General features: G+C 43.3%; 1 protein-coding gene across 2 annotated transcripts; it reads right to left on the bottom strand.

Annotated features, from left to right (window-relative positions):
* Positions 1–20163: 20163 nt before the first annotated feature.
* On the bottom strand, positions 20164–55984 carry SYT10 (synaptotagmin 10). Of its 2 annotated transcripts, none has more exons than XM_083401507.1 (7): positions 55231–55984; positions 45857–46217; positions 32413–32977; positions 28761–28881; positions 26592–26763; positions 24791–24920; positions 20164–22882 (listed from the first exon to the last, which is right to left on the bottom strand). In XM_083401507.1, exons 1-7 carry the CDS (start codon positions 55379–55381, stop codon positions 22811–22813), a joined length of 1572 nt encoding a protein of 523 aa, XP_083257633.1. In that variant the 5' UTR covers positions 55382–55984; the 3' UTR covers positions 20164–22810. The 2 variants fall into 2 exon arrangements, with proteins under 2 accessions (XP_083257633.1, XP_083257634.1); XM_083401508.1 differs by having other exon boundaries at positions 55246–55984.
* Positions 55985–72089: the final 16105 nt, after the last annotated feature.

The following is a 72089-nucleotide window of genomic DNA, read 5'->3' as shown; positions in this document are numbered from 1 at the left end:
CCTAAAGACATCACAGTCTCCATTGATCTGAACCCTGGGTCTCTTGCCGCTTAAAGTGCACGCAGCAATGTTATTCATTTGGTAATTGCAGTTATGATGTAAGTAATACAACATGTGAAATCAACCTTGGGTCACTTGTCAAGTGTGGCCAGCTATGGATGGCTTGACTAGTGGTAAAAAGAGCAAAAATAACTTGGTGATTCTTTCACGTTACCAGAGAACGGGAGAGACTGGTCTGTGTTGGATACTTTTGGTATTAAGGCAATCCAGAAAAGCTGAAAAATAAATATCACTGCAATTCTACTAGGCTTTGTCAAAGCTAACAGCAGACTCCTATGGGGTGTACAAAGATTTATGAAAGCAATTCCAGAGTTCCCAATGCATTTTGAGCAAATTTCTCTTCTTCAGGGGAATAGCTAATAGAAATGAATGTCAAGGGAAAAAAGGACTTTGTGGACATGCATGTCTCTGTTCTCCAAAACAATAAAAAACTAAGCAGCAAGAAGCTGGAAAAATATGCATTTATTAGTCAGGTGCATTAAAGAATTGTTTGTCTCAATAGCTTATTTGATTTTGTGTTCAGGTTTCCATTTTTTATACAGTTGCTATAGGCTATATCCCTATGGTAGATATGGTCTTTGTGTTTAAAAGCAAGATGTACTTTTAAAAATTGTCTTTCAAGATCTAAACATAAACCCAAAATCAGCTCGAAAGGAGGAGGCCCTGGAGGCATAGCCATACTATCAGAAGAATTTTAAAAAACAAGCCATCTTTTGAAATCATCAACCTCTTTTCAACTATAAGTCCACACACAGATGAAGCACTGGATGACACCAAAACCTTTGGGAAGGCAACCAAATTTATAGCTCCTGCTTTTACTGTTTATTCCTCCTAGAGTTTATGAGAACAGCTTCTGCAGCATTAAGGAGAGCTTTATGAAATTTCGCTGCTTTCCCATTGATTTCTTGACTCAGTGGTGCACCCAAGTGTAAATCTGAGCCTCTGGAAGCATCCTCACATGACCTTGTTAACTATGAGCAAACCACATTTTGGACTGGAAAACAACAAGAATGAACAAACAAACAAACAAACAAACAAACAAACAAACAAGAGACACAGGACAATTCAGCATGGCAAAGTACTCCCTCTGAAAAAAGAAAAGCAGTCAGGATAAAAAATGTTATGAATACTCTCCCTCCCCAAAGACCCCACATTAAACTATTAAGAAGAAGCAGCTTGTTGGATTCAGTGGAGCCTCTGTGCTAGTTTCACAGAATGTGGGTTGCTGTTGCTACCTGGGAGGAAGAAGGGGAGAGGCAAGGCAGTGGAGAGGTCAGTGTGGTGCAAACTCACCAGCAGGGCCTATCTGGCAATCCTACTGGTGTGTTTGCAACGTGCCAACCTGTAGCCAAGAACCAAGGTGTCCGCAAGGTTAGGGCTCTACTGACCTTGATGGTGTAAGAGATGGGGTGGGAGTGGAGTCGCAGGCCAGACTGGAAAACAGGAAAGAGGCAAAACTTGCAAGAAGACAACAGCTTGTCTGTTGCACCATGTATATTACAGTTGAGATTATAGGGGTAGAAAAGGTGTGTGTGTGTGCTGAAACTCAAAGTTTGCTTAGCAGAAGCAAAGGGAGCTTGGTTGAAAAATGGAGGAAGGTTTTTGATGGCTAAGGGTGTTGCCCTTCACCCAATTCATTTCTCCTAATTGAACTGGAGCTGCAAGCTCATTTCAGAGTTGAGATTTGTTTGCCCACTCTTTTAAAAGCGAAATCTTCTTAATTTTAGTGCATGCCAATCAACATATTAGTTTCCAACAACTTCTGTGTTTATCGCCCATTGTATCTCTCAGTCTCCTCCCTCCCTTTCCTTCAACACTGTCCTTGTGAATTCAAGTCCTCACCGTTTAATCACTTATCGTTGCTTGCTTTTTAATACTTTGCAAATGTGGATATTAAATGGAAAGACAGTCAGACAGCATGGATGAGAGAGGAGTGATGTTAACTGTGATCCATCTGACAGTGGTGCAATTAAACTGCCAGGAAAGAACAACAGAACCTAAAGGGAACCCCCTCCCCCACTTCCTGCTCCACAGTCTGTGTTGTTTAACAAATAGTTTCAAGCCAAGCACATTTTACAGCGCACATCCCAGGAAATAATTACAATAACTGGCTTTATAATTGCTCATGTGATGGGCAAAGGGATATTAGTCATCATGCAAATAGGTGGAGAAAGGAACCAGAGAGTTTCACATGCTATGCAGATCTCAAGCATCATTTTTGATTTGATTCTCAAAGCATTGCTTACTGAAGAATAAGAGGGAAGAGAGAAGGGAGGCATTTCTGTGTGGGGTGGGGTGGGCAAATCTGTTAATTTCTGATTTTTCCTAACTTAAATTATTAAATAACATTAATGACTTAAATAACATGCAATTAATAAACATAATAAACAATAAATCTTACATCAAAAAGTACTCAACCAAATCAATTTCCACATAAATCATTATAAATTCTAAAATAAAGATACAAAATATTAACAACAGAAATAGCACCACTCCCAACAGCCCCCACCCCTTAAACAATACTCAAGAGTCTATTCAGCAGGTCAGCTTTTACAGTTGGAGTCAATCAGGGCTTTGCACTCCCAGGCCAGGTGGAAAAGGCCTGCAAGGCTGGGAGCAGGTCTGTCTATAATATATATAATGTATCATGAAACTTCATCAGCATTTTAGTGTGAATATTCTCTGAATATACACATAATTGCAAAACATCTTTTCCTAATGTTATTTGCATATGTTATTTCCACTAACATTACCCAGGCGTATGTATTTTTTTGTATGCATTACTTGGCTTACATAGCTGGAGAGCTATACTGCAAAATTCTAAGAAGTGTGAATTTTGAATTTTGGCAGTGTCAGCCTTGCATATTATTTTGGGGAATGTAGATTAGGTAGGTTCACCTGCAGATGCAAACTGAATACAATTTCTCCCCCATCGCTACCTGGCAGGAACCGAAAGAAGTTCCCAAAGCATGGGGAAATGGAGAGAAGGACCTTTCTGAACACCACAAACTATCATCAGCTGTGAAACTTCAAAGCTTTTCCCCGGGTTCTGAACAGACACCAAATGCAACTGAAGATGTAGCTACATATTGTTTGGAAGGAGATATTACTTTCTGTAACTTCTTTCAAATAACCACTTACTCTTCTTGAATAATGCTTCTTTCCATATTCTAGGACCACTGAGAGAAGGAAAGAGGGAGAGAGAGAGAGAGAAAGAAAGAGAGAGAGAGAATATCTAAAGGGGTCACAGATTTTTGAAGCAATGGTGAATGACTCTGACTGCTGCTGTTTCCAAGCACCGCTGCAGAAGATGGATGACAAAACTCATCGAATTTCCTTCTCCCTGGGCAAAGCAGCTGCTGAAAATCTAGCTGCACTTTCGTGCTCCCACCCTGGGGCATTCTGATTTATATTGGCCTTAGCAAGCTTTTTGCTAGTGAATCACAAGAGGAATCACATACTGCTGGTGACTAATTGAATTCTGAAACACTAGGTACCGCAAAGCCAAAAGACATTATTTTTGGCCTTATTGGCTGCAACTGATACACGGTCAGAGATGTTATTTAACTTGCTATCAGCTCCCACTCTGAGAGCTTTTGCATTGATGAAGTGATAGGCTCATTTCCCTTCTAGTGATCGGGCTAGTTATAGCTTCCCATGGGAGACGGCTTTCTTTCAACAACCCAGCAGAACGCTTTGAAGATGCTCTCTATAGAAACCTTTGCTGACCCCTGAGAGGCGGGGGGAAATTTAAGAAACAAATTGAACTTTGGCTTGTTATGAGAACATAACCTTCCTTTAAGCGAGGTCTGAGCCCAGTTGCTTTCCTTTTCTGTTTCAACACTTCTTCAGCTTGCTCCTTACTCAGGAGGCATCAGACCATTTTTCATGAGGAAAACACCTTGGCAGGACTGCCATTGCCAGGAACTTAGCAGTCATTTGTAATGCCCACTGACGTGAGTGAGATTTGAGAAGATCAGAGGTTGTATTTCAAAGGACTGGTACTGTCTGGAGCAGGACAGGAAATCTCCCAAGAAAACATAGCCCAATACAGGGTTTTGAGCCTTCTTCTGACAAAACAACTGTCACAATTTTGTGGAGGTCCAGAGGCTGGTCCGGGAGCCATCTGACACTGAGGTATTGCTGAAGCAAAACTGCTGGAAGGTCTGATCAAGCCCTTGGATGGGAGATGGCTGGGAGTGCAGGAGTGCATCAAATTTTGTATTATTTCAAATATGAATATTCATTCATGCTTGCCTGCCTATAGTGCAAGAACCTTCCTCTGCGGCAGTTTCATGCAGAGGTGGAATTGTTGCTCAGGAACTAGATGGCCCTCCACAGATGATATTAGGCACCCAACACATTAGATCATGGGTAGGCAAACTAAGGTCTGGGGGCCGGATCCGGCCCAATCACCTTCTAAATCTGGCTTGAGGACAGTCCGGGAATCAGCATGATTTTACATGAGTAGAATGTGTCCTTTTATTTAGAATGCATCTCTGGGTTATTTGTGGGCATATGAATTTGTTCACCCCCCCAAAAAAAATATAGTCCAGCCCCGCACAAGGTCTGAGGGACAGTGGACTGGTTCCCTGGTGAAAAACTTTGCTGACCCCTGCATTAGATGAAGCCATGACTCTCCTTGCTACCCATGGGCTATCATTCAGTGTTGAGCACCCCAGGCCAAGAAGTGAGCTAAACAAATATACAACTCTTAATCTCAGAGCCATGGGTTTGAGCCCCAAATTAGGCAAAAGATTCTTGCATTGCAGGGGTTTGGACTAGATGACCCTCATGGTCTCTTCCAACTCTATGATTCTGTGAAGAATCTGAGGCAATCCAGAACCTCCAGTAGTCTTTTTAATGGGTGACATAAATATTATATATATGCTATTTTGATTAAAATATGTTCCCACTAATCTGTCACAAGTAATCTGTCACTAATCTGTCACTACTGACCACCCAATGCAAGAATAGCTAGGCAGGCTGGGCTCATGCCCTGAATTTTACCCCTGGTTTCCCTTTTGGAAATATTTTGGACCGGGTTACACTAATGAATATAAAAAGAGCCCTGCTAGGTCAGGCCAAAGGCCTCTCTAGAACAGCATCCTGTTACCCACAGAGGCCAACTTTCTGCTTCTGGAAAGACCATGAGCAGAAAATTAAGGGATCTGTTTTCATTTGCCATTGTTGTTCCCCAGCAACTGGCCATTCAGAAACACACTGTCTCCCAATTTGGAGTTGGCATATCACCCTCAGTGACAGCAGCCATTGATAGCTTTATTCTCCACATTGATTAAAAGGTAAAGGTACCCCTGCCCGTACGGGCCAGTCTTGACAGACTCTAGGGTTGTGCGCCCATCTCACTCAAAGAGGCCAAGGGCCAGCGCTGTCCGAAGACACTTCCGGGTCACGTGGCCAGCGTGACATTGCTGCTCTGGCGAGCCAGAGCCGCACACGGAAACGCCGTTTACCTTCCCGCTAGTAAGCGGTCCCTATTTATCTACTTGCACCCAGGGGTGCTTTCGAACTGCTAGGTTGGCAGGCACTGGGACCGAACAGCGGGAGCGCACCCCGCTGCGGGGATTCGAACCGCCGACCTTTCGATCGGCAAGCCCTAGGCACTGAGGCTTTAACCCACAGCGCCACCCGCGTCCCACATTGATTAATCCCCTTTTAAAGTTCGTTAGGCTACCTTGTCGCAGTGAATTCCACAGGTTAACTAAGCACTTTGTGAAGAAGAACTCCCTTTTGTCTGAGACATTTTGTTGCCTGGGGTGGACAAGATGGAGCCCTCCCTCCATTTTTAAAGCTGGCAATGGGCCAGTGTCCGCCACCTCGCCTGAGGGCAACAGTTTAGAAAGCTAAAGGGAGGCAGTATGGCACACACACATTTCTCCTCCAGCAAAGAGGACTAGATGAGGATCTGTCACTATCTGCTGCCTGAGGCAACTGTCTCATTCTGTCTAATGGTAGGGTCGACACTGCTTTTGTCTGTTCTGTCTCCCATCCCTTGGGTTCACTTCTGGCATTAATGAGACAAGGGAGGCACACCGCTCCTTTATTTATGTAACTTCTCATCACTGGCTCTTTCCGTCTTTGCTTACCTTCAGTCACGTGCGTGAGCTGCCTCCACCGAAAATACATTTCTGTGGGTTGACATTGGGAAAGGTTAATTCACCTCTAATACCTCGTTCATGCATACAAGTCATCACTGGTATTAACAAGTCAGTGAGTGATGACAAGCTTGCAGATGGACACCAGCTTTTAGTATAATTGGGAAGGAGTGGATCAGCAGCAGTCACAGCTGGAATGGAGACCAGGCTCTGTCATAACAAGTTTTTAAACAAAAAACAAACTTAGTGTGGGCTGTTGCCATAACTGGTATTGCATTGTGGCTGAAAGATTATCTGCACATGTAACTAGTTTACTGCACATGTAACTAGTTAAGATACAGTTGTACATTTATCTACTCTATGTTTACAGTATCTCCAGGCTTTGTCTTGCACATAGCACGTTAGTATGTTTGTTGTTTGAATGGTTACAAGTCCATCTCTGTTCTAGCTATTATTCTAGTCAATTTGGTTTTATACTTATAAGCCAGTTTGTGGTGTTGTTGTTTTGTTGAAAGATTATACATTTAGATGTGTATTATTGCAGACATTTATGTTGGGAAAATTAAAACAGAGTACTCCTTCACAGAGCACATAGTTAAACTTTGGGATTTCCTCCCACAAGAGGGAGCGGTGGCCAATTTGGATGGCTTTAAAAGAGGATTAGGCAAATTCATGGAGGACAAGGCTATAAATAGCTACCAGCCATGATGGCTGTGCTCTGCCTCCATGTTCTGTGGCAGCAATGCTTCCAAATACAAATTGCTGGAAACCACAGGAGGCGAGAGTGCTCATGTGCTTGAATCCTGCTTAATTTCTTGACAACTCTGTCAGGTAGGTTAGGCTGAGGGATGGGGACAGATCCGAGGTCACCACCCAGTGATTGTGTGGGGCTCAGAACCCTGGTCTTCCAGCTCCTAGTCCAGCTCCTAGTCCAACATGCTAACCACTACACCATGCTATAAAGCCCTAAATGGCCTCGGCCCAGTATACCTGAAGGAGCGTCTCCACCCCCATCATTCTGCCCAGACACTGAGGTCCAGCGCTGAGGGCCTTCTGGCGGTTCCCTCACTGCGAGAAGCCAGGTTACAGGGAACCAGGCAGAGGGCCTTCTCAGTAGTGGCACCTGCCCTGTGGAACGCCCTCCCACCAGATGTCAAAGAGAAGAACAACAACCAGACTTTTAGAAGACATCTGAAGGCAGCCCAGTTTAGGGAAGCTTTTAATGTTCAATAGGTTATTGTATTTTAATATTCTGTTGGAAGCCGCCCAGAGTGGCTGGGGAAACTCAGCCAGATGGGCGGGGTATAAATAATAAATTATTATATTATTATTATTATTTTGAACACAGCAAAACTCTTGATAGAAGTAGTTCAGATCAGTGGTAGAGCACGTGCTTCATGTGCAAAAGGTCCTAGTTCAGTCTCAGGATCCATCCATAGTATCTCCAGAAAGACTCCTGTCTGAATCCCTGGAGAGTCCCTGCCAGGCACTGTATACATACTGAGCAAGATGGGTCAGTAGTCTGGCTTGCTATTATTAAATTTATATATAGCTTGCATGATCAAACGGTGGAAGACAGCTTCCTATGTTCCAGTATTGTGGACAAGCCATAGCCAACTGGGTGTCTTCTTGATGTTGCTGTTGCTGTTACTATTATTGCCATATGTTACCTGCCCTTCAGCCCATGGTCCTGGTGCAGGTTGCTGGACCTCAGCTCCCATCAGCCTCAGAAACTATGCCCAACTATCAGGGATGGTGGGGACTGGAACATCTGGAGAACTTCTGGAGGTTGCCTGGTTCATGAAGACTGTTGAAAACTTACGCTGGCTCAGCTATACTGCAAGTTGACTGGTGCTCAATATCTAGCTGGAAGAAGAGGTGGGGGTTCCTTTGTTGAGGTGAGAATTCTTGTGCTGTTTTCTTACCAATTGCCCATACAGTGGTACCTTGGAAGTTGAACGGAATCCATTACTGAAATCTGTTCGACTTCCAAAATGTTTGGAAACCAAGGAGTGGCTTCCGATTGGCTGCAGGAAGCTCCTGCAGCCAATTGGAAGCCATGTAAGCCAAGTCGGACATTCGGGTTCCAAAGAGCATTCACAAATCAGAACACTCACTTCTGGGTTTGCAGCATTTGGGAGCCAAAACTTTCGACTTGCAAGGCATTCAGGATCCAAGGTATGGCTGTATTTTGTTTGGTTGCCTGCACTTTCACTTGTGTACATTTGCACATTTTGTAATGTGCAAAGGACCAAATGGGTGTATTTTGTTTCATCTCTATACATCAGCCCTGTCCCAATGGGCACTGTGTCCCTGTTCTCCTGGAAAGAGCCAAAGCAGCAGTTGAACCCAAATCTTTGGCAGTGAATTTAAATAATCAGTTTCTCCACTGCAAGTTTGAATTCCCACAACAGGCCTCCAAGGTGAATTGCATTTTGTTTCTTAAGTGGACAGTTTGCTAGGAGCAGATGAATTTTGATGTCACTGGAGATAAGAAACATGATTAGAGATCCAAATCAATAAATCAGGCCTCTCCATTTAGGAATCCAATGAGCACAGCATGGGGCAATTTATTTTACGTTCAAACAAATCACATCCAAATTATGAATGCTTTCTGTTTGCAACATTTCATAGGCTGTTTGGCAGCAGAAGACTAAATAGCAGTAAATCAGTAGTCATTTTACTTGGCTGCATTGCGGGGGGCAGGGAAAACAGTGTCAAACCCCCTCCACTGGCCTGGCTGGGCCCAACTGCCCTTTGACTCCTCCCCCTTGAGCGCTGCCTCCAGCAATGGTCATTGTACCCATTCATGTGGCCCCTGAAAGGTTTCCCAGGAAGGAAAGTGGGTCTTGGGCTGAAAAGATTTCCAACCCCTGTTTTATAAACTATAAACCTAGCTTGAGTGCTTTAACAGGAAGATGATATAAATGCAGTAATTAAACAGTGTTTTGGGTTTGCAGTATTCTGTATGTTGCAAAATCCATTCTGGTATCTTGTGTCACTTGTTTTAAGACAAAACCATTTGCACACGTTTGCAAAGGCGGAACAATAAGTGCACTTTTAACACAATCCGTAGCCCCAAGCTTGCTCATACTAGAAAATGCATGCTAGGCTGTGGTGACATTCAACACTAGTAAAGAATCTTAATAGAGCTGAAAGTCATGAACCACTATACTGTTCTTGGGGCTTGAACAGAAATGCATGTATACCACCTGATGATGAGTGTGTGAATTGATTCCCACCGGTCATTTCCTTGTGTTTGAGGTGGTGGGAGGTCATATTAATGTTCTATCTGTGATGTTTGATCTGTGATGACTCAAGAAAGGTCAGGGGAAATAAGTACCCTCTGAAATTTAAGTTGAAGTTCTATGCACAAGCTCCATTGAATTTTCATGAGGACTTAACTTGGCATTTTTTTAATGTGGAAATGTGGAAAAACGAAGAGTGGAAAAATGGTAGATTGTTTATGTTGCTTTCTAATGAGATTTGCAATTTTATTATTCTTGGTTTCAAGACCTTTAGAGTTATGAAGTAATTCTGATTAATATACTAATATCTGTGTTTTGCCTAATTTCTAGATTTCAGTGGCTGGTCTTTCATAGCCATATTCTGTATTTGTTATCTCTGTATTGACACAAAAGCAAACATGCCATCATGAATGACTTCAAGAAATGCAAAGTAGGTAATTTTAGATTACTTTATTTCTTCTTCAAAATACATATGAAACAAATAGAATAAAATTATATCAAATGTTTATTGTTTTTTTAAGATATAAAATTATCACAAACTGTACACTTATTAACGTATATTTGAGGTGTTGTCATTACATAGTTTGATTTCTCTCTCTCTCAGTTGACAAATAGATTTTTCACACATTCTAGGTGATACATTGTAAAAATACAGAAACATGTTGTACATCTCTTAAAGGCTAGTGCAAAAATACAGTTACTATATCATTAATAACAATTATATACTCTCAAGTTTCCACAAACGGCGGTTTATAGCGCATACAAAAAGCCAGGAACATGTGTTGGGAGGTGGGAGAAGTGTGCTTTAAAAAATTCTGTCTATCAAATGCAGAAGCCAAAGATGCCAACATCAACAATGGCTAAGTACCAAACCACAAACTGCCTTGAAAAAGTCACAGAATTAACACTGCATAAAGGGTACCAGAAAAGATCCCATTCAGCCAACATCAAATAGCAAAGACTAGGCAGATGGTTTGAAGAACAAATTCGTCCTTCATAGGCTACATTGACCTGGCCCTGTGACTTAGAATATTCCACACAGATAGGCAGTTCAGTTGAGTTGAGTTTGGGCTGCTCAGAGCCAGATAAACTGATGCATATACCAAAGTTAATTGGCAAAACTGTTCTAAGGAATAGTGGCTGCTCCTAGCCTTGCCTTAGCTCCATTGTAATAAAATAGGATTACATGGGAGGCATGCCTGAATGATGCACAACTCAGCACATTTGAAGCATATGCAAACCCAGTATCCTCTATTGGGACAGGACTATTATCCCGTAAAGCAAGGTTTTATGGGTTATGTTTGTGTTCATATGCATGCACCCTAGATTCCAGATTGAAGTGTGCTACATTTTTCTTCCCCTGCAGGAGCTTCCATTAGGCCAGAGAAAACACGTGGCAGTTCCATAAGTATATATCTAGAAATGGTGTCCATTGACTTTAGTGGTGGAAGGAAAATGGAGATTCAGAAGCCTAGCACAGTCTACTGAAACCTGCTGCTCTCTAGGTGTTTTGGTCTACAATTCCTGTCATTCTCAGTCAGCATGGCCACTGGGCAGGGATGATGGAAGTCCCACCACACCTAGAGGGTACCAGGTTGGGAAAGGCCAGGCTTGTGAATCCATTGGGAGCATCTTATCTATCAACCGTGTGGATAGTAGTCTATAGTGGGCATTGCACCAGGCTGTAGGTAGCACACTAACTTTGCAATTAATTTTTTTTATAAAACTTTTTTTAAAAAGTGCACTGTTACAGTTTTTGCTTTCAAGATTTCCAGCAGCTAGCTATCCCTGCATGAGTCCCCCCACCGTCCCATTTCGGACAGTTAATCCTTATAATCACTTTGTTTAAAAAATAAGCATGTCTGTTCTATATATATATATCTATCTCTGTGGTAAAAGCCAAAATAGTCTCTGATGAATAAAATATATATCAAAAGCCAGACTCTGTCCACCTCATTTCCATGGAGTAGATTCCCTGAATACAATATTATAAAGGAGGAGAAATGGAGTGATTATCAATGTCCTGTTTGGATCTCTAACCAACCTTACAAAGGCAGATTGCTAAGCAAACCTGTTGACTCCATACTTGGTAGCCTGAGGGCGATGAACTTCTGTTATGACAGCATAGAGCTGTGATCTATTTGGCTGGACTCTAAAGAGCATGGAGGTGGTTATGATTTTTCTAAAGGGGTATATGACAGAGTTTGTGAACTCCACGTACAGAGAGAAACTGAACACAATGTCCCTGGAGAATCTTGCAGCGTGCAAAATGGGATGGCAGGCAAATCCCTCATCTTTTGACAACCATTGTCCCTAACACTTGATGTCTCCTACTCTTGTTCGAAAAGAATAATAGATCTGGGCGAAGAGAAGGAGGAAGAAATAAGAGGAGTAACGTGAAGAAAGATGTCACCTAAATTGACCAGTCATTGCCAGTTCATCTTTTAGGAGGCTGACTTTTCCCAGGGTATTTTGTGCTCCTGGAGCTTTTTATATAGCTACGCAAGCACAAAATATGCACAGTGCCCATCAGTTATGAAGAGTGTATCAATTTTTTTGGTGCATTCATGATTAAGATTTTGGATGCTTCCAGGCTGTCACTGTTTTTGGGTTTAGGGAAGTTTTTAATATTTAATGCTGTATTGTGTTTTTAATATTTGGTTGGGAGCCGCCCAGAGTGGCTGGGGAAACCCAGCCAGATGGGCGGGGTACAGTATTATTATTATTATTATTATTATTATTATTAGGATTCAACCACATGCTGACATGTCCAGGTTGCACAATTCTAGCTGCTCAGACTGCTTGTGAAAAGGAAGTTGCAAGGGAAATACCCTGGAAATTGTGGGATAGCATTTGCTCTAATGCAATGCCATTTCAAACAAATCAGAACAAAAGCTCATTGAACAGCCAATGCCATCTAATCTCCCTTAAATCAAGTCAAGGGACACACTCAATAAACAGGTAATCTGGAAGCACCCTCAGATAAGCAAGGGCTCTTACCTAACACATGATATACACCTTGCAAGTGTATTATAAATTGGAATGTGGCAATCAGTGCCTCTGTTCTTCATTCCTGATGGACAGGCAGTATATTTAAAATACAGACAACTCCCTGTTTACATGGGGGTTATGTTCCAAGGCACTGTGCATGCCAGCGGAATGTGCATCAGTCCGTCCGCCCTGCCCCAGTCCCTTGCAGTGCCAAAAAACAGTGTGCATGTCAGAAATCACACATACACCAACTGCACGGAAATGGGGAGGTGCCTGTACTCATTTTTGTTCTGATCCTAACCCACCCCCCCTCCAAAAAAGCAACAACAGCACAACAGAATGAAAGGGCAGGGCAAAGCGTAGATCAGGAGTCAGCAAACTTTTTCAGCAGGGGGCTGGTCCACTTTCCCTCAGACCTTGTGGGGGCCCGGACTATATTTTGGAGAAAAAAATGAACGAATTCCTATGCCCCACAAATAACCCAGAGATGCATTTTAAATAAAAGGACACATTCTACTCATGTAAAAACACGCTGATTCCCGGACCGTCCGTGGGCCGGATTTAGAAGGCGATTGGGCCCTGGGCCTTAGTTTGCCAACCCATGGTGTAGATTGTCTGTAGGAAATCTCATCCTTCTCCCCAGACCAGAAATTTTCTTACCAACCCAGTAGTGTGAGCAAGAAACACTCTGGGGATGGTAAAGCCCTTGAAGGTTGTGTTTTTGGAGAATTGAGAACCTCAGTGCTTCCATTGTGATAAATGGAAGAAAAGCCTTTGTGAGTATGTTGGATAGTTTGATAGCTGACAGTGGGGAGCCCTGCTGATGTAGAATCATAGAATTGTGGAGTTGGAAGAGACCCTGAGGGTTTCTTGGTGCTATGTCCTGTAGCCTACATCAATTCCTACTGGCACAGAAGTTTGAGGTGGACAAAGTGCAGCAAAAAATTTTAGAAGAAGAAAATAGCAGAATTTGTATACATTTTAAACTGAGAAATAATTTCATTCTTATTTGTTATCAAAAGTAAACTTTGTTTCTTCATTTCCCATATAAATATATAGACATTTCAAGTGCAAGGGGGCTGGTAAAGACAGACGCTCTCACAACCTTTCATGCAAACAACGCTCCATTACAGAAGGAAACAATTTTTCGAAAGAATACATCACATCTGAATTCTGGCTATGCTGTGACAATCGAGTTCAGAGCTTTCCAAACTGTGTGTTGGCTGCAGTGCGTAGGTGTGTAGTGTTGTGTTATCGTCCCAACTCTATTTCGCTAGTAAAACCTGAATTACTTTGATGCGAAATGACGCATGTTTAAAAATTGTGCCACCAACATGAAAGGTTTGGAAAGCTCTGATCTAGTTATTTCAATCACCATTTTGGGCAACAAGGCAAACGCTTCTTGTTGATGGCTTGCTTGAGTTACACAAGATACATGAAGAAATACAAACCTGGTGAAGATTATAAGCACACATTTCATCTGGAAAATTGTTTCAGGTTTGTGAATGCCCATGCAAGGTGGTACTATACTGAAAGCAGCAAACGTAGGCTGGGGAACCCCAGTTCTCCATTGCAAATAGGGTGGCCATGGGCTGTGTTTTACATAGTACAGCCTGCTCTTTGAAAGGCTGTCAGAAGACAGTCCTCTGTTTGAAGGGTTAAATATGACCATCAGAAGGGTGAACCTTGAAGTGCGCCTCAATAGTTAGCACCCGAACAGCCGACTGAACGGTCACCTGATCTGTTATCCCCCCACTATGGTGAAACATATTGCATACCTTTCTTTCAATTCTCATTTAACTGTATTTTAAAATGGCTTTTCTAGGCAAGCCCATCCAAAGCAGCTTTCTCTTCAACCCAACTTCTAATTTAAATTATAGTGATTATCTCAAAATCTGAATTGATTCCTAACACAATTTAGGCAAATCTGAACCTTATTTTATCCTCTCTTTTGATGGTTCATTTTCCTTTTGGGATGGATGAGTTTGCAGCCTCCCTAAGCATAGAACAATGGGGATATATTTCAAGAGGGTGTTTAATTATGGCTCTGCCTACTATGTGAGCCAAGCAAGTGGCAGAGCAAGTGCTTTGCGTGCAAATTTTCTCTGGTCCAATCCCTGGCATCTCTAGTTAACCAATGACAGGCAAGACCTCTGCTGGACACTGTGGAAAGTCACTGTCAGACAGTGAGTGGCAATATTGAGCTGGTTGGGCAACGTGCTCTAAGTCAGCTCCCTATGTTGTTTCCAGAGGGACCATAGCTCATGCTTCTAATGCAATAGTTCCCAGATTCACTCCCAGGCATCTCTAGGTAGAGCTGGAAAAGAGCCTTGACAATAAGTAAAGAGAAGACTGAGCTAATGGACCACTTGGTATATGGAAGCTTCCTATCCTCCTGTGTTCCTAAGTTGCTCTGACCTGCTTTTCTCCCAACAAGGGTTTCAATTGGGAAAAGCAGCTGGTAGGAGGAGAAAAGCATTGGTTGGGTAGGAGAAGCAGGAGATATCCTCTCCAGCCTATTGCTTCTCCACTTCATTGCCCATCCTCATCTCACCACCTTGGAATGGAGAAGCAACATTTAGAACTCCCAGATCCATGTTTTCTTTTTGCTGCCCTCAATGTAGTTCTGCCCCAGAGCTGTCTTCCCATTCATCCCCATGGAGGTGGCTGATTCACATGAACATTCTAACGAGCATACAGATGAGCTCCCTCCATTCAAAGGGATGCCTAGCATTCAAGATGAAATTAAGCGTTAGCGGCATTTTTATTTTTTTAGCGAACCCCTTTCACTTCAATGGTGCTTTACAGAGCAGAATATCTCAAAGCTCCATTAGATGAATGAGCGCTGCATAGGGGCCAGTGCTTATAATCTGAACATATCAACATTAAATACATTTACAAGAGACACTTCCCAGTTCATGCTAGTAAATTTCAATGGGATGTTGCCTTGGCTCGTACTGTCAAACTCTTGCAGTGATCCAACACATAGTGCTGTTTGAACAGCTTAGTTAACACAACAAACTGTTACACTGAACACTCCCCCCCCCATAAATGCCCATAATTTGGCCACTCGGCACACATTCATTTTTGCTGCATACATAGAAAGAAATGTCAAGTAATCTATTACTATATACTTTTTTACTTTTTTTAAGAAAAAAAAGTTGTTTTAATTTAGCACAAGAACAGTTACTGCAAATAGAGAAAGCACAGCAGCAAACAGACTTTGAAAGTCATGATTTAAAAGCAATATTATAGATTCTACATATAAGAAATACTGTTGGTCTTAAGAACGTAAGAAGAGTTCTGCTGGATCAGGCCAAAGGCTTATCTAGTCCAGCATTGCATTTCCAGTGGACAGCAAGACGCCTCTGAGAAGCCCACAACCAGGACCTGAGGGCATGCAAAGTATTAAAATCTCTAGGCTATCATTCAAAAGTGTAGTATTTTTCAAAAGCAAAATGGAATGGAGCATTTTGTGCTATGTTGAAATCATTATTCCATATTACAGCATTTGCGTGCTGTCTTTTTTAAAAAAACCAAAACTAAATAAAAATCAGGTGCAGTTTGGCTATTGATCAGTAAAGAGGCTTTTGAATTTCCCTGCCCTTATCTCAGAATTTGATCAGCTGAATTCTTCAACACAACTTTTCTCAGCCAAGTGGAAAAATATATAGATAATGGAGGGGGGAATCCAGCTTTCTGTCCCCCCCCCCCCCGCTCCCAAACAGACCTTATTAAGCATACAGGAGGCAGGGAGTATGAGGCACAAATCTCCTCCTCTGTCTCCTGCTCCCTGGTTACATGATGTGTGCAAGACCCCCCCCCCAATCAGTTCAGCCCATGTATCCCGGTCAGGTCAGCTATTCCAAAACACCAGATTGGACCTCCCAATCATCTCGGGAGGACAAATGCATAGCTGTACGATTCACATAAGAATGTATATATGCAAAAGCCTCAGTTCACACTAAGAATGATTGTCTTGTCTCAGCAGGAGGAGAAACATGTGGGCACTGCCTAAACATTTACCTAAAAAACTCAGTCTAGGTGTTCCTGCTATATACCCCCTAGCCTAGTCTTCAGCAGTGCCAATCACATTTCTGAACTCTAATCAAACTCTCTCTCTCTTTCTCTCTGTGTGTAGAAGACAAACATTTTCTCTCCCGCCCCCTTCTCACTGTCAGACTCCCTCCCCATTTTGAAAGCCCCAGGTCACTCTAGGACAGTGGACCCAATCTGACCCAGGCCTGCCTCAACCCATTCTGGCTGAATTCTGGGTCAACCTTCACAGATCCCTGCTTTCCATATTGGTAATAATGCCTTGATATTCAGCAAAGTATATCTGAACTCTACTTCTTCAGTGCAAATACAAACATATGTTCTTGAAAATATCTATGTGTACTCTTCGAAATGCAACTGCTCCCTAAAATAATCTGATGAAATACTTTTTTGCAATTATTCACCTGTCCGCTTGCAATATAGCTAAAAAGAAGTTCACATGTGGGTCACCCAACAAAATGTAAACAAAGAGAAACCAGAAATTCTATTGGATTTGTTTGCTCTTCTCTATAGTCAGCATGTTCATGATTTCAAAAATGAGAAATTAGTGTTAATTTAGCCATAGTTTTCAGCTTGGGAAGAATTTATGTGTCCTGCAAGATTCTATGCACATGCTATGACCAGATGAGCAGTTAGGACTGAGCCCAAAAACTGATTTTTTTTTTAAAATAAAAAAATACCCATACTTGCATTACTGAAAACCATCACTGGTAAATGAATAGCAGTTGACTGGCAGCTGGCATTTTAGTCCCAAAACTGGGTGAAAAGGATTTAAGCCTTTATGGCTAAAGACAGATAACTAGTCTTCTTAATTGGATCATAATTAGTTTGGGAGAGGAGTTACTCCCAATGGGGTAATACTTATTTTGTCCCATTTTTACCTCTGCTCAAACAGGTTGTGCAGGCTTTTGAAACAATACAAAATTCTTTGAGCGTTGTTGGCGATGCATGATGGAATGTGCACACCAAGAGGAACATTGCTTCTAAAAAATGATATCTCCAGCTTAAGTTGGTACCAATAAAGCAGCGTCACTGTTTTAGAGAAGCATGCAAGTCACAGCTGTCACAAAGGAATGCAAACCACTATTAGTAGCACAGGTTGCAATCTTATGCACATTAATTAAGGTGTCTGGAAATGCTGACTCAGTCAGCTTAAGCATATAGACCAACTGCATGGTTAGGTGCGGGAACCAGCCTCGGCACTGTCCAGTCTCCCTCTCAGTGTGTATAACCTGTAATGAATACCGGGTCCTATACACATAGATCCTCTTTGCTAGGGCTGTCTATATTACAGGTCAGGGTACACGAGCCCAGTGTTGGTACTATATTACAGGCCAGGGTACATGAGAGAGATTGCAATTCGGGCCATTCTACAAGAGTGAGGATGGGATAGGTGCCCAGCTGCCCACCCCTTCAACGTGCAAACTGACTGTTGGGTGGGTATACATCTGAACTGGGGCTCACTGAGTTCAATGAGACTAACACCCAGGTAAGTGTGCATAGGATTGCATCATTACATGGACAACACTGAGGAGAAGGGCACAACTAAATATTTTTCCTTTGGTGTTGGATAAAAATAACAGCAACAATAGGTTGTATCCCATGAAGTTGTCCCATTTACACAAGGACTTCCACCTGAATGGAACTCCTTCTTCCTCCCCTCTAGATCTTTTCTGGGTGTAGCCCCAGCCCTCCAGAGCAGATTGGGGGGGGGCATGGAATCACACAGGGATAGGGATTATTGTTGTGCAGGCAGAAATCCTATTGCTAAAGTGATGACTTTGACAGATGCAAGCTAATAATAATAATGGCAATAATGTATATAAAACAATGGCCCTTGAAATCTATTCCAAGTTACAATAAAAGCTATGCCATAGCAATAGAAACCGACGAAACAATAAAAAGTATATGTTCCTTACAGAACACTAATGCTACATTTGTTCATGAACTTGATAGGGTTTTTGTTTTTGGATAGTAGGCGTAAAACAGTGCAAAGTATATTGAAGTTCAATCTTACAGTATTTCATCACCAAAAACATAGCAGAAAGAGCAGAAAGGCCCTTTTGTTATTGAGAGTATGTTTAGAGAAAAATCAGAATAGCTCTGAAAAAAACTCTGTAGATAGTATGCAGATGCTTGTGAAAACAAACAGCATTTGGAAAGTATTTGTGATGATGGCAAGTAAAAAGGACATTTTCAAAGAGTGCATCTCAAGAATTCTGCAAGGGTCGATCTACACATACAGATTTCTGTGACCAGAAAGTTGATAGTTTGAGGTACTTCTCCATAAGGTGACGCACAAGCAGCTTACAGTTGTTCAGTACCATAAACATCAACTTGTGACAAGTACCCATTTTTTAAAAATGGAACAGGATATTGAAGAAAACCCTAGATAATATCTGGGTTACTGCTACTGGTTGGAAAGTCTACTTGTGGTAGTTTTGAAGCAACTGTTATCCACCTGTTCTTCCCCCTCCATGTGACAGAAACAGGAGAGAGGGCGGCAAAAGGAGATGATACCAAACCACCTTGTTTCCCTCCATCTTTATTTTAGCCTGTCCTTCACATGACCTGTGAATGCTGCCTAAAACAATCAAAGTTGTGTTACTTCCTGTCCTAAAATTAAAAACGGGGAAGAGGGATAGAAAGAGGGAGAGAGGGAAGCAGCAACAGCAGAGCAGGAGAGCAGGTTTACTTGCGGCCTACTTTATGAAACAGTTGGGGTAGACAAGGAAGGAGGCTTACTTGGACCTCGGCCATTTGCTACCACTGCAGCAGGGATAGGGAACTCCCATCAGCCCTAGCCATCATGGGCTAGGGCCCCATACACCAGGGATCTATGGGAGTCCAACAAGTGCACCACAAATTCCTCACTCCTGCTCTACAGAATTGCCCACCACCATTAGTTATCAATCATATCCACCAGTAGAGTATAACTTTAAACACCCAAATGTCCTTTAAAAAAAAGCCAATTTGGTTTATTAAAGTGATAACAGACATATCCAAGGTGCAACTGTGCATACTATGGGTAGGATCTGGAGTCCTGTTGATCTCAGTCCTATCAATTAGTCATGACTACTGCTCCACATTTGATTTCATGTTGTTAGGACCGAAGTGTGACTAACTTAAGCCCCATTCAGGCATTGTCACTTTTTGTGCTCAAAGAACATTGGGGGTGGGGGTGGGGTGGGGTGGGCGCTTGGGAAGCAAGGCTGCGCATGTTGGTTCTGCCCCCAATGTCACCATCACTCCTAACCTCTGTGCATTAAGCATGAAGGTCTGATGGAGATGAAAACATGCTTAAAATCATCCTGGCAGTTTCAGGTTCTGCATAATCCAGGGTCTCAACTGCAGAGAAATACCGTGTCTAAACACGTATTGCTGAATGTATTTGGAATATCCCTTGCAAATGCACAAAGGCTTAGAGCAGATATTGGGACCAGGGACTGCCCCTCCATGTACTCTTCAAACATGGGCACTTCTAATGCCTAAATAGGGCTACAGCCTGGATCCAAACCACTGTGTATATAGTTGACTTGCAACTTACGCAGGGGTTATGTTCCGGGGATAGCTCATAAAGCCAAAATCATGGATAGTCAAAACACACTCTCCCAGCACCTCAAAATACTCTCTCAATGTGCATGCAAATGGTGGGTGGGATTGTGATAGCCCCCGGTTAATCCCCACCCCCCCAGCCAAGTTAAATGTGCATAAGTTGCAAGTTGACTGTACCATGATTGGTTTTGGAAATGATGGAAGCTGGAAATGAAGCCCATACACAGATTTTATATTGGACATTTGGCAAATAAATGTGATCAGCAAAAGGGTCAAATCAATTTAGGCAATTGATTTGCAGAAAAAAGAATCAACCTGAAGTCCTCACACCAATCGATCACCTTTATATCAAGCTCTGCACTTGTCTACTTCTTTCTATCTCATGGCAAGACCAGCTCTGAAAGAGGGCTGCTTCATGCCTGACATTTTTCCTGCATGGAGATAATAAATCTCTATCACACCTGAAGCGAGGCACACAAGTTTAGGGTTTCACAAACAGCAGGCTCTGGTGAGTTTCTGCTGCACAAATGTTTTAATTTTGGAGTTTCTTTCAATGCTTCTCCTGAATATAAGGATTCACTGACCTTTCCACACATCTATTGCAATGACTGGTGTGCTTGTGTGGAATGCCGTCAGCAGTCAACATAAGAATGTTTTAAGCCATCATAAACTAACACGGGAGAACAGAGCTCCACAAGTTTCAACTTTTTAATTTCAAATTCAGGAGACAACAAAGCTTGGCTTGCTGACTTCCTGCTACATTGAAGCAAAACAGATTTTAGCCCTCCAACTTACAACACTGAATTTGCATCCCAGAACAAGATGCATCCTGGTACCATTTAGAAAGAAAGACTTTTTGCCTTCCTGAATTGATGGCCACTTTCTTTTCTTTTCGTTCTCTCTCTCCCTGCCCCCTCCCAAATGTGCTACTCTTTGAAGGCTTTACATTTCTGGTTGCCTGAACATCTGTGTGCCCCAAACTTCTAGTGAATTCACACTGTAACTTCATAAATGCTTATGTTAAGCTCTTGTTGCATCCAAATGTCTGATTATGAATCCTCCAGGCCAATCACATCAATGAAGTTAAGCTGAAATACAATAAAGTGTCAAAGAGTTGCCCCTTTGATATAGCAAAGCAAAGCTATATCAAAGCCCTAGAGGCTAAAGTGCCAAATTAAAGGCCAAACTTGGTGTGATGGTTAATGCATCTTTGTATGTGTGTGTGTTAAAGCAAGCAGGGATTGTTGGGCTGATAATTATTGGGGATTTCCTAATGCAAATAGAAGATCCAGAGAAATAATCTTTGACAGGACCACAGTAGGCAAGAGGGATAGAACTCCTCTTCCCCAGTTGCTACAATCCCAATACTTATCAGATCCATCCTCAGGGGCTGCATTTTTTAAAAAGCCCCCCCCCCCCCCCAAGCCTACACACTTTAAATGCAAAGGTGCATTTAATAACACAGCACACATTGGGCCCAAACACAAGTTACTTTACACATTTCAGTTTCACATTTACACATAAGACATCTTGGCGTACACCAGCATTTCTTAAACTTTGGGGAAAGGGTGTGAGAAATCACAGGAGCAGATGGGGGTTGCCAGATGGCCATCCGTGGCTAAGCAGCTCCTGTTTTCCTTGGCTGAATGGCTAACTGGGGAGCAGACCAACCTTTCCAGCTGGGTTGCATGAGGGAGAGAAGGGGAAAAGCTCTTTTCGCACGAAATCTTCCCTTGCAGCTCTGCACCTCAGTTGCACGGCTGGCATTCTTCTGGCTCTCAGGCCCAGATTCAACCCAGCAAACAGGGACAACCCAATGGAGAACAGGGGCTGCATCCAATGTTCTCTGTGTATTAGGGCAAGGGCTCATGCACTAGCAGGTGGGCGAGTTTTCACATTACACAACAGGGGAATCAAACCCAACTGTTGAGCTCAAGGAAACTCATTGCACAACCGATTGCACAATCTATTTTACAGAGAAGTTACCAGCAACCTGCTTATGTAGTTTTTGGTGCAACTGCATTTATTTTGTGCCAAACATTTCACCAGTGGAACAAATATACCGCAAAGTGACTTTAGCACTATATTGGATACAACCCTCATTCAGTGTTGGTATGCACCCCAGCTTCCTGAGCACAATTGGAAGGAGACTGCAGTGGGGGGCAGATTGGTGATTCTTGGAAGTGCTGATGCTCATGTGAACTTCCTCAAGGAGGCTCTTTGAATCCCACTCTGTATTGGGACCACAGAATGTACAGTACATTCAGAAAGGGGGCGGATTTTAAGAAATACTAGTGTACATGTAAAAATACAGTATGAATGTTTGGCACACTCGTTAGGGAGCTGTGATAGACTGCAGTTCCCAATACAAGATTCACCCAGTGTCAAACCTGTTTTTGCCTCTATGTAATATATAAAATTGTCACCACTTAGAGGCGAGTTCACAAGAAAGGAAAGTACAACAGAAAGCTTTATGTTGACACAATTTGTGCTATCATGAGCATTATGTTGCTTTCAAGACCTTAAACCCACCTATACTTGTGTCCTTCTGAATGCCTTGTTCAAACAAAGAAAGAAATGACGTCTTTTCATGACATCTTTAACAAGTATTCAAGTGAAAGGTAAGTTAAGAATGAGAATTAATGGTATTATTATGCAGTAGAAATACAATGGATCAAAATGCAAAAATCTGATTGCAGGTCATCAGCTAGACCCAAACCTTTTGAAGCGTATAGACATGGTGAGCTTGTTGTGAAGCTGGTCATCAAGAATCCACTGTTCAAGCTAGGGTGTAAGTGGTGGTTTTGGTGATGAGCAAGATCCTTGACTGTCAAAACTGGTTGCTCGACCTGGCAACTAGAAGAAATAGAATATTTTAAGAAGAGTCCTGTTGCATCCACAGGTCCATCAAGTCCAGCATCCTGTTTCTTATAATGGCCAACCAGTTTCCTCACAGAAGTCCACAAGAGCCCTCCCCCACTTTTCTCCCCAGCTACTAGCATTCAAAGGACTACTAGTTCCACCTTGCCATTGTGATCAACAGCCATCTTACCCCATGAAGATATCTAATTCCCCTCTAAAGTCATCTAAGATAGAGGCCACCACCACATCTTGTGGCACCAGATTTAATCCAGATTGAATTATTGCCAATTGTTCAACATGAGAGAGCACTGGAGAGTCTTCTAGAAGCGTCTGTTGGTCCAAAAAGAAGATATATTTACTGGATTTGAATATTAAATGGTGCATTATCGTGGGGTCAGAGAAGACTGGTGGTGGAGCTGACATCTAAAACTGGAGATCTGGAGGATGCCCTGGGCATCTTTACAAAAGTACCATCTTCTATATTCATGAGCCCAAGGTGTGCATAGCAATTTTGCAGTTACGTGTGGTTAGTTCACCTCATCATCTATAAAGATTAGCCAAGTGGCTATTTTTGTGTGTGTGGCAAATTGTGTGTTAAAAATGTCTTGACCAATGAAGAAGACTCACTGGGTTGCAATGTGTCTGGTCTCAAACATTATCAATTTATTGCTTGTCACATCAGTTTGATGTTCAGGCATTATCCTGGATAGATATGGGTGCATATGATTGTATCTTGGCCATTTTATTTATAGTCTCTTTACATGTTTACATTGTCTTTTGGGATTAAAGTTGGATTTCACTCCTGCATACATTTTAGAAGCATCCAGTAATATTTTTTCTCCTCATTTTAGTCCATGCTACAGTGGGGTTAATGCCATATGCCTCTCCCAACAGAGCAAATGGCATTTAATTTGGGGGAAATGGTGTTTGCATTGAGAAAGTGTTTTCAAAAACTTTCCTATAATTCTGATCCTATTCAGCATTTTATTTTTTTTTTAGAAAAGAAGGGAAAAGAAACAGCAGAGAATTCAGTCCCAGATTTTCTGGTTTTGTTTTTGTCTGAAATACACCAGTATGAATGTTGTTAACAGGTGGCATAGAATGTAAAAGAAAGCCATTGAAAAATTGAACTTGCATTCTCTTCTACAGGCTTTTTCAAATAATTTAATGAAATGCCTAATACAAAACAGCTTCTCAGCTTTGTTTGGTGGAAAAGATTTTTAGCATCTTCTTTCGTACGTTGTTCTGCACTTAACCTCTTTTTTTTTGGTCTCCCTTCACATTTCTATTTGACAAAAATGCTGCCTCATGAAATAGAGAGACCTATTTGTGAAGAAAAAAGCAGAGACATCACCTTGCCAACAAAGGTCCATATAGTTAAAGCTATGGTTTTCCCAGTAGTGATGTATGGAAGTGAGAGCTGGACCATAAAGAAGGCTTATCCCCAAAGAATTGATGCTTTTGAATTATGGTGCTGGAGGAGACTCTTGAGAGTCCCATGGACTGGAAGAAGATCAAACCTCTCCATTCTTAAGGAAATCAGCCCTGAGTGCTCACTGGAAGGACAGATCCTGAAGCTGAGGCTCCAATACTTTGGCCACCTCATGAGAAGAGAAGACTCCCTGGAAAAGACCCTGATGTTGGGAAAGATGGAGGGCACAAGGAGAAGGGGACGACAGAGGACAAGATGGTTGGACAGTGTTCTTGAAGCTACCAGCATGAGTTTGACCAAACTGTGGGAGATAGTGGAAGACAGGAGTGCCTGGCGTGCTCTGGTCCATGGAGTCACAAAGAGTTGGACATGACTAAATGACTAAACAACAACAAATTTGTGAAGAAGGTATTACATAAAATAGTGACAATGAGGAGTAGGCTGCTGAAGAGATTCTTTACTCCTCTTACCTCTACCAAGGGATGCCAGTGGGTTATTGGCTTGCGGGGGTACGCCAGCATTTCATTCCAGTGGTCTCTTCCAAGGCCTTCAGCGTCAAGTCCAGCCCTACATACTCCAATCACCTCATTGTGTCCCACTCTAGGATTAAAGGTGGAGAACAAGACGTCCAAAGATTATCCACAATGCCATGCGTCCACAAATAATGCAAATGATAGGGAGAGGAGCCATATTCTGTGACAGGAAAAGCTAGATATTTACACCTCAAAGCACCAGGAACATTTTATATATATATAAATTATTGGGAAGATTAAGGCCGCATGCAACCTTGTATACACTTACCTTGCAGTATGCCCCATTGAATTCTATGGGGCACACTTCTGAGTATACATGTATATCCCACTGTGTTGATGGTGGTGAAAAGCAGGCACAGTACTAAATTTTAATCAACCAAACAGTCATTCCAATTGCGCTGTAATGATGCACCCACTGCCACCTGTTCTGCTTCAGCAAAGTGTCAGCATGAACACATCTCCATCTATCCATCATGCTCTGTAGGTATCTTGACAACAGTGGATTTTCTGTTCTATACTGCCCGGCACACTTTCAAATGTGCCCCTTTAACATTTATTATTTTTGGTGAAAAGCACCATTAGCCCCGAGAGCTAGATCTATTTTACATTTAGTAAGGAAAGGTAAAGAAATTAATAATTAATATTAATCCTTAATATTCAGGATTCTGAAGCAAGCCTGCACAGCAGCAGTTTGGTAGAATAATAATAATAATAATAATAATAATAATAATAATAATAATAATAATAATAATTTATTTATTTATACCCCGCCCATCTGGCCAGGCCTCCCCAGCCACTCTGGGTGGCTCCCAACAGAATATTAAAATCATGATAAAACATCAAACATTAAAACTTCCTTAAAGAGGGCTGCCTTCAGATGTCTTCTAAAAGCCAGAAAGTTGTTTATTTCTCAGTTTTTAACCTATTGTGAAAGTGTCTACCTACTTACCATTATTTCTTTACTTATCATATGTATAAGGCTGCCATGAGCTCTCTGTGGGGCTATCCTTGAGGTTGGTCCAAAGAGTGGCATACACTCCAACATTTCTCCAATGAAAATAGGGACGTCCTATTCCATAATTATAATTTTACTATTTATACCCCACACATATTACTGGTTTGCCCCTGCCACTCTGGGGAGCCTCTAACATATATAGAAACATAACAGAACATTAAGCATTTTTTTTTTTTTTTAAATCCCTATACAAGATTGCCTTCAGATGGCTCGGGGGTCGGATAACTCCATACCCTCCAACATTTCTCCAATGAAAATAGAGACATCCTAAGGAAAAGTGGGACATTCCGGGATCAAATCAGAAACCAAGACAGCTTCTCTAAATCAGGGACGTCCCTGGAAACTAGGGACACTTGGAGGGTCTGGATTGGTGCAGAATATGGTGACTAGGTTGCTTGCGGGGGTAAACTACTGCCAACATACTATATAGCACCTTGCTTGTTGGGCTTGCCTAGGCTACCAATCTGCTATTGGGCAAAATACAAGTTTTTGGTACATGCAAAACTGTCTACAGCTCAGGAGCAGTTTACTTGACAGACTGCCTTATACCTTGTATACCCAGCAAGTCCCTGCTTTAGGTCAGTATAAAGATAACACCTGTCATTATTATTCTTACAACAACAACAACAACAACAACAACAACAACAACAGATTACTATAGCACCTGCTCTTCTTGAATCTCCCTCCCCCCAAAAAAATCAAAAAGAGAAAAATGCAGCATACCGGTCATAGTCCATAACAGCGATGGAGAGGCTGACTTGGTCCACATTCTCTGGAGGGATGTCAAAAACGATGGCCTCACTGTATACTGGATTGAGAGTGTTTTTCTTTGTAGTTGTTTTTCTCTTTTTCAGGCGCCGACCATCGCACATCAGGGACACTTTGACATATGGATCTGAGATAACAGGAACGGAGGTCAACACAACCGGGTAGGAGGACATCAACAGTTCTCATGTAGAAGGTTTGGTTCCACCACAAATACAGAGGAAGCTGCCCTATATGAAGTCAAGACATTGGTCTATCTAGTTCTGTTGACACCAACTGGCAGTGGCTCTCCAGGGTTTCAAGCAGGAATCCTTCTGAGCAGGAGACACCATGAATTAAGTCTGGTACCTTCTGCACGCAAAGCCTGTCTCCTATCACCAATGTACACTAGATGATGTGCTCAACAGTGGCTGCTAGCCATGATAGCTATGTTCTCTCTTCCTTGTCAGAGACATTATGCCTCTGGATATCAGTTGCTGGGAATCACAGGTGGGCAAAGTGCTCTTATGCTCATGTCCGGCTTGCAGGCTTCCCACAAGTATCTGGTTGGCCACTGTGAGAATAGGATCATTGGCTGATCCAGCAGGCTTGCCTTATGTCCTTGTATCCAGAAATGACACCCATTTATTCAGGGTGGTGAAAAGCCCAACATGCCAAACCAGATGCAATGTCATTTGGGGTGCAGATTGTCACTGTTTTTGGCTGGGATTCAGTCACATCCCTGCAAGTTCCAGTGGCTTAATAAAAAGTGGATTTCGTGCTTTTGTGAGACCACCTACTTGAAAAAGTGGACTTTTTTTTTTGCAATAAAGAGTGATGGGAAAATGCACTGGAATGACTGTGTGGTGCAACTTCATATAAGCTCCCCCCAAGCAAACTGAATTCTTGGTACTGTCATAGACTGGCTAGATGCAGAGGAGTGGTGGGAGGCACCAGCAGGGCAACCCCCAGGAGAAGAAGGCTTAGATGCAGCAGCAGGCAGCTACCATGGCAACAACAGAAGGGGGGCCAGGGTGGGTGGGCAACAGCGGGTTGCCTGAGGGCAGCCCCGAGCTCTGCCAGTCTGAGTGCCTGCCAGTGTGGCCCCACCCCTGTGCCTCACCACGGCCACCTGTGCGCCAGCCAGCCTATCTGTCTGAGAGGAAGGAAGGGGGAAGGTGCCACCACTGCCACCCACTGAGGAGGGAGGAAGAGGAAGGCGAGAAAGTGCCTCCCAGGCTCTGTTCACCCTTTGTGGTCTCTGTGTGCTCCCCCCCGCAACACGTGCCCCACCCTGGGTGATGGCAACCCACGCTATGCCACTGTAGAGCAAGGTGTGGCATTAGGACTCAGAATCCCAGACAAAACATGTACTAATCTGCACCAAGACAAGCGGAAGAAAACACGGAACAAATGGAAGCATGGATAGCAAACTAATTCAGCAAACTAAACAGAACATACTTCTATGTATTTATGTATGGATGTATGTATGTATATATGTATGTATAGAATTGCATCCTAAAGCAGCTGCAAAATGCACAGACGCTGTCACAAGTTAAGAACATTGCTAATGGCGTTTGTAGTGCACTAAGTGACATTTATCAGGAATATGTCAAGGTCTTGGAATGAGGAAATAAAGCACATGATGGTATTCCTTTGTTTGTTATCCGGAAGCTAAAATGACACAGAGTCTCACACATTGTTTAAACCCAAAGCAAACAGAGGGAAGGTTTCATCTGGGCAGAAGAAGGGTGTCCCCGAGTACTTTTCCAGCTCAGAGTAATCTTCCTCAATCAATCAATCAATCAATCAATCAATCATGGGAAGATACAGAATTCCTCTCGCTCCCTTGAATCTTTTCCCCTGCTCAAGAAAAAGCAGCTTGGGGGAGGCAATTTTGAGCTGTGGGTGTTGGGAACTGACAGGAAAGGAGAGGGCTAAGCAGTTGCTTCCACTCAGACTGTCTATTGTTTTGCTTTTTGTTTTCAAAAGTGAAGGAAAGAAACATAAGAGATCCACGTATTGTTGAATTCTCCTCGTCTGTGAACTCAAGATCAAATGCCCTGAAATCCTGAAGGTAAGAGCCCTTCCCCAGAGAGTCATCACCACCCACAGGTGAAGCTAAGCGAAAAGGAACATTGCACTTACCTGATGAGCCAGTGATGTCCATAGCTTTAAGATTTCTGCATTTGATGACTGTGAGGGTCATCCTCCCTGCTGTTGGCAAATAACAAAGGGAAAACATGATCTCCCCCAAATCTATGCTTTCCTGAAAAAAACAAGCACAAACAAAAACATAGGTTATAACAGGAATGGGCCACCTTTTCCAGCTTGAGGGACACATTCCTTCATGGGCAACCTTCTGGACGGAGGGACCTCCACGCCAGTGGTGGGTGGAGCAAGGGGCAACATGTGGTGAACATCAGGGCTGAGTCTACTCAGCATGCCCTGATTCTTGATCTTGTGTTGATCAGCTAGGAGTTCATGGACTCCACTGATGGCAAGAAGCCTGAATGGCTCCAAAATCCTGGAGTTGCCACTGGAAGGAGGAAACTGCTCCTGATGAAACAAGAAACTTGGGTTGGCACCGGAGAACAGGGGCAGGTCAACTATTTCTGGGTGATTTGTAGATTAGCCAGGGGGAGGCCAGGACTTTCTGCTTCCTCCAGTTGTTTAACAATAGCAACTGAAAAAAGAACCTGCGGGTGGGGGTGCTAGACCGCTGAAAGAAAGGTTTTCATGGGGGCAACCAGAAATGAATATTTGGGTGAAATGACTCTGAGCTCAGTTTTGGCAAATAATATAAAATTTCTGTGCTGGCCCCATGAACAGATGCACCCTGCTCCTTAATTCTAAGTGTACGTCTCATCCCACCCCCTACATCACTACTTTGCACCTGGTTTGGGCTGGATGTTGATGATTTAGTAAAACCCCAATGTAGAGCCCACAGGTTTGAAGGCTGCAAACCTTAGATCAGGGGTGGGGGCCTGCTTTGCCTGTAGAAAGGCCAGGTTCGGTTCCTGGCATCTCCAATTAAGTGGATCATATAGAAGTGGTGCAAAATGATAAAAGGTCTCCACCCGAGACCCTGGAGACCAGGTGCCATCCAGAGTAGGCTGAGCTAGCCGGATAACCACTCTGACCTTTGTTACTAAATCTACAGAGAAAGCTTTGCTTGCTGCACACAGCAACTCATTTCCAGCTGAAAGGTTGGAGCTCTCAATCCGTGCTTCTTCTTTTTCCGCAAAGCGGCAAGGTTATTATTTAAAATTCTAAAAAGCAGTTCATTACCAGCAAATCAGGATACAGCCACAGTAAGCCACACACTATAATTGGCCTTGTGTGTCTCGGAGAGCTGAAGGCACTTGTACTAATGTCAGAAGGCAAGAACAGCAATAATGTTCAGCTGCATGCGTATTAGCAGGTCTCTAACGATAGTGTTCTATTTTAGAGGACAAAAGTCTTGCTCAAAATGAAGCACTGGATGATCCTTGAGGCTCTGTATAGGGTATGATGGCCTCACTCTTTTTTTCATGCTGGTGGGCCATTTTGATATTTTTAAAGAACCATCAGTTCTTTAAAACCATCAGTCTGAAGTATTTAATGTGATGCAGTATTTACATAAGTCGCAGGCGTATCAAAGGATATGGAGAAAGTTGCAGTGTGGCATTGATTAAAGTTGCAACCCTAAATGAGTAAGCTCCACTGAATTAAATGAGATTTACTTCTGAGTAGACCCTTAAATTCACAGCATTAGGTTGGGCTGACACCTATTTGTATGTTCTAGACCAGGCATATCAATGTGGCACCCCTATATATTTGAGGAGTGCTATCTATAACGAAACTCTCCCCTTCTTTTTGTGTAGCGTTTTCTCCATATTCAGTTCATTGAAACACTGATGTAGTATCTCAGAGATGCTTAGAGCAGTGGCTGGGAACCTGTGGCTCTCCAGATGTTGCTGGACTTTATTTTAAGAATAACTGAAGAGCAGCTCTCGGTGGCTACTGGTTGGCACTTGTCATTCTCCGCCTCCTTGAATGCCCCAGGAACAGCGTTGTTCCAGGGCATATGTGTGTGGTGGTGTCATTTTAAAAAGTGGTGGTGGTGAGGGACACCATTTTCTCCCCCCAAAATGACACACTGCCTTCAGCATTTGAGGGTGAAGGGTAGAGGGAGGTGGCCATCAGTTAGTGATTGCCAAGAGGGATGTCAACTAACTCCCATGAGAACTTGGGACCCAAAAAATTTGAGCATCCTGATTTTGATCAGCAGGATGTTGGAGGGTATGTCATTGTATTATTAATGGAACTCAGGGCAGCAAACATACAAGGGCTAAAAGAATTAAAACATCTAAAAGTATATTTTAAACAATTCCAGACTGGGACAGATCTTTGTTTAAAAGACTTGTTGAAATTTCATACATTGAAATGAATGGACATGACTAACTTAGGTCTATTAATTTCAGTGAGTCTGCTGTGAGTCAAACCAAGTTGTACACAACCCTATTTTTTGTATATCTGTTTAATTGTCTAAGGTCCATTCTATGGCTTTTTCTGATATTATGTGTTACATTAATGTATTGCTTTCTTTTTAGAAATCTAAGAGTAAATTGATTGATTAAAAATCATGATTTCATGGGCATACATTTCTAATGCGATCAGAAAGAGATTATCTCCATCCTGCACACATCCTGCTCCCAATGTGTAAAGAGCACATTTAAAGAGCACATACTCCTTGACTGCCTCAAGGACATTTTCTTTCATGACAGACTCCATGTCTGTCCATTCTCATTGATATTCTCATGGACATTGTCCATTCTCATTCACAACATGCAGCTGAGAAGCCAAAGGATGATGGGACATTTTTAATGGTGGTGACTGGTTCAAAGGTAATGAAACAAAAATTAGGAATAGATGAACCGTTTTTTATAGTGGGAAAGAGGTAAACAATGGATCCCATAAAGATCTGTACTGGGATCTACAAAAGGTGCAGACAAATGATCAAGGAGATGGACAATTATTCCATGAGGAAAGATTACAGTAGTTGGAGTTTTTTTATAGCTTAGCTGGGGAAAAGGTGAATAAAGGGAACCATTTTAGGGTTGTATGAAATTATGTATATTGTGGAGAAATTTGGTAGGCCTAACTTCTCCCTCTGTCATAATACTAGAACCTGGGGGTCATCCAATGAGTCTGAAATTCGGGAGATTCAGGACAGACAAAACAAAGTACTTTTTCACACAGTACTTCTTCATGGTGTGAAGAAAGTGGATAGGTATAACTAACCCCTCTCTTGTAAAATAGACAAAAGTACTTATTTGCACAGTGTTTAGTTAAAGCAGTGGAATTTGTAGTGGTGGCCACCATCTTGGGCAGCTTTAAAGGGGGATTAGACAAAATCATGAGGGTAGGGCTATCAATGGCTGCCTGTTATGATAATTGCGTACTACTACCTTGAGGATCAGAAAAAGTATGCCTTTTAAAACCATCTGCTGAGAGGACAGAAGCCTGAACTTCTCAAAGGTATCTGGTTGGCCGTTGTGAAAACTGAATGCTATCTGAACTAGCAGGACACTTATGTTCTTATCTGAGATAGGACAGGACTGAACACTCTCCTCCCAACTGTAAAGTGCAGGATATTTACCATCTTTCTATCTGGCAGATATTGATGTGGGGAAAGTATGCACCTGAATCTTAGTATATTGGTGAAATGATCTTTGTCCTACAAAGTACAATGCTGTCGAATAATAATTCATGAACTTTTTATATCACGTATCACATTTTGAGATATGCTACTTACTGCAGTGGCACAATGGATGTCTTTCCATACTGTGGCCTCTCTAGAGAGATCGGAGACCTCAAAAAAGTTATCCAGAATGACTTCTCCAATCATATCATGTCTAGAAAATCTGTCAAAATCATATACACTGAAATGTAGTTTCCTGTTGCAAAGTTGATCATAGGCTACAGGAAACTGAAAGGTTTCATTGAAGACAGGGTTTAACGTCTTTCTGTGAACCCGTGTCTGAAACTTTTTTTTCCTGTCTGGAAGAAGGTAGATTTTCACATAGGGATCTGATGTACCAGTGAAGTCTTTAGCTGGTAGTTCCAAGGCTTTGACAATGGTAACCAAAAGCATCTCATTTTCATAATCATACTTAAGGGTAAAGTTGAGTTTCCCACAAGTTTTCACATCCTCTTTCTGGCCTTCTGAATCCACAGACTTCTGTTTATAAAGTTCCGGTTTTATCCTTCCAATGCTGGTAGTTGTCTCCCCTCTTTGTAAAACAGGATCTGTCCCCATGTTAAAATCAATGCTGGACACCTGCATTTGCCTTGGCAGGTGCCTCCTGAAGGAATTGTGCCTGCATGCGCAAAGACAAAGAAATTAACACCGATAATCTCAAAGGGAAAGAGAATAACTTTCATATAGCTAAAAATGAGAGGAGTAAATCAACCACTCACATTTAACAAGTTTCCATTATTGTTATAACTCTCTGGAGAGAACAATTACTAACAACACTAGGTAATCCAGGAGGATAATTCAATGATTCAGTTCAAGAAGAATCTTGACAATTTGGAAGGCAACAACAAACAACAGCAGCAGCAAATATAGAGAAGAAGAAGAGGAGTTTGGATTTGATACCCCGCCTTTCACTCCCTTTAAGGAGTCTCAAAGCGGCTAACATTCTCCTTTCCCTTCCTCCCCCACAACAAACACTCTGTGAGGTGAGTGGGGCTGAGAGACTTCAGAGAAGTGTGACTAGCCAGCAGCTGCATGTGGAGGAGCGGAGACGCGAACCCGGTTCCCCAGATTACGAGACTACCGCTCTTAACCACTACACCACACTGGCTACAAAAATTACAAAGGGTTTAGAAAGCAAATCCTGTTTGGTATACTGAAGGGAATGGCCATGCTTAACCTAGAAAAAAGAATCTTGATGGAAAATGGGTACCCTATTTCTGGTCAGTGTGTATTAGAGCAGCAAAAGGCAAAAACGAGAGTGTCAAGTTGCTCAAGAGAAGCTGAGACCCATGGCAGAGACCACCGAGGAATGCTGATATGTGAGAGCAGGGATCAGCAAACTTTTTCAGCAGGGGGCCGGTCCACTGTTCCTCAGACCTTGTGGGGGGCTGGACTATATTTTGAAAGAAGAAGAATGAATTCCTATGCCCCATGAATAACCCACAGGTGCATTTTTTTTAAAAAGGACACATTCTACTCATGTAAGAACATGCTGATTCCCAGACTGTCCGTGGGCTGGATTTAGAAGGCAATTGGGCCGGATCTGGCCCCTGGGTCTTAGTTTGCCTACCCATGTGTGAGAGAATGTATTGGACATAATCTGTTCCCACCTCACAGGCAATTGTTGGCTGCTACAAATGATAAGCATTACAAGTGAATTAACCAGACAAGATCTCCAGGGACAAGGGTGCAAACCTGATTTTTTTTTTTTGGGGGGGGGGGGAAATAAGTCCTGCCCTGCACAATCAATCACATGACAGGGCACGCATACACCATTTGAATGGCAATGCCCATTGACTTTGGGGTGTGTGTGAAGAGACCTTGACCTCTAGGAGCTGGTTCCTATGTCCAGGGATGATGAGAGTTGCAGTTCAGTGACATTTAAGAATTCTGGATCCAATTCATTAATAAGATGGCTATCCATATTAATTTGAAGCATTTCCAGAAACCTGATTGTGCCACAAACCCCACAAAGCTCCGCTTGATGGTTAACAACCTAAAAAAGTGATGAAGCCTTTCTTTTTTAATATGCAGAAAAGGATGAGAATGGGAGCAGAAGAAGATCAGTAGAGGGCAGGTTACAAAGGTAAATATTCCACTGCTGTTTAGCCGGATCTGAGTTCAATAAGGCAGGGGGGAACAATGTTCAAGTGTTCTGTTGAGTACTTTGCCCTGTAGATTACATTGCTTAATTAAAACATTGTTTTTTTTTATTAAAAAAACCCCACTTTTCTTTTTTTGCAAGAACAAAACCCTGTACTTTTTTATTTTTGCAAGGACATATATGTACTGTCATTAAGAGGCAGTTTGTCTGCATGTCCCCTGTTATTCATGCATGGGGAAGGTAGCTGTACCTGTTTAGCACTCTTCAGGTTCTCCATTTTTAGAGTGCACTGAAATAAAGAAGAGACCCAGCTGTGACACTCGCTCTTTCATACCGGGAGTACAAATTGTCCATGAGGAAACTATTGTGTTGTACTTCATGAAAAAGCACTCTTTCCATTTACACCCAGAGTGTCTGCTAAATGGAAAACCCTCAAGTACTGTAGCCATCTTTTGTTGAACAGGAATGTCAGACTGAACTAAGTGGACGCCGCACAGATGTAAGCCTGTTTACTCCCACTGTCTCTTCATCACATTTCATCTGAGCACTCTGACTGCATTCAGATGCAACAATCAGCTGTGGTTTATCAATATGTAAATGCACTCTGGGCTTATGCACCCATTTCATGTATTTATTACATTCGTATCCTACCCCAAGGATATCAAGGCAGTGAGTATCCCATTTCTTCTCCCCGACAACAACCCTGTGAAGTAGCTTAGGTTGAGAAGGAGCGCATTTAGCATCCTGGAATCAAATATGTAATAATATTAGTTTAGTTATGTCTGTTTGTATAGTCAGGCTTGAGGAGGTAGCTAGGAGGGCTTTATCCATCTTTGGCTAGCTGTGGCCTTACTTAGAATAGATGGACCTGACCTTTCCCATTCATGCCCTGGTTACATCCATACTGAACTACTGCAAGACCACTTGCTGGTAGTCGCAGGAGGGCAGAATGTTCTTGTGTTCAGGTCCTGCTTGAAGATTTCCCACAGGTATCTGGGTGGCCATTGCGAGACTAGGATGCTGGAATAAATAGGCCATTGGCCTGATTCAGCAGGCTCTTCTCATGCTCTTATGTTCTGTGTGGCTGCAGAAGCTGCAGTTTGTCCAAAATGCCGCTCATGAACTGGGCCATAGAATGTTGAACCTATGCCAGCTATGTTTGTTGTCTATTTCAAGTAACCAATCTGAAGGCTCAAACTGAAGGGCTCCTTTGAAAAGTCCATGACAGCCCAGGGCCAGTTTACCCCCAGGACCATCGTTTGCCATGTGACCCTGACCAAGCCCTGAGAGCGACATGAGAGGGCCTGTCCTCTGTCCCATCTCCACTGAAAATATAATGGGCAAGTACAAGGGGTTTTTGGGTGCTGGGACTCAAATGATGGAACGGGGAGATAGAATCACAGAAGGTGGAAGAGACCACAAGGGTAATTTCTCCCAAGCCCCTGCAATGCAGGGATCTTTTTGCCCAGTGTGGGGGTCGTACCCATGATCTTGGGAGATGCAACAGGCTCATTCTCTTCCCGTTTTCAGCCAAGTGGAAAACTTAATGCTCTGCTGTTTTAAGTTATCTTTGTTTTAGCCTGTCCACTTTTAGCTTTTACCTATTAGCATTCTTTACAAATGAGACCAGCACTAGCATGGTGCACTGTGGTGTGTTCACTGTTTCGGTCTCTCTGTCATGGTCAGTTCATTCCTCCCCCCTTTACCGTCAGGTGGCACTCCATAGTTGCTGAGCAGACCCTCTCCTCACTGGGTCTTATTTTTGGACTTCTGCAAACTTACTGTTTCCCAAAGCCTGTGGATACTTACCTTTTGTGCATGGACGGTGCTATTTTCATGACATAAGCAACACTGGTGCCAACTTTACGGGGCCCTGGGTGCCTGGGCCCCCACACTGTGGGGCCTTGGAATCAATGCTTGAGGCCCTGTCAGGCTTCCAATGTGACTTTCGGTAGAATCCAGAAGTGATGTTGGAGACCTTGTGAGACCTCTGACATGAGCTCTGAGGCCCTGCAAGGCCTCAGGAGCACTGCTGCGGCACTCTGACATAATGTGACATCATGACGTCACATTACTTTGTGGGTGCCATTGGGCACCCATAATCTGTGGCCCAAGTCAGTGCCCCTGAGAAGCAACAGCATTCTTGTCTGGACATTGGAATAATGAATATTTTGCAATGATAATAATAATAGCAGCAGCAGCAGCGGTAGCAGAAGAAGGCAATCTCTCAGTCTGAGCCATTGGAATGGGACAGACTATAGATTAAAATAGCAAAGGTCTTACGATTGTCTTTCTTTGATGATGATATGGGAGGTGATTAAACTGCCACCTTCAAATATCTGAAGGGTTGTCAGATGGAGCAAGTTTGTTTTGAGCTGATTCGGAGGGCAGAACCTGAACCGATGGATTCAAATCACAAAAAAGGCGAAAGAAGAACTTTCCAATGGTCAGAGCTGTTTGACAGTGGAATGGACTCCCTCAGAACAGACTCCTTCACTGGAGGTTTCTGAACAGATGGCCATCTGTCAGGGAGTCTTTAGCTGTGGGTGGCTGCACGGCAGGAGGTTAGACTAGATGGCCTTTGGGGTGATTTTTCCAACTCTTCAATTCTATGATTTTATATTGCCATAGTCATTTTCAGCTGCCCAGTTTCTGAAACAGTAACCGTACATCTGTTCACCCCCTGCTTTTTCCTTTCAAAGGAATGTGAGATGTCATTTCCAAGTTGCCAAATGCTCCGTTAAAATTCAAAACGCCCATTTCGAAACACAGAATGATGTAATCACTAAATTGCAATCTCCCTCTGCCGTACCCTCCCATCTTTTGAAGTGCTGCAATGTTATATATGCCACTAACAGTTATTCCCAGGCGGGTGTAATGTAAAGTGGCACTTTCGCTCTAGTAAGCCAATGTCCCGATGCCACGGCAGTTTGCACGGGTTCCGAGTCACAACATTTCAGTGATAGGGCTAATTGATGCGTTAATTATTTAAATGCGTCGTCGTTCCCATGGCAACATGGGAATGCTTTTCTGAGTCTGCAGGAACAATGGGCCTTCGTGTGACTGCTGCGCCGAAGTATCAGAAGCGCGGCCAATTAGGTAGCTGGGATGCCGCAACGTTAATGGCTCACACCTGCTGCCCTGTTTTCCCAGGCTGGTGCACTGCACTCTGATTTGTTGTATTGCTCGGGGCACTGCTTCATCTCTCTGGCTCCCCGGGTGAATTAAAAAATGCAACCTTTGCCAGCACTTAGATCCTGGACTACAAAAGCCTTCAGACACCTGGCAACCTGGTTAAGGTTGGAAGCTCATAGAACGGCAGCGAAGTTTCAATGCAGACAGTGGATTTTTTAAAATGGAAATTGGCTGCAGAGAAGCAACGGAAGAGAAAACAGCCAGCTGGATTCCTCCAGCAGGTTCTGTGCATCCCATACATTTGGAGGCATGCAGAAGACTAAATATAGTTAAACTGCCCCCACCCTTATCCAGGGACTTCCAATCTCTTCTCAGCTCTCCACTGTTCCACAACTGTCCGTGCACCCATTTCCCCTCCTGCTCTTGCAACTTCCATTGCCCAAAAACTTACTTGACAAATCTGATCTAGGAGACTCGGAGGTTCTCAGAGAGATAATCATGTCTGTGGTAGATGGGTTTTAAGTTTTCTTGCTTAGGATGGACCTGGTGGGAGTGCTTCTTGACCCCACATTTTCTTGGAATCAAAGGCGACCCACAGAATTTTCCTTCAGCTTCATCTGATTTGTTGGTTGTGCAAGGTAGACACACAGACTCAGTTTTGGATGCTCCGAACCAGCATGGGAGCTCAAAACACTCACTTCTATAGAATGTTGCGCCATTCACAGTTTGAGATATATTCCCATAGAGTTCTCTGTTCCCGTTCCAGGGCTGAGTCACATGTGCATGTATATTGCTGATGGATCATTTTCGTGGATTTTCAGCTTACCTTTGTAGGTACTCTCCAAAGGCAGGTTAAAACAAATCAATAAATTACAGCATAACCCTCCCCCCCCAGATTTAAAATAGCAGTTAAAGCAGATAACAGCTGCTTATTTATTTAACCGCTGCATCAAGTGATGACTTCCGTCTGTCCTTGAGTCACCACATGCTATTAGCCAAGTGATGAGACACCAATAATTGAACAGGCATGTGTGAACCAGGCATTAGGTCAGGCATAGGCAAACTCTGCCCTCCAGATGTTTTGGGACTACAATTCCCATCATCCCTGACCACTGGTCCTACTAGCTAGGGATCATGAGAGTTGTAGTCCCAAAATATCTGGAGGGCTGAGTTTGCCTATGCCTGCATTAGGTCAAAGACAGCCAACGTGGTGTCCTTTGGATGTTGTTGGACTACAACTCCCATCTGCCACATCCAGCATGACCATTAGTTAGGAATGGTGGGAGCTGAGTCCAGCAACAGCTGGAGAGCACATTGGTTACATTGATTTCCATTCAGCTTCAACATGTGTAGAAATGCTTGAATGAGAGATGATTTAACTGACACGTTGACCTGGAATGTCTCTGTGTTGCTTCTACATCTCTTTCCCTAATTCAAAACCTGCTTTCTTGTACTTATAGAAATGGTAAGATTCACACTCAGGAACTCTGGAAGGAATCTCCTTGATTGGTTAAAACAATCAAGTCCAACAAGTAGAACAAATATTCAATTTGCCTTGCTGAGCCCTTGGGCAAACCTTCAGTACCCCTTGTGAATATGTGTTATTTGGTATCATTTGTTTTTAATCTTGGTTTTATAATAGTTGCAATCCATTTTGATTTTCATTTAATCCTTCCTGGCTGTTCTATTAAGAGCAAGGACAAAGAAGTTCAGACAATTTGCCATTAATTATGGCTGCAATATTTTGCATGTTATTGCTTTTCCACCTCTTCACAAAGCCCGAAAACTCATTTTAACCTCCCCACCATTCTTTTTTAAAAAATGCCTCTGCTAGTAATTGTATCTGGAGATTTTCCTTCCGTCTGGGTCAGGCTGGGGCTGTAAGTGGCTGAACCTGAATTCTGACATGGAAGGGTCTCTGGGGTCAGAGTACTAAGAAAGTCTTGCATCCAAAAAGCATATTGTATTATTCAGTTGAGCAGTTTCAGTGCATGCCTACGCTTGGACCCCATACTTCTGACCCACATTTCAGGATTGCACAAGGAAGGCCAGAGTTAGGGTCCACTCCAAATTCCATGGATTAGTCTGCACAGTAGTAAAACACAGATTGTGAGAAAACCTAATGACATCAAGGCTGGACATCATAAGATCCAGGGACAGTTGTATTATTAGGGAAATGGAGGCAATTGTCTCAGGAGGTGGTTGTGCCTCCCTCCTGGCAAACTGGCATCTCCCTGGCCCACTGGCTTGGCCTGCCACCTCCTCCCTTAGAAAGGTCAAGGGGGTATTTACTCTGGCTGTGAGGCTGTGTGAGTTGCTGCTGTGGTTTGCTACAGTGGCTAAAAATGATGAACAAAAGAAGAAATGAACAAAAAGCCCATGTACTACCACATATTACTGAAAGACTGGGAGGATAGACATTTCAGTGCCTGAAATGTCGGCCTATGTGTGTTCCAGCAGCGACACCTCCTCTTTCTGTTGCTTACCTCAGGGACTTTCTTGCTCATGTCTTGTTCTGAGATACATAAGCTCCTTCTATAGAGCAAAGCACTGTTGGCAGGTTGGTTTCAGAAAGCTCTTGCACCACCACTGCTATTGCAGTGGCTAAAGCAGAGGTGGCTCTCCAGATGTTGTTGGACTTCAATTCTCATCAGCATAGTCAATGATCAGAGGTACTGGAAGGTGGGAGTCCAACAACTTCTGAAGGCCCTTAGGTTAGCCCCTTCTGCTTTAATGTTTTACAATAAGCTATGAAAATTTAGAGAGGCGCTCTCCAGAACCCAGGGCATATTTTTTTTTACCTTGGAATTCAAAATACCTTGGTGTGATGGACAGGCCCTGAGTCAGCCTGCTAGTGACCCAGCAACCAATCAGAGCTAGTCAGAATGTCAGTTAATCATGAAGGACTGGTGAGTCAAAAATTCAGCACTTGACAGTTAAAGAGATTGGGGCATGCAGGAGAGGGGGACCTGTTCTGATAAGGATTAAGGGTCAGCTAGGCAGGGCAACTCAGTTTGATTCCCTGAGAGGAAAGTCAAAATCTTAGAAGGGGCTGTGAGAGTGTTTTGGTATAGGAATACTAGCAGCCATTCTAGGTGGAAATAGTCTATCCTGAGACTAGTGTGAAACAAGGGTGCTGATTAAGATTTTAAAGTTTTTGGTGAAGAGTGTTTGCCTGATACGAAGCATTGTGCCTCACATGAAAAACCATCAAGCTTAAAATTTTCCTTGAGTGAAAATAAATAAAAGAACTAGCTTTGCATCAGAAGTGCTTCCACATTACATTGAACCTCTGAGTGGGGGATAATAAGTGAACACAAGACATTCTTCACTGGCTGCAATTTAATAAAGAAATACTACCACAAACAGTTAGAGCAGGCCTCTCTACTGTTGTTCACAGGGATAGTTTTAAACACCCAGAAAACTGGTCTCTTTACCGAGCTTCCATTTTCAGTGAGGGAGTCTGTCACATTTGGCTTCCCTTAGGTTATGCCCCTTGACTTGGGGAGGGACAACATTTGATGCTCTGCCTCAGGCCTCAAAATGTATTGGGCTGGCCACGCCAAGGGTTGAGAGTCTTTTGCCCCTCATGTTCAAACACTCCACTCCTAAATTCACTTTATTTTTGGAGAAAACACTGTTGATCTCGCCTTGGTGCAGTGGATTAAGATACATTGCCCCCAAAGCACTTTCCTGCCATTAATGTCTGGTTCTTTGTGTGCCCCCCCCCCCCATATCAACAAGGATATTCTTCAGCCTGCCATGGACTCTCAAGTGAAGCTAAATTGCACTCCGGAGATAAACAACAGCAAAGTGGAAATACTTATTCTGGTGTCATTTATTGCTTGTTGGGGATCCAGAGACTTGAAAAATGATTTCTTTTCATAAGCAGGCCCCTTCCTTAATAGCATAAAACATAAAGAGGATGTAAAGTGTTCCAATTAAGATTTCTCACATTCAACTCTCTCTCCCCCCCCAGCTATACCACTGAAATTCCATATTAGATGATTGAGTCTAGAAAAATCATGATGTGAGGTTATCTAAGCTGCTTTTCAGTGGAAACTACTTAGGTTCATTAGTCAGTTTTATTATTGAGTCAGTCAAAGACATCCTTGCTAGTGACACTGTGATTCCAGTGGAAGACATCTGAAGGCAGCCCTGTTTAGGGAAGTTTTTGATGTTTGATGTTTTATTGTATTTTTAATATTTTGTTGGAAGCCGCCCAGAGTGGCTGGGGAAACGCAGCCAGATGGGCAGGGTATAAATAATAAATCATTATTATTATTAAAAATGTGAGGGAGAATTTGGAAGATTTGCAGAGAAAGGGTTACATAGGCCTAGGCACACACCACTGTTTGTTATCCTAGCACATAAGGTGCAACACGTTTCTGACAACACCTTGAAACTAGCTTCCAGGCAAGTACCTCAGCTTCTAAAGATTATTGTCACGCAGGGATACATAACAGAAGAAGATATGGTATAGCACTGGCAGCTATGGTGGGAAACAAACCAGCTACCAACAGAGACTTCACTGAGCTTCAGATTTCCTTGGCACAGGATAGGAATCTTGGTTAGTCATAATGCTTGCCACAAATATGAGCTGTAAATTTGAGGCAAGCATCTCTCTCTCTCTCTCTCTCTCTCTCTCTCTCTCTCTCTCTCTCTCTCACACACACACACACACACACACAGCGCTTCTTCAGTATGGATTTTAATTAGAGGTTCAACTCCTCCCTCCCTCTGCCTACCCACCCAAGAACTTTCAACCAGCTTCTGTCTCTGTCTAATCCATCCAGTCACTCAACTTGCTGATACCAGCTGCAGATGGGAGGGAAGGATGGATGGATGCAGATTTGGTGCCTGGAGGTGGCAGCTGCTGCTGATGCCAGCAGCACTGGGAAATGTAGGGTTGCTATGGGCCCCCCCCCAATGCTCCTGACATCCTGACAGACGTCTGTCTGTTTGAGATCCGAGATGCATGGGGTTGGACCGCTTCAGCGATAGGGTCTGATGGAACTCAGATGGGTAAAGGTAGAACAAGAATGCATATTCCCTGGTTAACAAGTGCAAAAGTAAATGCTTTTGTAAATTCAGAAGTCATGGTAGCCTATAAATTTTTAATACATGTCCATTTCCACGCACTGAGCATACTTTAAAACAATTGCTTTTTAAAATAAATATTAACCAACTGATGTGTATTATTCCATGTGTATAGAGTTTATACAAGCAAATGGAAGTTATTTGTCTAGTGTAAGCTGTATATGATATTTCACCTTAGGGTGCATGAACCATTGGTCTAAATGTAGCCCAGCATGTTTTGTATACAAACCAAATCATATACAGTGGTACCTTGGGTTAAGAACTTAATTTGTTCTGGAGGTCCGTTCTTAACCTGAAACTGTTCTTAACCTGAAGCACCATTTTAGCGACTGGGGTCTCCTGCTGCCACTGCGTTGCCAGAGCACGATTTCTGTGCATCAGTGGGTTAATGTGTACAGTGGTACCTTGGGTTACAGACGCTTCAGGTTACAGACTCCGCTAACCCAGAAATAGTACCTCGGGTTAAGAACTTTGCTTCAGGATGACAACAGAAATTGTGCTCTGGCGGTGCGGCGGCAGCAGGAGGCCCCATTAGCTAAAGTGGTTAAAAACAGTTTCAGGTCAAGAACGGACCTCCAGAACAAATTAAGTTCTTAACCCAAGGTACCACTGTACAATGAATGGAAAACATAATCATTGACCATTGTTGGCTATGATATTTAAGTTCTGGTTGTTGTAAAGTTGTGTGCTCAGTGAATGGAAACAGACTTGTATTAACTCAGATTTCATGGAATTATAGACTTGTAGAGTTGGAAGGGGCCTACAAATAGACAGACAGACATACAGACAGACAGACAGACAGACAGACAGACAATGAAAGAAATATATACTTGAATGCTTATATATACTAGAACACTTATATAAATAATTGAAATACATAGTTCAGTGCATATAAAAAATAAATTCAGTGGGGGGTGTTTTTCTTTTTGTTTGTTACTGTTTTATGCATTTCCATGTTTTTTATGGTAAAGCATCATTGAAAAAAATGAAATTTGTACTTTTGTACAAATATGCTGCCTGCACAGCTGAAAAACAAAATCCATGCAAACATGACTTCCCCTAGTGCCTGTCAGACCATGCTGTGTCCTATTTATTTCGTTTATACTATGAGCTTATATCTTAGAGATCATTGGTCACTTATTCATATGCACTAGACTCATACATGAACTCAACAATTATGGTGCCCACTTGTTGGATACATTTGTACTGGTTTATTCTGGTGCAAATATACAAGAGGCATTTATTGCACATAAATGCAATAATGTACAGTGGTACCTCTGGTTAAGAACTTAATTTGTTCTGGAGGTCCGTTCTTAACCTGAAACTGTTCTTAACCTGAAGCGCCACTTTAGCTAATGGGGCCTCTTGCTGCTGCCGTGCCGCCGGAGCACGATTTCTGTTGTCATCCTGAAGCAAAGTTCTTAACCCGAGGTACTATTTCTGGGTTAGTGGAGTCTGTAACTTGAAGTGTATGTAACCTGAAGCGTATTCAACCTGAGGTACCACTGTAAATAATTCACTAAGCAGAAAGTCAGAACTTTTACATTCAGCATCTATGATTATCTGTTTGTTCTCATGGCACTTCACTCATAGCACTTGTCACTTCCTAGCTGTCATTTTCTCTTTCTGTGTCTGAAAAAAGCATTACTTAAATTCTTTCATCTGCAGAGGAGGACATGTGTATTTCACGCCTTGATGTTCCTTGTGCATTAAAATTAGATGCCTCTGTCACTCTATTCATAAATTCTTTCCTTGATTGATGGCTACAGGTGGTACTAAGTGCAATGATATTGTTCTCAGAGATGTCTTGATGTCAGTTAAGGATGGAAATGTTAACTGTTAAAAGAGTTGCTGTTATTTTCAGATACGACTTGATCACTAAGAGCAGTTAAGTTTGAAATTGCTCTAGTATTGTGTCTCATTTTACATATTTTGTGCCTCAACTGTTATGGGGCCCTCACAACAATAAGACGACACCACCTTTTATTGATGTTCATATTTTCATGCAGTCTCCACTTCCTTGAAATATGAGAGCTTTCAGGGATATTTCAAAGTAAATACTTTGAATTAAGGAGGACTGGAAACGTTATGTAATATTTGCTAGTGATGTCACAAAAGTTGGGTTGGAATATAAATGTGTCAAATAAAACAAGCAAGCAATAGCGAGCAACATGCCTAGGACTGGAGCATAAGTTGGAAACCTGTAATGTTTTATGAATTGTGCAACTAGTATCTGATATCTATGCTGCAATCTGAGTCACACTGATTTAGAAAGGAATGTCACTGAAATCACCATGTCAGAGCATGAACACAGGCAAACATTTTCCAAGTGGAAAAATGCTTTTGTTGTGGGTAGGGAAACACTTGTTATGGCAGTTATACACCATATGTCATCTTGCTAAGTGGTTAGGGACATTTAACTACTCTCTTGTTGTTTCCCCCAGATTTCTGATGAGGTGTGGCAAGATCTTAGTCATCAATTTATTATTTTTTGCAGGACAAGACAGTCAACTGGTCTGCCATACGGCTACAGGTTGCATACCATGGTAACCTATTATTTCGGCAAACAGCCATCTGTTTTAATTGGCCGTGTAACCAAATAAACATGGTTGGGATTAGGATGTAAAAGAGCTTTGCCCCTCACTGTACAATTATATCAGCAACTCCAATGTGCAATTTACTGCTACGGTCTCTTTCCTTAATAAGGAGATATGTGCTCGGGAGATACAGACTTTTAAAATGACCTATGTAAACCTGCCAATCACACACACACACACACACACACACACACACACACACTTGATTGAAATTGTCAGAGAAATCAGTATGTATATTACTAGCAGTGGCATAGCGTGGGTTGTCAGCACCCGGGGCAAGGCAAGTAATTTGCGCCCCCTAACCCGTGGATTTGCGCCCCCTAACCTGTGGATTTGCGCCCCCTAACCCTAACCCCCAGATGTTGCGCCCGGTGCGGCCGCCCCCCCCTGCACCCCCCACGCTACACCACTGATTACTAGGGTTATTGTTCCTGCGTCTATTATATATATCCTTGGCACAAGGCTAAGAATGTGATGTTCATCTGCTTTCATTCCTTAATTCTCAGCCAAATGGTCTTTCTTAGGTGCTTTTTTTTTAAGTGTTAGCTTCTATTTCTCTTACCTTGATGAGGATGCAGGCTCAGTGATCTGCCTTTGCATGCGTGCATGCCTGATTAGATGTTCCTTCAGCGCATTCTGGACCTCTGCTGGAATATCAGGTGAAGTGTGGCTAATTTTCATTGCCGCCTCGAGGGTTTTCGTGGAGGGCTTCCCGTTTTCTTTAATCATTTCCTTTTTCTCATTAGCTTCCAAAAACTCGGTGGGAGCGCTGGAGGTGCTCTGAGGGATGCTTGCCGCGTTCGATGTCATCGGCTTGCTCCGCCAGCACGGCCAGCACAACTTCCAGAAGACAAAAAGTGAGACTAGCAGCAAGGCAAGCCCACAGAAGCTGACGACGACTGCAAGCAAGCTGACAGAGATGTCTGCAAAGAACAAGAAGACAAGGTGATATCATCCAGATAGCTTTAATTCGTTTGCTTGCAAGAATCATCAAAGATGTAATGGATATAATTTGCAGACTGATTAATTTTGCAGCCCAAACCCTCTGCTGATTTACTCAGAAGTAAGTCCAACATAAACCTGCATAGATTGTGACCTTCTGACAGTGAAGGCGCTAGCTTTTAGGATGGAGGTCTGTCAATATGACCCCATGAGCTCCCACTAGATCCCTCCCCCAGGGTCAGCAGCAACAGAAGGTGGGGGAGCAGTTACTCCTTCTCTTGTTCTCACCCCATGTTGGGTGGAGCCAAAAGTGGGTGTGGCCATCCATGCAAGTTGAGGGTGTGTGACCTAGCTAAGCCTGGCAGAACAGCTTACTTTATGGTCTTAACCCTTTCATGCATTAATTAGAGTTAAGCATGTTGGTTATATGAAGCTGATTTATCTCATAGCTACGTCATCCAACTTGGATCTATCCCGCAGTTACACCACCCAGCTTGGAGCATCAGCATCTGGCACACACCAGGACACAACAGTTCACGCCTCTATGTAATGCGGGATGAATAATGACACAATTAATGGCACAAACAGTGTTTCTAACAAAAGAGTTGATCATATTTCATATGCAGCAGAGAGCACATTAAGAGCAAGACAAGGGCTAGAGAAAACAAATGGAAGCAGAAGCAGAAAGTTAAAGAGAAAACATGATGCACAAACTTCTCTTGGAGGGGATTCTTGCATCCCAAATGGACTTCTGCTGCTTACACCGATTCACACAAGCATTATTTACACCAGAAGTGTGGGAACCTATCTCAGCTGGAAGGTCTTCTCAGTAAGATTTTGAGTGCCATATGCCAGTGATAGACAGAGCCACAAATGTAAATTTCACCTTTGTAAGGTAGGCTAATTTCTCCCCTCCCCCCATCCTTGATCCAGGCAAGCAAGAGGAACTATTGAGTGCAAGTTCTAACTATCAGGTTCTAACCATGGGGGGAAAACATAGGGTGTAAAGTAAGGCAAGTGAAGGTGTGGCCAGGAGAGGATTCCAAGGGCTAAATTTGGATCCTAGGCCTGAGGTTCTTCATCCCTGATTTACATCAATACATTACACAGGTGTTCCCATTGCTTCTCCCCCTTCTGAGGTTGTAGAGGAATTAAATTTCCAGTTGAAGCATCAGGATCAGGACCTTTATTTGTTTGTTTAGGTTATAATGATGATGATGATGTTGCCAAACCACAAAGGTTCTCTGGGTGGCTTACAACACAAACAGCAAATTCTAACAAGCACAACAAGGAATTATGACACAAGGTAACCAAAACAAAAATGGCAATAGATCAAAATGCATTACTTTTTTAAAATACAAAAAAGCCCAGAGAACAAAAACAGCCCTGAAACAATTTGAATCAGCAAGCAGAGGTGAAAAATCTATTGCGCTAAATGTATGCTTGAATCACAACATAACTTGGAAGGGAAAATGAAAAGGTGTTTTCCTGGCAGCAAAAGAGCATTAAGAACACAAGAAGAGCCTGCAGGATCAGGCCAACAGTTCACCTAGTGAAGTATCTTGCTCTCACATTGACCAGCCACAAGCAGGCCCTGGGCACAACAGCACTCTCCTGCCCTGTAGTTTCCAGCAACTGGTATTACTTTTTTCAACTCTGTAGGTACAGCAGATCCCCCAAGGATAGCCTTACTCTTCCTTAATTTATCCACTCCTCTTTCAAAGCCATCCAAGGTGGTGGACATCACTGCCTCTTTTGTGAGTGAATTTCATAGTTTAACTATGCGCTGTGTGAAGAAGTATTTCTTTTTGTCTGTCCTGAATCTCCCAACATTTAACTTCAGTGGATGACCCCTGGTTCTAGCGTTATGACAGTGGCCACTTTCTTGATTGTTATCGTCATCCGCCTGTCTCGAGAGACAATGGAGTGCACCTTTGGGGGTGAAGTCAAACTGCTGTGTTAGTAGCACTGAAGTGACCTCCCTGGAGCACAAGCCCAGGCAGTGTGTATGGAGGTCCTGGGCTGCCTAGACAACAAGACCCTCCTCTCGGCCTCACTGACGTGATCTCAATGCCATGCATAATTTAAGGTAGGCACCAGGAGGGAGCCTCTGCAGAGGGCATTCCACCCGGGGTGAGGGCACTGTTGAGAAGGCACTTTCTTTCATTGCCACCCACTTTGCATGGGGACATTCATGGAAAGTTCTCAGATGATGACCTCAGATATCAATAAGGTACAATGCCTGAGTTAGAGGATATGCCCTTACAATATATTACAAACTGCCCATATGACAGAGTTAATAGGTTAATAACAAAACAAACAAATAATGTATTTGAAACTTGCTTTGAATGGGCTACTCAGTTCAGACCTGAGTAGTCAACCAAGGCTTCCTCAGGAATTCCTTTAGATCCTTTACCCTCTCTTTTGCTTCATTTCTTCTTTTTTCTTTTTTCTGTGTCATGTCTCATATTGGCTCAGTCTAACCCCACTTAATGCCTTCCAGAAGCTGTTGGACTACAACACTCATCATCTTTAACCATTGGAATTGCTGGCTGGGATGGATGGGAGTTGTAGCCCAAAACAAATGGTTGTCGAAGCCTGTAAGCTTGTGAATTAGGCCATGTTTTGTTTTGTACATTGTTATAGGTGGATAATATTAAATTATCTAGGTAGATCTGGTTGGCCAATGTGAGAAAAGGCTGCTGGACTTTGGCAAGTCCTTTGGATGGGCCATTGGCAAGATCCAGCAGGGCTCTATTTATGTTCTTTTGCTCTTAGGTAAAGCTAGAGAGAAGAAGAGAAACCATATCATACTGATACAAAGCTCAGTGGGCTGGAAGATGGTCTGTGTTGATCATCATTGACAATCATATTCCTATATGGAATATAACTGGTTGTTAACCAGAGACTGTACCATGCTTCCTCACATTTATGGAGACCATATCATCTATGCGTGCTCATCATCTGATGGATGCAATATCACAATGATGACCTGCCTTTCTGTATGGGGAACCTCAGAAAGAGCTTTCATCTCTCTTCATGCGACTTCAGACGCGAGATTGTCACTGTTTTCCTGTCCGACATAATTTGTTTGTTATGTTTTGAATCAGAAAAACAATAATTGTCAAACTGGGTCAAGTTGACCTTTCCTGCTCCAACGCTCCCAATGCACCACAAAACGCATTTGAAAAGCACCGCTTGCAATTCATTATTCTGTTGTAAGGAACTGGTGGGCTACTGTGCCATGGTTTTGTAACATGGACTCAAGCTGTGCATGGATGGCATGTTGTTGTTGATTTTGTTGAGAAAAAGATGCAGGCCAATTTCAGAATATCCCAACAGTTGCTCTCAGCTAAATAGGGTAGCCAACAGTTCCCTTTTCAACTTCTGTACAATAGCACAGTGCTTGGAAAAAACATCCCACACAACCATTATCTTTTTCAAGGGCAGCCACTTTTGCTTATGTCAAATGAGGACTTAAGTTCCTTTAAAAACATTCTGGACACTGTGCACTTCAGAGGCAACACAGGTGGCGCTGTGGGTTAAACCACAGAGCCTAGGACGGCGGTTCAAATCCTTGTGATGGAGTAAGCTCCCATTGCTCAGTCCCTGGTCCTGCCAACCTAGCAGTTTGAAAGCACCTCAAAGTGCAAGTAGATAAATAGGTACTGCTCCAGTGGGAAGGTAAACGGCGTTTCCGTGCACTGCTATGGTTCGCCAGAAGCGGCTTAGTCATGCTGGCCACATGACCCGGAAGCTGTACGCCAGCTCCCTTGGCCAGTAAAGCGAGAGGAGCACCGCAACCCCAGAGTCGGCCACGACTGGATCTAATGTTCAGGGGTCCCTTTACCTTTACCTATATTTTGAATCCTACCTCCCCATAACTTATCTGCATTACCATTTTGAACCATCTTCATGAAAAACTGTTGGTTGTGCTACTATCAAGCAGATCGTTCTTGCAAGGCATCATACCAAGATAAAATCAACCTCATGTTCAGGGGTTCTCTTGGGCAAAACCCACTCTCTCTCTCTCCCAAGTGAACCCACCTCCCTGCCAGTGCTCAGAAGATCATGTAAAGACTGCTGTGCACTGAGCCAGACCATTGATCCACATAGTTCAGTACTGTCTGTAATCTCTAGCAGTGGCTGCCCAGGATTTCAGTTGGGGGGTCTCTCCTGGCATTGGGTGAGTGTAGCTTTCTAGTTCCTGTTGGATTTATTGGAACCTATTGGTGCTCAGTTTTCCTGACAGGTAAGTGAGCTCTCAACATTGTAAAGGAACTATGTAATCATCAAGACAAGAAAAGTGCAAATGTACTCTGGCTTCCAGGACAAGAAATGTACTTTGGTGTTAAGGGTAACTCCTGACTAAGCACTGTAATTATTGCCGTTCAGCACCAATTATGGTACTCAGAGGCTGTGAGGACATCTATGGTTGTCTCACTGTTTTGGATTTTTAAGAACTTTTAGATGCTGATGCCTATTCAAGGTTTTAGAAATGGTATTCCTTATCTTGTGTCAGCTTGGAGAGGCAGCTTTTAATTAACTGGATTTGACTTTTAATGCCACTCAGTGTAAACACCATTGACAACTGTCATCTGATAAGCTCTGCATTGAAGTGGGGGGAAATGTGTGCATGTAAATACATACAAATTCTTCCTTGAGGATAATTAGAAGTCAATTTGTCGCTGAAATACACACTCATGCTGTGGGTTTTAAAAAATATTCCCACCGGATAAAATTGATTGGCAATGTGTAGTGACTGGAATTATCCCTAACCAGGTATAATAGTGCACATAAGAGATGCTGGTATACAAAAGAGAAGAATGCATGTCTATAATAACCAGGGGAGGGTCATGCTAAAAAGAATTCAATTATTTATTTTATTGCATTGCATTTATAATCCACCTTTCTTCCATTATAGAACCCAAGGTGGTGTATAAGTGGTTCCAGGGAACCACTCCATATCCATGAAGGCACTGACCAGACCCAGACCTGCTAAACATAGCAAGGTCTCTATTATCTCTATTATAGCAAGGTAACCTTGTGTGCCTTCAGACCATTCTTCTCATTTGTGCCATTGCCAATATAAGCTAAACATCCAGAAACTGCATAATTGCAACCTCCCGTTGAAAATCCTTCCAGATCTATTCTGGCTTCCTCCATCCAACTATCCAAGTTGGTGGCCTTCACTACATCTTGTGGGAGCGGCCTCTGACTTTTTCCTCTGGTCCCGGCTTCTGCTTGGATTCCTGATGTTTCTGAACCTGATTGCTCTTTGGTCCTGGATACCAGTTCCCAGTTTCTGATTTTTTCCCCCTAGGCCACTGTGCCAAGCCAAGCCCTGACATTCCTTCAGTTGGGATTCCAGAACATTAATTAACACAAATCAAGTCTGTTAGCTTCATTGGATCTATTCTGAGTAGGCCTAGCATTGAATAGAACTTGTGGTGATGACTGTATCATGTACCTTTATGGCTGTCACCTGGTGTGGGGCTTCCCATTTCATACTGCCCTCAATGTCATCCGGCTTTATGGACATTGCCAGACAACCCTAAAAGTATGGGGTAGTACAGAGAGAAAGAGCTATGCAATCATTAACCTCCATATTTTAACTGTTTTATATCTGTATTATTTGCCGTGCTCTAGCTTATAGAGTTTAATTTTAACCTATGTATACTTTATATGTTCTCTAACGCTGTATATGTCTGTATTTCTGGTCATTCATTCATTCATCCTGCAGTGCTGTGAACTCTGCCCTCTTTTGTCTCTGCCCCCTCCCACATTGGATCTAGCCCCGCCTGCCATCAGCAGTGGCTCCACCCACCGTTGGCTGTGGCCCCCAATTGACTTTTCCTGTGGGCGCTTCATTTAAGTGTTTTCTCACCCATGGGATCTTTGGGGCAGGGGGCAAAGTAACACACTGAAAGGAGGGCAGCAGCCTTATTTCTCACAAACGGGAGAGGAGAGAAGAACAGTACTTGTACACCTTGTCTCATACCTTGGGTTCTACAAATACTGGAAATTTACTCTCTTTTTTAAAAAAGAAAGCTGAGAATCTGGGTGTTGTGGTTCATTCAGGGAAGAAGCAATCACAGCTGCCCCAGGATCCCTAACAAAGGATTCCCAGCAACGTTGTATAAGAATAATAAAATATACCCTTATATAGGGTTGTTTAAAGAGTTACAAGGGAGTCTTCGTTGCCCTTACCCAGTCCCAGTGCAAATCCAGATGACTAATCTACAGGTATACAGACAGGCAACAACCTAGCACAAAAGAAGAGCTTGTTTACTTTCCCACCTAGTGGTATCTATCATTCTATCATGCTTAGCAAGTATCCCCCCCCCCACTGATCTTCACAAGTGGAAGGCTGAAGTGGAGAATGCCACTACAGAAGGGTCTTCTGCAGCCAATATTCTAACCACTGCACCATCTGCCCTAACCATGAAGGCCACAAAATGTTGCATCACTATTTTACATTGTTGCATAAGAGATACTGTCTCATCAATACAGAGCTGAAATGGCACACAAATCCTCAACAAAATGATGCTTGCTGCTGGTAATTTTTTCATGGTATAGCCAGAATATTCTTTATGTGCTTATTAGGATATAGATCCTTCACTGCTGTTCCTCAAGGGGCACTGCCCTGCATTTTCCTTCGTAGATTCATGACATGCAACAATACACTTCTTATACAACAATGCAACAATACACTTCTTATACAACTGGTTCTGGGTACATACAGTGCCAATACAAAGCCCATCACCTGCAAGGGGACATAGGAAGCAGCCTTATACAAAGTCAGACTATTTGTGCATCTATAGTCTACTGCTCTGACTTCGCAACAGCTCTCCGGGGTGTCAGGCAGAGGTCTCTCACATGATCTGCTACCTGATCCTTTTTTAAAAAGCAAAGCAATAATCTGGATATGCTGGGTACTGAACCTGGGACTTTTCGCACACAAGGCATGTGCCTCTACCACTGAGCTATGATCCCTTTGCTTGTGAACTAGGGAGGTATCTTGGCTGATCAGTGCTGCAAAAACAAAATTCTGGACTAGATGGTTAATCCAACACATAAGCTTTATGTTCGCATGATTATTATTTTTTGAAACTGACCGAAATTTTCTTTAGGAAAGGCACAGGAACAGAAGTCGTTCCCTGTCCCTCCAATATACACAGACAGAAGTCCTTTCTCTGTCTCTCATGAAAAGCTCTCTCTCTCCTGCAGCAACAGGTACTTTCAAGCTCTTCTCCTTCCTGCCACCTGTTGCCCTGCTCTCCAGCTTGACGGAAACTGTGTGCCAATTCGAGCAATGATAAGAATGTCAAGAGGGCCACAGGGCAGGGAGATCAATCACATAATCATTCATATATGTGCGTGCGCATGCTTGAGGTATATCTCTACATCCTCCAGCAGAGTTTTTTAACCAAAAGTTAAGCTCATCCGCCCCATCCCCAACAACTAGAGAATAACTATCTCTCTCCTGCCCTTCAATTATTATCGGATTCTTTTTTAATAGAAAGGAAAATGTTGAAACAGAAGAAGGCGGCATTATCTTTTAAAATCTCTGGTGAATCTCATTAGAGTTCATTAGCAAGGGATGGATGGAAGGAAGCAGGAGAGAACATTTTGGGTAGATAAGAAATGCCTTCAGCTCCTTCTTGCATTTCTGCTGCCTCGGCCAAGATATATGGCATTTGTCTTGAAGATGGAACAATTCTGAACCAAAGCAGAGCAGGGCAGGAGGTCTAAGTCCTGGATCAGAGTCCCAAGGTCCAGCCATTCAACAAGTGAAGCAAGGAGGAGGACTGCCCTGCTTCCAGGACATTCAGAATGCATTCCTTCCCTCACATTCCCTCTTATGGGGTCACCATCTCCTCTTCTTCCCTTTCTGGAGGCTCTGCACCCTTAAGGAGCTGTGTGCCAAACTGAAAGTCAACACGCACAACTTTCTGCATTTCTATGCCCTGGGGGAAAGCTGCACCAGTTGCATTTCCGCCTGTCGTGCGGCTGTTGCAAGCACAAACAAGATCCCCGTGGTGGAAAAGATGCTAACTTTCCACTCTCATAGCGGAACAAGTCTTTCAGGCAGGTTTTTGCTCAGGAACCCTCTCTTTAAGGAAATTAATCACTGATTCACCGGATATCAGCTCCGGTGTTTTAATGTGCTTCACTAGGAAACCGGATCTTTCTTTACTTTACCTTTCCAAAGGGCGAGGGGGGTTCCCATTAAAAATAAGAGACATAAAAGGTCCTCCCCATACACTAGAATGAGATTTCCCTTTTCCTTCCCGGAGGGAGAATGAAGCATACATATGAAGTACCTGTGGCTTCTGAATGATTTTCCTTATTCCTTCCTTTACTTTTACCGAGTCAGCAGCAAACCGGCTCTTGAGAAGGACTTCCACGCCGTTTGCGCTCCCGGGGAATCGGGGTGCTAGAACGGCTGGAGCCTGAACCGCAGCTAGGCTGCACAACCCCCACCCCGGGGGGCACTTTCCGACGTGCATCTAAGCTAGCTAGCCAGCCACAACAAAACACACGTTTCTGTTTGGTCTCTCACCAGCCCCTTGAGGACACGGAAATGTCCTGCCGAAATTTGGAAAGGACTCCCTTTCCTTTCTCTCTCGCTCTCCCCAGCCAGGGGAAGGAGGAAGGAAGCGGAAGGAAGAAAGTAGAAGGGTAAAAAAAAGAGAAAGTTCAACTTTCCAGACGCCCACTCAAACCCACTGCCGCGGCTGCCATTAGTGGAAGGAAGCGTATGTCCGCCCCCCCAACTATCAGCACCACCATCAGCACCCCACGCCTCTCGGTTCCAGTCCTCTCGCTCCTTCCTTGAGATGCGATGCAGAGGATCAACAGGAGAGACCGAGTCAGGGGAGGAAAACACAAGGGATGGGGAAGACCGAGGCGGGGAGAAGCGGCGGCCGAGGACGCGGCAAGCAGAGCGCGCCGAGGGATGCGCAAGGAGAGCGAGAGGCTTAACTCTACCTGCGCTGCTTATACCTTGGTTGGTGGTCTCCAGAGGGAAGATGCCCGAACATTTCTCCAACTCCACTTGCCCTCCCAGGCACAACTCGGAGATGATCTGCAGAGCCTTGTGGCACAAGCTGCCCATCCCGTCTTCCTTGTGGAAACTCATCTTGACTCCCTTTTCTCTCTCTCTCTTTTGCGCGGTGGTCTTTATTATTTTTCTTTTCCGATGCGCCTCTCTTGCCTTTTCCTTCTTGAGCTAAGCCATGGCTTTCCTGGGCAAAGGATGCTTCATTCTCCACCTGCTTCCTCTTGGATGGTCATCAGCGGTATTATTGTTGCGAGGCATCCAAAAAGAGGAGAGAGAGAGAGAAGGAAGAGGGAAATAAGGTACCAGCTCTCAAGGCATCAGCGCAAAGAGAAGGGAGGAGGGATCGCGGGAGAGACGCGTGTACGCTGGAGAGGAGAGAACAGTCTAAAGGACACGTTGCAAGTGAGCGAAGAGTCACCATCAGGAGAACAAGGATGGATAATTGGGGTGGTGGAGGGGAGGGGGGAAAAGGTTTGTTATATATATAAAGCAACAGAAGAAGAAGCACACTGAGCAACGCCTTTTTGTGCCTTGTGAGGATCGGTAGGAATTTGGACCAATGGCAGCGCAGCGCGGGTGAATGGGAGAGGAGGTGCAGGCGAGGGTCGCCGAGCTCTGGGACTGGACGGTGGGGTCCGGGAGGGCAGGCGCCGCGAGGAGGCTGCTGCGCTCTCTCTCTTGAGTTTCGGGGATGGGGAAGGAGAGGGAGGAGCCGTAGAGGGCCGGGCCCGGCGCTTGTGTGCAGGCAAGTCCCTTGATGCTCCCTGCAAAGAGGAGCAGGGGAGTCTGTCCACCCTCTAGGTGGCACAGGCTCTCGGGAGCCTCGCTTTGCAACTTCGCGACAGGAGTGGAGGGCTGAGGCCCAGCTCCGTCTGGGGACTGCGCGCATGTGAAGAGAGTAAGAGTGAGATGGTGCCTGTGCATTTAAGAACTCTGCACTTGGTGGAAATCCAACAGGTGCTGTTTTCCTTTTCCTTTCCCCCTTCTTTTTCCTGCTGTATCCCCTTCCTTCCTTCCTTGCTTCCTTTACACAACCGGAATACAACAATTTAAGGGATCTAAACCCCAATGTAATCTGACCTCACATCTTCAGAAAGGGTGGCAGGTGCATTATTGCTTTCATGTTGTCCTTGTTTTTTTGTAATATAAGAAAATAGTAATAGTAAAATAAAACAATGTAGAGAGTTTCAAACATATAAGTTATGTAGCTGAATCACAGTTAGAACAATTGCTTGTGTGCATAGCTGTCAACGTTTCCTTTTTTTTAAAGGGAAATTCCCTTATTCCAAATAGGATTCCTCGCAAGAAAAGGGAAACGTTGACAGCTATGCTTGTGTGTGCCTGAATTTTATAGGCATGTTGTCAGAAGAGCTTGAAAAGTTTCCATGTAGGACAGTTGTCCCCAGTTTGGTGCCCTTCTGGAGGTTTTTGCCTACACCTTCCATCAGTTCCAGCCAATGTTCAGGAATGATGGGAGTTGTAGTCCAACATCATGTGGAAGTCACCAGACCAATCAAACCATGTTGGCAGCTCTGACATACGATACAGCTTGCTTTTTTTCCAATCCTCTAACATATCACTGGAACTCAAAATATACCCATTGAAGCTGTTCCATTATTTGGATTTGCCTGAACATGTGGATTCTCACAGTGTGGATGAGGGCAGGGACACTCACACAAACCCCACCCCAAGATCCTGATATGCATTGAAACCTTCCCCCCCCTGCAGTCTTTGACCTGCCCTGTGTTGCAGGAAGCTTCAACTTATATGCATTTGAATATTCATCGCTACAACCATTACTTGCTCAACACAGAAGGTAGGGACTGAGTGCATCAGGTAGAGAGTTTGCATGCTCAGGCAGACTCCTTAGCATGCATCTAGTAGGCTCATGATGGACAAAAGAAAGGACTTCTTCAGACCGTGTAACATTAACTCAGGCTATTGAGCATAACATAACAAAACAAAAAAACAATTGGACAACATCACAGAGGATGGGTCCCTCAGCCATGAGGGCTGCATAGAATCTCAATGGCAGTGTGGATCTGAGTCTTGGATACTGGGGATAAATCATAATGCAAGGTCATGATCTGCATGTCTGGCATGTGACTAATCACAGGCATCTATTTGGAGGCCATTGAGAAATAAACGATGGACTAGGGGGATCTTGGGTAGTCCAGCAGGGCAATTCTTGTGTTTTTTGCTAGTCAAGCAGCACTTTCATAGAGCAACCCCCAAGCTGTTGAATACTAAGGTTCCACCCTGGGCTATATGATGTCTTAAGTGTCTTTTGACCACTCTTCACATGAAAAGACAGTGGAAAGGACAGAGGACATGACTTTGAAGTTCTTTCCTCTTGGTATCTGACATTCAGAGGCATATTGAACATGGACTTTTCGTGTCACCACCATGCCTAAAAGCCACAGCTAGTGGGGGCTGCAACAAAATGTCATGGAGTTCTCTAAGTCAGAGTTCCATCCAAGCCTTTTCCTGGAAACTCCATCCCACCTTCTGGTTTTCCTCCATTAGGATTATTTTTTTAGGGATTTTTTTTTGTAACTTCTACAGAAGGTGGGGTTCCTTCAAGCCTTTTTTTGGCTACATAAGGATCCACTCTCAGAGAATAAGTGTGCTGTTCATATATAGGATAGACATAGTCTCTGTGAATCCCTTTTAGCCTCTGCAAATTCCCTTTTAAGGACATCTAAGAACTAAACCACACCTCTGTTTGCCCTGCCACTTTCTGCTGGGGAAACCTACTCTTTAGTGCTCTTTAGTGCACTAAAGAACACTCTTTAGTGTTCTGATTTAGTGCTAAAGAGTGGGTTTTCTGGGGGAAAGTGGCAGGGTAAAGGCAAAACACCTTGGACCCATGCTTTCTAGGCATGGGGCAAGTGGAAGTGTGGACAAGCCATTGGCTAGTGTCCATCACTATCTCTTGGTGCAGAAACTTCAGCGTTACATATAGATGTATTTTCTTCTTTTTGTCTTGAATCTCTTACTCATCAGTTTCATTGGTTGACCCCAAGTTTTGAAATTATGAGAGAGGATTTTGTTAAAAATCCAAATCCCTTTTGTTCCCTCTCTCCATATAAGGCACAACTTAATAAAACTCTTCTTAAATCTGATGTGGAATTTTATACTTTAATGGGAAATCATTTTTCTTCTCGTTTTCTTTGGGCAGCTATTTTACTGTTCGTAAACTATTCCAATCTTGAAGGTTGAGGGCAGGCAGCAATCTAAAGTGAAAAGTACATCTTTTGAGACATAACTAGTCAGGTGCCATCCTTTCACCTATTCTGAATGTCAGAGCTCATCCACTTAAACTATTTGCAACGTGTTCTGAATCTATTTTTCTCCACCACTGATGTATCATAGGATCTTTAAAAAACAACAAGGTAGGTTAAACTTTGGTGCAAATCCCCCACAAGTATTCTCTCTCTCTCTTCAAGAACAACTTTTGCTTCATATGTGGAATTAAAGGTTTAGCTAATTGTGTTGTAATGGTCCTTCAGTCTAATGCAGAGTTGGCTACTATTTCATCCCACGCTGAATGAAATGTCAAGACTCCTAATCGTTTTGAATGAACCTGAACTGTGTCCACTGCTGTTAATTCCACAGACCATCCTTGTGTTTAAAATGACACAGAGCAGTGTAGAACAATTCACCGAGTGAATCATGAAACAGCCCTAGGGGATTCTTACACATAATGGCACACCACTGAGATCAACTGTCAATTTCTTTTACCGACTAGTAATTTTGCATCCATGCTGAAGAGAGGATGGTTTAAGTGTTGGGGTGGAAGTGTCCTAAAATTGCTGAGAAACCTGAAAGTCTTCTTGAAGCTTTGCATCCCATGCTACTAAAAATAGAGCAGAGAGGTTGCACATAAGGAGCCTTATGGTGAATCAGTTCATCGGATTGCCTACTTTCCAGGCGCAAGACACCTTAGGGACTAAGTTACCTGAGAGAGATCCTTCTCCCAGACACACCTGCCAGATCACTGAGATCTGCTGATTGCCCTACAGCCAGCAGATGTCTTTCTGGAAACAGCAAGGAAGAGGGCCTGTGGTGGTAACCATGCTCTGGAATGGCCTCTCACCAGAAAGAAAGAAAGAAAGAAAGAAAGAAAGAAAGAAAGAAAGAAAGAAAGGAAGGAAGGAAGGAAGAAAGAACTGGGTTGGTGCATGCTGCAAACATTCCTTCTCACCATGCCCTTTGCTGGCTGTGGATGCTACACTTTTGAAGACTTTTAAGAATTCTCACTGATTCCTGATTGGACTTGTTTCTGAATTGTAGTTGTATATTTTTGTACTGTATGTTATGATACTGCTGTACATTGGCATAACAGGTGGTATATAAATATCTTAATAGATAAATATGCAATGGTCTCCCTCTCTTTCCCCGTGTGTGTCCTGCTATCTGAGATCACTTAACTGGAGATGTCAGGGACTAAACCTGGGCTTAATTATTTTTATTTTTTGCATGTGAATTATATGTTTTCTGTATCACTGTGTGATGGCTTGGATTAGATTCGGAAGGGAAGCTGTTTTATACTGAGTCAGATCATTGGTCCATCTAGCTCAGTAGTTGCTTTGACTAGCAGCATCTCTCCTGGGTTTTAGGGAGGTGTCTTTCTCAACCTTGCCTGAAGATGTACAGCATGCCAAGCAAGCACTCTGTCACAGAGATATGGCCTTTTCCCAAGGGATCCATCAGCTCCTCTGCAATCCAATTGTTTTGTGAAATGCTAGATTTTCCATTTTGTGTATGCTTTCCTAGAAAATGATATCCGTATTCTATTCTCCACCATCTCCAACTTCTTCAGAATGCTCTGCTTCTGCAAGCTATTGGAACCATTTTCTAAGTGGAAGACCCCTAGTAGAATAAGTTATGTCAGGCATAGGCAACGTGGTGCCCTCCATATGCTTTGGACTATAGCTCCCATCAGTCTCAGTCAGTGATAGTGGATGGGTATCACATTGGAGGGTATCACATTGGCTTTCCCTGAGTCAGGTCAAAGAAGTGTGTGGTTTAACTTTCAGCTAAATGCAAAAGTGCATCAGTTCCATCATTATCCTGTACACTGCTCCATTGGATTTTATTAATTATATTGCATCCAGATTCCACCTTTCCTCCAAGCAGCACCAGGTGGTGTAGACTGACCCTCCCCTCCCCATTTTATCCTCACATAGGTTAGGATGAGATGTAGTGGTTGTTCCAGGATTAGGATGAAATGTGGTTGGTCCAAGCTCAGACAGTGAACTTCATAACCGAGGGTGGATTTGAATCCTAGCCCAACACTAACTGCTACACTAGACCAGGCTTCCTCAACCTTGGCCCTCCAGATTTTTTTGGCTGACAACTCCCACGATCCCTAGCTAGCAGGACCAGTGGTCAGGGATGATGGGAATTGTAGTCTCAAAACATCTGGAGGGCCGAGGTTGAGGAAGCCTACACTAGACTTTTGAGGAACTCAGGGGCCCCTCAATGGGTAGGTCAGCCAATGGAGGACAGAATTCCTGGAAAGAAAGTTTTCCTACCACTACTAACCTTTCCTTGCCATGTGTGGTCACAGATGGGTGGTAATAGGTGCATTCTAGACCACACAATCGCTTCACAGCTGGTGGTGATTAATCCTGACAGTTCTGTAGGTGGGGAAATGGGACATCAGTAGATCACTGGAGGATCACCTTACATCTTAAAGGTAAAGGTACCCCTGCCCATATGGGCCAGTCTTGACAGACTCTAGGGTTGTGCGCTCATCTCACTCTAGATGCCGGGAGCCAGTGCTGTCCGCAGACACTTCCAGGTCACGTGGCCAGCGTGATGAAGCTGCTCTGGCGAACCGGCACCAGAGCAGCACACGGAAACACCGTTTACCTTCCCGCTAGTAAGCGGTACCTATTTATCTACTTGCACTTAAGGGTGCTTTCGAACTGCTAGGTGGGCAGGAGCTGGGACCGAACGATGGGAGCTCACCCTGCCGCGGGGATTCGAACCGCCGACCATGCGATCGGCAAGTCCTAGGCGCTGAGGTTTTACCCACAGCGCCACCCGCGTCCCTTACATCTTATGGATGCTTAAATTATTGTAAAGAGTATTGAACAAGATGGGCATTGGACAGTGGACACTAGGACAGTGAGGCATTTCTTCTTTTCTTAAGCAAGACTGGATAGGGCAGGGATGGGGAGCCAGTGATCCACCCCTCAGGCCTCGTTAGACTTCCTATCAGCCCCAGACAGCACAGTGAGTGTCAAGGATAGTGGAAGTTGTAGTCCAATAATATCCAGAAAGCCACCGTTTCACCATCCCTGGCATACAGATTAATTGTGCCTAGACCATAAGTGATATTTATAGCACAATATTTATAATTGGATTTACACCCCCGCTTGTAATAACAACAATCCCCAAGGAAAATAATTAAACTAAAATGCAGTTGAGAAAATTAATAAGATGAATTTGACCAATCACAACAATTAAAAATAATGGGTGGTAATCAACTAAGTTTTACACAGAGTAGATTCATGAAAATTAATGTGTCTACTCTGCATAAAACATAGGTTGGAAGGCACCCAAGAAGCCCCAATCCTTCGTCTTTCATTAGAAGGTGCTCCTGGTCATTTGGTCACCCCCTTTCTGCATCTTTTCTAGCTCTGTACTATCCTTTTGGGCAGCACAACAGCACTCTCCCCATTAGAACTGACATTCAGAGAAATACTGCACGTGGCAGTGGTGTATGTCCTTATGTTCTCAGTGGTTGAGCATCTTAGTGGTTGCAGTTAGGGCTGGGATTGTCCCACCTGAAACTCTTTGTAAGCCACTGTCAGTCATTGTGGACAATGTCGAACCAGAATGACCAATGGTTTGACAGTGCACAAGGCATCTTCCTTTGTTTTCTTCCTTGTCTCTCCTCTCCAATGTCTCTTGTTTCTAGCTTTAAACTGCAAGCCGGAGAATGATATCTAATTGTTGTACTTGTCTAGCAATTTTAGCAGCACAGCATTATTGAGGATAATAGGAGTAGCATACCTAAAATAAGATCTCATCCACCTATCCTCAATGAAGTTAGTAACCAAGCAGCAGGCTCACATGGCCCCAAATTAAAATCCAGAAATCACCTCCAATTTTACAAATGACAGATGGGCAAAATGACCAAATTAGACAAAATTAAAGGTGGTTTTTTTGTGTGTGGAAGCACATGTTGCTACTGTGATCTGATCAGAAGGTAATGTGAAGTCCCTTTGCTATTTGCCAGGAAGTAAATCAAGACAAATAAATAAGAGCAAATGTTAATCTAGATTAATGCTTGAAATGGGGTGCGGTTAAGGGGCAGCAAGGACTGCTTTTCTGGGTGGCTGCTCTCCTCTTCCTCCTCTCACAAAGCCTTCTGGGAATATTGCTACATCATCATGCAGCAGCATCACCAGATGGCTTCTGGGGCAAAACCAGTAGCTGCCAGCCAGTGTTCCATTCCATCATGAGGAAAGACAGGGCCATGGACAGCTGTAAGTGGAGAACTGAAGCCTGATGTGTCCCTTTAGTCAGTCTAATCCAGGCATGGCCAAACTTGGCCCTCCAGCTGTTTTGGGACTACAACTCCCATCATCCCTAGCTAACAGGACCAGCGGTCAGGGATGATAGGAATTGTAGTCCCAAAACAGCTGGAGGGCCAAGTTTGGCCATGCCTGGTAATCCTACCAATCTCCAATCCCCTTGCTTAATCCTTAAAGGACCAGGCTTTGCCCCCCAAAGGCAAGTCTTGTCTTCCGTTCTGTTGACCTGACATGGTCCCTATGACATTGGGTAGGCATGGTGAAGCAGGAAGTACTTGACTTACCAGGTGGCACAGGCTTGGGGGAAGTTGTCCATAAGCTTCCTAACTCAGTTTCCACAGGCTTCTGGTCCAGCAGCCATGCTCTTGGTTGGCTCATCATCAATGGCAGCTAATGCTTGGTAGCCACCAAAGAGAGCTCTTTTACCATTTCTGCTGGTAAGCCCTCCACTTCATCCCCCAAATCACTAAACGTTTGAAGTTTGATGGGCGGCATGCAAATGATAAAAGGACTATCATTATTATTATTCCCACCCATTTACATGCTATAAGTGGGGCGGTGAAGGGAGCACTGTTTTGGCTCAGCCCGAATATCAATGCCAAAGTTTTCAGCCTTCCCACAAAGGTGTCCTGCTTTGCAGCAAGAAGAAGCACAGCTGGGGGGAAGGCAAGATGAGGATCTCATTAAAAAAGCTCTGAAGTTGCTCCAGCAAAGACCAAGGTGAAACTGAGCCCTTATATAGCAGCAGCTGCAGGTGGAACCTGATGGTTTGCACCACCCATGCTGCAAGCTTCTGCTTGGTGAAGAAGGTCCAACTTTCTTCATTAATCTCCTGCTGCAATGGAACAGGGGAGCCTCAGGTGCTCCTGGACTGTTGTCTTTACAGGGGAGTCCTCTGAGTCCGAGGATGTTAGTGCCACATCCTTGAATGGGGCGGGGCACTGATCCCACAGGTTCATTGGTTAGCAGTGTTTCTGGGGCCTCCTTTACCTGATGAAGAGAAATCTGATGCCTGGTCTCTGACATAATGCCCAGCTAGGTATGGTGGCGGAGGGGCGGGTATCACATGGAAAGTCATTTGTTAGCTTTCTCTTCTGGGATATTGATGTGTGACCTACTGCGTGGCTTGTATTGGAATGAGCAAGGCTTCCAATTCCTTCTTTTTTTCTTTCTAATCAGGCTTCCAATGCAAATTTATCTAGTTTGCAATATGTGAATGTATTCAGAGGCAAGCTCCCTTACTCCTGAAAATGGTTTTCAATTTGTAATTTGCACTCAGAAATGCTAGCAGGTTATTTTGCTTGTGTTCCTCAGAGGAGGCATTCAAAAAGAAAGTTGCTATGATGATGAACAGTTGGCAGAGATTGTAGATTACTGAAATTGACAAACTTTTTTTTCTTTTTTTTATATGGGCATAGAATTCACAGCGTCTGACTCAAGTAATTAACTTGCCTGGGAATTTCCAAGTTCTAAAAACTCACATAAACCCCCAAGGGTAGAGCTTTCATCATGTAAATGTGACCTTCACAAATGCAGATCGTGAATATTTCCAAGTCTGGCCATATATAAACACTCATACACCCAGCCTTGCCTCAGGAATTAAGGAGCCCATTGAAAAAGATTGCTAAACAAGCATTTATTTTAGAATTTTTGCCTTCCCGCAGATACAGCCAACCTACACCAGCCGATCATGCATGGGGAATTACAAACCAGTGTATATGTAGCAAGTTTGAAAATCCAAGTGTTGGGAGTTACCCTATATTGCAGACAGCATAGAAAGACTGAACAATAGTTGCTTACAATAATCCTGCAATGCAGTCCACAGTCCCTTCATTCTTGCTCTCATACCCCCTCACTCACAGTTCAGATCCCATGGAGCAGAATTCTCTCTCTGCACCTTCCCTGCTAGGATCTGATTCTGCTGCTAAATGGGGACAGAGACTTAGGAGGAGGGAATGTGTTGGCTTTATTTATTTATTTAGATGGGCTTGGGTGCTGCCCTTTGCACAACAGAAATCAAATAAGAGAAAAAGAGTATATAAAAGAACACAATCCTTATAAACAACGCTGCAACAACTTACAACAAACCACTAAATAGCAATTAATGGCGGCGGCAGCAGCAGCAACAACAACAACTCATGAGTCTAATCTTATTTCTGTGATTGTAATTTGCTCTGCACTGCTTCTAACATTGTGTTTTAATTGTTGTAACACATCCTGCAATCTTAGTACCGTAAATCATCACTGTTAAGTTGTGGGCGAACATAGCAGACGACACAGCGATTTCTCCAAAGCAGCTCTTTATTTGTAAGCTGGACAGAACTGAACAGCAAACAGCTCAGCCGGCCTGCTTTTATAGGCAGCCGGCTGTCGACAATGTAGCAACAACAACCCAGGGTTTCCCGCCTAAAATAACTGACATGGACCTGAGTGAAAACTACATATACAATACTCCTGGTGGCCAGGGCGAGAACTTCAGTACATAACAATCACCATCATCATTGTCTTGCAGAGGTGCTTTCCAGGGGTGGCTGAGTAGTTGAAGGCCCCTAATTTTCAAGGAGAGGCCTGGGCCCCCTCAGTATTTTGTGGCCTGTGGCTGCAGCAACACTTGCAGGGCCTACCTGCAGCCACAGCAGGCCCCGTCAGGCCTTCCCACAGCTGTGACAGCCCTGTTGGACCTCCTCCTGCTGCATGATATATGATATCACACACATGTGCCCCCTCCATGTTGGGTGGAACCTCTCTTAGCTGTGTGGCTCCGAGCGGTCTGAACTATTTTGCACATATGAACTGTAGGGGTTGGAAGTGAATTATACCTGATCCCCAGAATCAGGGCTACCTGCAGGTTTAAAAAAACAACAATATAGAAGACAAAAAGTAATTAAACACAGCAACAAGAACAACCATTTTCATTTTTATTTGCAATGGCAGGATGGTAACAGTGCCAAAATAATTTAGGTTTGACGTTTAAATTGATTCTCACTCCACCTCCCACCCCCCCACCCCAGGGCCCCTTTGCTGAGCAGTGATAGGTTCAGCCAGCTAGTTAGCATTTGGACTCCTTATCTTGCACTCCTGAGAGGTTTTCTTGCCTTGAGTAGCAGGAGTGAAGGAAGGTGGAGAGGATGGTGAAAATTGCTTCAGGCACATCCAGCACAAGTCGTTTTTAGGTGTTCCTTCACATAGAATGCAACACGCTATGCACGTTGCCTCTTTCTCTCTTCTTCACTTTGCCTTCCCTGCCCCCTCCCTCTGTTGCTTCATTTATTATCATTATAATTTCATTTTATTAGTCACTCGACACATAAGGAGTGTCCCAGAGACATACAAAATCTTAAAAGCGCAGAGCAAGGCAAACAGAAAAGAATACATTACGATAAAAGCTGTACAATAAAAGCCATACATAAAACAGGCCCAATAAAGCAGCAGCAAAAACTCCGGCAGCAGAAACGTGCTATCAACAGAGAGCAAAATCATCCTAATGCGTCAAATGCCTGGGAGAAGGCATAAGTTGTTACCTGGCACCGAAAGGATGTTACTGATGGCACCAGGTGGACCTCACTGGGGAAAAGTATTCGACAAGCAGAAAGTCACAACTGAAAAGGTCCTTTCCTTTGTTGCAGTCCTCTGAACCTGCCTCAGATGGGAAAGGAAAGTCTCAGGTGAAGAGTGAAGGGAGATTTGAATTAGGAGAGCTGCTCTGAAATATATTGTTTCATAGTGGAGACACTTGTCATTCAACGTGCTTTCACATTATAAACAAACAAACAAAAATACCTTGCTGGTGCAATCCTTCCCTAGAATGTGAGGAAGAAAGCATGGGCTTCAAAAATTCAATGAAAAGGAAGATGACAGAGAGGGAAACATCCTTGGTTGTGGGACTGCCTTCACAGAGAAGTTTGTCTGGTACCAGCCTTCAGTGGAGGTTGGTCCTTAAGAGCAAAGGAGCTCTTCCCATCAACCTCAATCTGCCCTCACCCATCCTCCCACCTGCCCACCTTCCTATGTGCCCTGGAGGTGGCTCTGACACTCAACTTCCTCCTCCTTGGTCTCACTGTTCCCCTTGTAGAACTTGGCATGGAAAAGGAGGGGTACAAAGCTATAATTAGTTGGCTCTGCCTGTCATTGGCAGGGTCAACTGCCAGTCCCAATAGGCACAAGCCACCACTGCCAACCATGATGTCTTTTTGATGGTACCTAGTGAAGACTTAAAAATAAATGGTCAAGGATTCCAGAATCTTTTATAACTGGGCAGTTGTTTTTGTAATGACTTGCTGGGTTTTGTGGATTCATGGATTTTACTGGTTCTTGGCTGATGTGCCAGTGGTTTGCATTGATTCAATACGATGCTTTGGTTCATTGTTGCATTGCATTTTATTGTAAAAAAAGGTAAAGGACACCTGGATGGTTAAGTCCAGTCAAAGGCGACTATGGGGTGCGGCTCTTATATCGCTTTCAGGCCGAGGGAGCTGGCATTTGTCCCCAGTCAGCTTTCTGGGCCATGTGGCCAGCATGACTAAACTGCTTTTGGTGCAACGGGACACCGTGATGAAAGCCGGAGCGCATGGAAACGCCGTTTACCTTCCTGTCGCAGCGGTACCTATTTATCTACTTGCACTGGTGTGTTTCAAACTGCTATGGTTTGCAGAAGCTGGGACAGGACAACAGGAGCTCACTCGGTTGTGAGGATTCAAACTGCCGACCTTCCAATCGGCAAGCCCAAGAGGCTATACTGAACTGAAAGTCGACTTACGCATGCATACATACATTTTACTTGACAGCGTTTAATGTATTGTTGTCATACTTGCTGCATGCAGCTTGGGACAAATTTGTGTCTGCCCCCTTTTAAAAATAAAATAAAATAAAATAATAAAATAAAATAAAATAAAATAAAAATAACAAAGCAAAAGGGTGGGATATTGTGATGCTGCGAGGCTCCACACAGCCATCCAATGAGGAATGGGAATGGACGTGCTTCTTTTAACTTGGCTCTACCTCTTGGCCTAGGACCCTCGTACCTACGGGACCGCCTCTCCTGGTATGTCCCACAGAAGAACTTATGGTCTGCAAATAAAAATATCCTGAAGATCCCAGGCCACAGAGAGGTTAGGCTGGCCTCAACTAGAGCCAGGGCCTTCTCGGCCGCAGCTCCAATCTGGTGGAACGCTCTGTCACAAGAGACTAGGGCCCTGCGGGACCTGACATCTTTCCACAGGGCCTGTAAGACAGAGCTGTTCCACCAGGCCTTTGGTCAGGGCGCAGCCTGACCCCCTCCTCTGGCAATCTGCACAGAATCTTGCTTAATGGTTGCCATCAATTTGATTTTAATCAATTTGTATAATGAAAGGTTTTTAGAATGTTGGATTATTTTGATTGTTGTTAGCCGCCCTGAGCCCTGCTTTGGCTGGGGAGGGCGGGGTATAAATAAAATTTATTATTATTATTGTTATTGTTGTTATTATTATTATTATTATTATTATTTCCATGGAATCCTTGAACAGAGACAATGCCTCACCCTCCTCGGTTGCTTTATAACAGCGTGTGGTTAGCTGGTTTCCTTTGGAGGGTAAGGTAAGTATACATTTTGGGGTTCTAACTGATTGCCTTTTTCACCCCTGCCCTCCTGTAAAAAGTTTTCCATGGGTTAATTTTAATTTGCTTGCATCAAGTTAATTTGGTTGGCTAGGCTGCCCGAATTAATCACTGCAGTTGACTACCAAATTGTTGATTCACAGATTAAAAATAAATCATGAACTGCTTAAGTGTGGGAAGTGTAGGTGCAGTATCCATCATTTTGTCCTTTATAAATGATTGTTTATTTATTTGCAGGATGGCTTACCTTCCACCATTTCATTAAAATACCAGAGCTGCTGACATCAGTTACATATACAACAGAAGCACATAAAAAACTGAAACCCACAGATCACTGGTAAGCTATTAAAGAAAGATCTTTCAGGCTTCCCTTGGGCATCTGTGAGACCAGGATGCTGGATCAAATGGACCACTGGCCTGATCCAACTGGCTCTTCTTATGTTCTTAATGATCAACCATGGCCCTTCCTCATGTGTGCTCCGCTTAAAACAAAAACAAACAAACAAACAAAATCCCTGGCGTTTACTCTAATTTTGGTTGTGAATCTTTCCGTCACAGAAGTAGAACGTTTGTGCATTCTTTTATATTTGTGCAGCACTGTAACCTACCTTGAACTCTTGAAGTAAGGGAGGGTAAGGTAAAGGTAAAGAACCCCTTGATGGTTAACTCCAGTCAAAAGCGACTATGGGGTTGCGGCGCTCATATTGTTTTACTGGCTGAGGGAGTCGGCGTTTGTCCACAGACAGTTTTCCGGGCCATGTGGCCAGCATGACTAAACTGCTTCTGGCACAATGGAACACTGTGACAGAAACCAGAGTGCACGGAAATGCCGTTTACCTTCCCGCTGCAGTGGTACCTATTTATCTACTTGCACTGGCGTGCTTTCGAACTGCTAGGTTGGCAGGAGCTGGGATAGAGCAATGGGAGCTCACCCCATCGTGGGGATTTGAACCTTCTGATCAGCAAGCCCAAGAGGCTCAGTGGTTTAGACCACAAGTACACAACGAGGTAGACGAATAAGATGCAGAAAACAGTATTTCTGCTGCATCAGTTGGATAGAACCATTACATTACGCAATGAAGCCTTTTGGTTTCTGTATGAGAGATATAGAGACAAACTGGAGGCAGAAGGATTAAAACTGCATATATATTTAAAAATCATTTCTTTTTTGCCTTGACATTTACTCTTGATAAATGAACTGCACTTCAACATTTATGGAGCAGCAGGAGACCATTATACGGCTACATTGTTCTAGTCCATTGACATTATTTTGTAATTATCTCTCCTAGCACCAAGTCAGGCACCCTGCATAAGGTAGCAGGTAGATATAGCTTGCTCCCATCGAGCAACCCTTTTGTATTTTTGGTGGGAGTTAAGTCTGCCTATTTCAGGCTAGCTGGATTTTTCATTTCCCATTTACTGCACAGTCATAGGAGCTCAGGAAGCTTCGTCATCCGTCCATCTAGCTCAGCATTGCCAACGCTGATTGGCAGGGACTGTCTGGGGTAAATGGCCTTTCCCAGCCTTCCCTGGACAGGCCGGGGATTGAGTCCCTGCCAGTCAGTGCTGACTCAATATAAGGCACCTTCCTATGTTCCTATGATTGTGCAGTAAATGGGATTCACTTGATTGGTCCAGTAGAGCAGATTCCGCAGGACTATGACTGAAGGATGCCATTCAAAGCAAACAAATCTTGAGCCATATATTGATATGAATATAAATAATTTCTTGTCCTTCAGGAAAATTGTGGTGTGCTCTGTATAAGGAACCAGAGCTTGATCTGTGCTTTCAGGTCATGTTTGCACCTATATTTGCTAGGATTGCTACCCAAGTAAAAAATTCTAAGTTGATTAAGCGTATCAGTTTTAGTTGATGAATATATGGCATGTATAATCATATAAATAAGAACAACGTTTCTAAAGCAAGAGGTGTGCTTTGGTTCTGGCTTATTCAAGCATGCATGGATATTGGAAAAAAAAAATACAGTCTTTCTTCCTTTATGGGAGAAAGTGAGGAAGGCCTATTTGAAGGTGGGACTTGCCATCTACAGTTTTTAAAATCATCATCATCGGAAATCTGCTGTCTGGTTCATCAGGTACGCCATTTTAATCAATAAGAACTTTAAAATGGATAACTCTAATTTATCACATGTTACATTCCTTATGTTCACCAAGCATTCTCTGGGGGATGCATGCTTTTATGAATGAGGGAAATAAATAATTGATGTAAAACGAGTAATGGGCTTTCATTGAACTCCAGGAACAAATCTTAAACTTAGAAGACTAGGAGTCTTATGGAAGAACTTGAGTCTAATCACTATTTATTCCACTTATTCACAATATTTTAACCCACCCTTCAACATAACACGATACCAAGGCAGTATATAAAATTAAAAATTAAACCACGAATAACAGTCCACACAAGCCCAGATAAAGGAAGCAGATAAAAATCAGACGAGGTCAATAGCAACAATAATAATACTCAAACCGTAGCAAAATAAATGGTCTCTCCCTTTTGTTATACCCGCCAACTAAGATTTCACCTCATGCTTCTGATGAAGTGGGTTTGAATTCCATGAAAGCTTATGCTTTAATGCACTTGTTAAAGGTACCACAAAACTCTCTGGTGGTCTTTGATATTCTGAGTCATTTTGACTGCGCAGATTTTATGATTGTGCAGGTTTTTTGGGGTCGATGTTTGGTCTGATTCTTCTAAGCAGCTTTGGGCCCATCTGGGATGGAGAAGGGAATATAAATGGTTAAAACAGATAATATGTCACATGCTATGCTGACTTGCTTCTGCTCCATATCGTATTGGCTGCCACTGGTTTGCAGGAAACATGGAGAAATGACACTTAAGCATTACAAGACGAGAGGAACACCTTGACACGGGACTCTCATTTTCTGCATGTTGAGCATCACTGCTCATTCTATCCTGACAACAGGAACGTAGGAGCTTGAATTGCCATTCTGACGCACACTGTGTTGCACTGTGCCTTTCCCAGCACAACATTATGTGGTCACAGGAGATCTGACACGAAGCCTGGATTTTATAGGCATGGCATTTCTCATTGTAGGGCAATGTTATTAGCTTGGAGCTATGGATGAATACAAGCGTAATTATTTAAGCAGCTGTTCACATCCGGACTTTATATGTTGCATTGTAGAGCATGCTAATTGTCTGGGTAATAATTGCAATAAACAGAAAGGGCAGCCTGTTTGTTTTATGTGCACATTCTATTATTATTATTATTATTATTATTATTATTATTATTATTATTTAAAAACCTGCTAGTTTAAGATCAAAGTAATGGCTACCTCATGCTGGCCCATGCTCTGCAAAGCCAGAAAATCAGAAGATAAGGCTGATGCCACAATAGACTTGCTTCATGACTAGCAGTGATGTTGTGTGAGGTTACACATTTTGCTTTATTACTACATATTTTCCCTTATACTTTCAGGCACCAATTTAGATATGAAGGACTGGGTGCCTGGGCCCAGCAAAAATGCCCCATGTTGTCCTGATCATGCATTGCTTTATGAAAAGTCAGAACCTGACTGTATTGAGAGAAGAATTCTCCGGTGAGTTGACCAATGCCTGCTTCTGGCTTACATCAGTAGCTGGCAGTGAGGATTAAA

Source organism: Podarcis tiliguerta (assembly GCF_965153285.1).
Source record: "Podarcis tiliguerta genome assembly, chromosome: 10".
NCBI lineage: Eukaryota > Metazoa > Chordata > Lepidosauria > Squamata > Lacertidae > Podarcis > Podarcis tiliguerta.
The sequence above is the reverse complement of the archived record's forward strand: the minus strand, read 5'-3'. Positions and strand labels throughout refer to the sequence as shown.

Excerpts from the sequence above, each read along its gene's own strand:
- SYT10 (XM_083401507.1), bottom strand. The coding sequence starts at position 55,381 with ATGAGTTTCCACAAGGAAGACGGGATGGGCAGCTTGTGCCACAAGGCT. Across the intron at positions 32,978-45,856 it reads GAGCCTGCATCCTCATCAAG|GCACAATTCCTTCAGGAGGC; the intron begins GTAAGAGAAATA and ends TTGCGCATGCAG. Across the intron at positions 24,921-26,591 it reads GCTGTTATGGACTATGACCG|AGTGGGACACAATGAGGTGA; the intron begins GTATGCTGCATT and ends CTTTAATCCTAG.